Source organism: Gadus chalcogrammus, chromosome 18, assembly GCF_026213295.1.
Source record: "Gadus chalcogrammus isolate NIFS_2021 chromosome 18, NIFS_Gcha_1.0, whole genome shotgun sequence".
In the NCBI taxonomy this organism is placed as follows: Eukaryota; Metazoa; Chordata; class Actinopteri; order Gadiformes; family Gadidae; genus Gadus; species Gadus chalcogrammus.
In genome coordinates this window covers 21,244,071-21,316,159 of record NC_079429.1, presented here as the reverse complement: position 1 = coordinate 21,316,159, position 72,089 = coordinate 21,244,071, and the positions used below count along the sequence as shown (strand labels likewise).

General features: G+C 44.4%; 2 protein-coding genes and 1 long non-coding RNA gene across 5 annotated transcripts in view; 1 reads left to right on the top strand and 2 right to left on the bottom strand.

The window, feature by feature from the left end:
* Positions 1 to 27,772: 27,772 nt before the first annotated feature.
* LOC130371685 (uncharacterized) lies at positions 27,773 to 30,288 on the bottom strand. The gene is made up of 2 exons (XR_008893221.1): positions 29,629 to 30,288; positions 27,773 to 29,365 (listed from the first exon to the last, which is right to left on the bottom strand). It is a non-coding gene; the product is annotated as an uncharacterized LOC130371685 (long non-coding RNA).
* A 2,407-nt stretch (positions 30,289 to 32,695) lies between these two features.
* LOC130371681 (pleckstrin homology domain-containing family A member 1-like) lies at positions 32,696 to 63,735 on the bottom strand. Of its 3 annotated transcripts, none has more exons than XM_056577538.1 (13): positions 63,617 to 63,735; positions 58,508 to 58,807; positions 56,516 to 56,572; positions 55,531 to 55,576; positions 54,781 to 54,878; positions 54,081 to 54,224; positions 52,948 to 53,085; positions 50,567 to 50,635; positions 43,873 to 43,937; positions 39,809 to 39,872; positions 39,399 to 39,488; positions 37,383 to 37,456; positions 34,622 to 34,962 (listed from the first exon to the last, which is right to left on the bottom strand). In XM_056577538.1, exons 2-13 carry the CDS (start codon positions 58,646 to 58,648, stop codon positions 34,722 to 34,724), a joined length of 1,227 nt encoding a protein of 408 aa, XP_056433513.1. In that variant the 5' UTR covers positions 58,649 to 58,807; positions 63,617 to 63,735; the 3' UTR covers positions 34,622 to 34,721. The 3 variants fall into 3 exon arrangements, with proteins under 3 accessions (XP_056433512.1, XP_056433513.1, XP_056433514.1); XM_056577539.1 differs by having other exon boundaries at positions 37,416 to 37,456; XM_056577537.1 differs by lacking the exon at positions 37,383 to 37,456 and having other exon boundaries at positions 32,696 to 34,962.
* A 7,855-nt stretch (positions 63,736 to 71,590) lies between these two features.
* The window catches only part of LOC130371684 (wings apart-like protein homolog), a 3,682-nt gene continuing 3,183 nt past the window's right edge, over positions 71,591 to 72,089 (top strand). The window contains exon 1 of the mRNA XM_056577541.1: positions 71,591 to 71,890. The gene's annotated coding sequence lies outside the window, so the exon portion shown is untranslated. The remainder of the gene's footprint in view (positions 71,891 to 72,089) is intronic.

Sequence of the window (72,089 nt, the reverse complement as noted above, 5' to 3'; positions counted from 1 at the left end):
TGAGAAGGTGATGCAGTCGTATTAAACAAAGACGTTGAAAGATGGTGCGATCTACTGAGAGACTCAAATTATTCCTAACACCCGTTCGTCCGGGGTTCAATCCCCACCGAATCAGGGTTTTAGGAAGGAATACTGGAGAAATAAAAAACTTTTCATGTCATTTATTTTCCATTTCTTTGAATATTCTAAATTGACTGACCATAGTATTTTTTCTCAACAGAAGTGGTCAGTGGTGAGTTTCTTGGCTGCCTGCCGCGAAACTCACCTGAATGGAATTTATGTGGCTGCAATTTCCCATGCAGTGTATTTGTCATTGTGACAAAGGCTTATCAGTAACATTAATATTAACATTAACTTTACCATGAGTTTTTGCAAGGTATATTTGGGTTATAGGGATACTGTAAGACATATTTATTCCATAAAAAGTAAATTGTTAAGCCTAATTTCTCTGATATAAAGGAAATTACAACAATAAGCCAACGGCAAGAATTAAATGACATACCCAGGACGCGAACTCGGGTCCCCCGTGTCGCAGGGCAGATGCTAAACCACTCAGCCAACTGCTGGTTCACAATTTTGATGGAATACATGGATTTTGATGTCTCAGCCACACCCACAGTGTATTGTCTATGCTAGGGTACTTACTTATCTATTCATTCAAAAAGAATGTAACAATTTGCATTTGATAGTAGCAAATGATATAATGCAATGTTTTGAATAGTGTGTCCACTCATTTTTATATCCTTCTATATTTTTGTATCCTTTTTATTTATTTTTTAATTATATTAATAATAAAAAAAATATATATAAAGTTTATTTAAAAAAAATGTAATGTCACGCAATCGACCCGCAATACTCTCGCGGTAGACCAGTCGATCGCGGTCGACGTATTGGCCACCTCTGTCTGTCTGTCCGTCCGTCCGTCCGTCCGTCCGTCCGTCCGTCTGTCTGTCTGAAAAAAATGCTCTATAATAGCTTTCCCGGTCTGAATTATTTTTTTATGAACACAGGGTGGTACAACAGACATATTTAGGAAAAGTCAAGAAAGTTGGGATTTGGAACGTGATCGAGTGCAAAGATATATGTAAGGGATAATGCCCGACGAGGTGTCCATTATCAGGAATTAATGGACGACGTGGAGGCGTGAACCGTCCGACGCGAAGCGGAGGACGGTTGCCTCCGCGAAGTCCATTAATTCCTGATAATGGACACCTCGAAGGGCATTATCCCGCTTATACCACGGTCACTTACCAACGGTGACCAAATTAAGACCATTAATTTATATTTTCATGCGTTTTACAAACCGAATATAACGTTTTCCACAAAACATACATTTGTTTGCCTGGTGACGCCTGAGGGTCTGACTAATACCCGGAACCACCATTACACGCCTGTTGGGTTCTCATGCAACGGAAACGTTGTTCACTCCTCCAGTAATTAGGACGGGCCATAGCTACGACTTTAGAACGGGAGGTAGCGGGAGGTATTATAGTCCGCGCAGCTTTGTTTTGTTTCCCGTTGCTATGGTTACTACTATTTTAGAGACGATACGCCCATAGACATCGATGGATACGCCAGCTAGCGCATTAATTGAGAACGGTAAACAGACAATTTGACGGAACTACTTGTCCAGGTGTCCGTATATCAGGAGTTAATGCACACCCTGCATCCAATCAGAATCGAGTATTCCCGCAGACCGTGGTATAATTTTTTTTAACTCACAGGGGTCATTTGAACCCTTCGACGGCTGTTCTAGTGTTAAAGTGAACATGACGTGGACAGTTTAGAAATGCATATTCCGGGAAAACATTAGAACTCTGAAATGCTGACTAAATATAAAGCATGTTTTTATCTGTAGCATAAACGTAAACCTACACTGACAACAAGTAATAACTTAAAAATGAAACATAAAAGCAGACTACTACTACTTACTTGCCGTTGCCTGGCTGGGGGAGAAAGGTCCGTCGGAGCAGCGATGGCTTCTTGACATCGGGTAGGTGCATGCAGGCTATATAGGCTATTCTAATGTCTAATTTTTACTGCTGGCGCTCGGCATAGGCTACCTATATGTTGGGGGCGCCCTTAATTAATTAATTAATTAATTAATTAATTAATTAATTAATTAATTAATTAAGATACCGTAGCACGCAGGAGTCAGGACGGTGCTCCCCCCGGGCTAAAGCCAACGACGCGCCTGCTCCACGGCACTATATATATTTAACACACAGGTGGAAAGTCTGGGATTCCTGCCTACAACCAATCAGTTACTAAATAACTCATATTAAAAAGGGAGACTTCGATCGTATACTGCTGTTTATTCTAGCCGAGCGGAAGAGCACGCACTTCTTCACTCCACGTTATCTCGTATAACCAAACAAAAGAGGGAGGCGCCACCTAGTGGCGCTACATATTATAAACCTGACTGTTACAACCATAGACGTCTATGGTTACAACTGTACCCCTGAAATCTTCAATAAAGGCGTTATAAACCAGCATCAAAATATTCCCGTTGACTTGCGCTAGCCTAGTCTCCAATGATAAAGAACACCAAGGCTAACTTGGGAATCAGGCCCTATGTCCAAAATTCCGAACTACCCTTATTTTTCAATTCGACGTCCTTCTCACAAGTGTCCGTTAGTATTGTCCATTGCTGAATCTTACAGAAACAACCCATACTAATGGCATATATATATAGAAAAATGTGCTCACCGAAGCACTATTACTGCTGCTGTTGCCGTTGGACATGGCTAAATCAGTTTTGCCTTCCCATGTGTGAGAGTCAGGTATCCAATGACGCGCCCATTCGTTCGACCGCGATCTAGCATCTAGGATCGATTGCTCTTTCTTGGGTCCCCGGATGTTAACACTGAATTTCGTACATTGAATTTTGATGGTGACTTTGGCGGACTGAATTTTGGGACGTTGAAAATATTTGAGTTGAATAAAATTAACGTTGAATTTTTTAACATTGAAAAATAAAGGTGAATATGATATATTGGAAATTCACACAGATTTACTTCCATATTTGGCGTGTTTTATTATTCATAGTTGGCTTAACACTAATAGAATATTCCGATATGCTTGCAGTGACCAGACATCCGAGATCAAAACTGGGAACTATTGCTGCGTTTTAATATCCATCCGTCTCGGAGGTCCGAGGACGTTGCCTAGCGACACGCACAAACACGCCCCTTTTCCTCGGACGGCGAACTCGCCATCTCGGTTGAACTCTGGTGGTGACCGAGCAAAATTCCGAGACAGAATTCAAGATGGCTGCGCCCATTGTGACTTGAAGTATGAACTGTTTTCATTGTGCTTGGACCACTTTGGTGGTTTAAATGGCAATTTCAATCACTCGTACTAATGCAATACCTTACTGTGTCCGTACCTCTGCCTATGGCCTATAGCCTACTTATTTTGGAGCGACTGGTCCTCTGCCAATGCTACCGCGACAACAGCTTTCCGGGTGCCGTTGTGGCACCCGATTTGGTTCCCCATTGGAATTCCTGTTCCCCCTCGAAACGCCATGTTAAATGACTCCGCCCACAGGACCAAGCCAGAACAACTGGATCCACGGAAAGCCAAGTGGTACAAAATGATTGACGATTTGCGTGAGAATATTCTTTCGATATTCTGTTCTTTAATTCAGTGTTGTTAGTCATTATTTTTAATATCAATTAGTCAATTGCATTTGTAATATATCAGATCTGAGGATCTGTTGATTTGTTTATAATGTTGAATAAATAAATACCATGCTTTGTTGTTGAATGTGTTCGGTGAATATCATCGGATCATTGATTTGTGTGAAATCATGAATGAAGGCATTCTGTGCTGCTTAGTTTTTTCTAATAAAATAAATAAATAAATCTTATAAATCATGCATTTCTTTGGAACTAATAAAGAAATGACTCTGAAATCTTGGTTGGACTCTGCTCTTGTCTGTTTTGTCTGATCGAGGCACGATAATAATATAATTGTAGTGCGTATATATATATACTGTGATTGTAGCCTAATTGAAGAGGGCGCGTCTAACCAATTCTGACGGGTGCGAAGTGTATAATTATGATGGCAAGGCTGTACAAGATCTGGGAAACTTGTTTGTTGCATGGATTTATAATGGACAAATGCATCTACATCGAGCTGCGTAACTACCTACGAGATGGCTCATATCCCACAGGTATTTCGAAGGAGGAGAAATACATCATTCGAAGGCGCTCCGCCCGTTTCATAATAGATGGTAAGCCATGGTAACGATATGCCTACCTCAAAAACAATTCCCTGATCTCCTGCTCTTATCAATAGCTTATCAGAAAAAAGGACGTGTTTCTTGTAGGCTACTGACAACAACCTTGTTTCAATAGGTGATACAATGTATTACATTTCGTCTAGAAATGAAATGGAGGTGCGGAAGAAAGTTGTGGTTGGCGCGGAGGAGGCCGATCAGATTTTCTTGGAGTTTCATGACAGTGCTCATGGAGGCCACTGTGGAACCCAAAAAACAAAAAATTCAGTCACCGCCAGGTTTTACTGGCCTGGAATGGGGGTTGACTTGGATAAATGGGTAAATGGAATTATTTGATTGGAGTGTATAATATATTGATCGTATCCATAGATTGTCTTGTTTCCTGGACTGCATTTCCCATGTCTGCTTTTGAACCATCAGGTTTCACAGTGTGCTCAATGCCAGTACAGCAGGCTCTCCATTAAAAAGGAGCCAGAATATATCCCTATACATGTATGTACTAAGCCTTTCATTTGACTGAATACTTGTAAACAACAACTGTGCTTATTTTTTGACGACAATGATATACATTTTGTGATTTTCAGGTTGACCACCCACTGGAGTTAGTTGGGATGGACTTGGTGGGAAAACTAACTCCATCTGAGGATGGAAACATGTATATGTGTGTAATGGTAGACTACTACACCAAATGGGCAGAGGTCTATGCCATACCTAATAAGAGTGCTGAGGTGGTCACCCAGTGCATCATTAAGTTATTTTACAGGTTTGGTGCACCACAACGCATCCTCACAGATCAGGGCAGTGAGTTTGTGAATGAGGTTAGTCATAGCTTGGTGAATAAACCAGCACTGCTCTTCATGGTCAGGATGCTCTCTGTACCATATGCAATACAAAACACATCTGTTGCTAAATTGTACTCTTCATGTTTTGAAACAGCTCAACTCCAACATTTGCACATTATTAAATGTGAAGAGGAGTCTTTGTGCTCCATATCACCCACAGACGAATGGTCTTGTGGAAAACCTGAATGGACAATTCAGAGGTGAACCTGTAATTAGAAAATGATTCAAAATGGATTGTAGAAGAGCTGTTAGTAGTATTGGTGACATTTTAAAAACCATAATGACTGACAATTATTTCCTTGTGCCTATACAGAGCATTGTGTAAACTTGTGGCGGACAAGCCTAACACATGGGACCACTACTTAGAGGCCGTAATGTTTGGCTTGCGAACAAAGGCGCACCTCACCACCGGGTTCTCCCCTTTTTTTCTAATGTTTGGCATGGAGGCACGTTACCCATGCGAAGTGCAGAGGATTTCACGGTATGGCATGATGGGTCTCACTTATGTCAGGTAATTAACCAATCCAATTCCATTCTTAATCTTTGTTTATTTTTCTATGGGAAGGTGGACAGCTCAGTGGAGGACGTTGTGGCCAATTCAGTGGTTGTCTTCAGGCATTGCCCTGAAAGAGAGACTGGATGCCTTGGTTCAGCTTAACATTCTGAAAAAACAGGGCAAAAGTCAGGAAAATAAGAGGCAGGTCTGCCTTTTCTGTTGGCCAGAGGGTTCTGCGGAAGAACATCCGCATGCAGCAGAGGAAAGGGGGAAAATTGGAGCGCACCTGGCTGGGACCATATATCATAACCAAATTGGAGAACAAGAGTGCGGACTTGCAGGACGACATGGGAAGGCAACATCCCAAAATCAATACAGACCACCTCAAACCCTTCACAGGTCCCACCCCTCGAATCCCTCACAGAATACAACCAACTCCGCATGAAGAACCCCCTCTGAAAAAAACACTCATTGACACTATCCCCTCAACACATTCACCAGCCCCTCTTGACCTCTCCTATCACCCCACTGCCTGCCAATCACCACCTACTCCAACCTCTCTCCAATTAGCTTCACCCACACAGTCTCTGGCCACCAGCAGCACACAGGACCTGGTAATCCAAGAGGATGACGTTGTGCGCAGCCGTAAGTGATACATACCCGACAATGGCCTTTATTAAAAAACGCTGTTTGTTAAGGTTCCTTTGTGTTACAGGCATCATGGATGCATGGAAGGGCAATAAAAGCCATGTCATTCTATCCAGAGTGGGGGCCTACAAGGTCTTTTATCAAGACGTCTTCCAGATGGGCCCTGGACAAGAGTTGGAGAGTGAGGTACATATTCTTTGATTTTCAAAGGCATTATGGCTTCACCTACAAAGTATTAATCCTTTTTAATGTTGATGTAGGTAATAAATGCATATCTAAATATAATGGTGAAGCAGCATGGGGCATCAAAGGCCTACCACGTGGACACATTTGCCATGACTGCCATGTGGCAGAAAAGAAATCAAAAACTGAAGGTGTGCTGAAACAAGTTGGTGGTGGTGGTGGTGGTTTATTGTTTGTTTATTGAATGGATCCCCATTAGCTGATGCCGAGGCGGCAGCTAGTTTTCCTGGGGTCCGGTGGTGGTGCTGGTCACGGATAGGATTGAAAGCAGAGGGTTTATTTGTTCACAGTGCTGCAAGTGCAAGCCACCAGTTATCCCATGGTTGATGTTGAGGGTTATTTGGGTGAAAAGGTGAGCTTAACGACAGATATGCTATATTTAGCCTATTTAATTAATTATTTGTGATGTGTTTCTCAGCTGGATGCCTCGGCCTATAAATGCCTTCTAGGCATTGTGAACGACTGCCAGCATTGGTTTCTTGTTGTAAGTATGTGACAAAGAAAGGAGTCCCCAGGAATTTTCCCTAGATCAAAATTTTAATAAGCCTTCAGACTTTTATAATTCCATATTTTTTTTTTTTTTTCCAAGGCCATGTATCCATCAGAGAAAAGATGCATTCTTGCTGACTCTCTAGGAGAGTCGCCAGCAAAAAAAAAAAAATGTTTGGAGACAACAAGGTAAACTAGCCTTTATTTTATATTTTCCCACACCAGTGACATTTGGTCACATTGTTCATCTGTAACTGAATTGTATACTAGTAACAACTTAACTAACTTTTCTTTAGAGCACTGATGAGAAAACTAGGTGTCAATGTGTCACATTGGAAATGTGACACTGTGGCTCATCCACTCCAAGAGGACACCACATCTTGTGGAGTGTTTGCTTTAAAAGTAGGCCGAGGCTATGTGACATGGCAAAAATTACATATCGATATGCTATCTATCACGTATTGGGGGAGCTGTGAATTATGGACTCAATCTCACACTTTCAGTTTGCTGAACACCTCCTGGAAGGGTCAGGCTCTCTACAATTCCCAACATCCAACATAGATGAACTGAGGAGGGAAATCGCCACCACCATCCTGACTGGATCTGGTAAGTACTTCAAATCTTTAAATCCTCATAAAAGGATTGAACCCGTCTCATCAGCGTGTTGGTCGCGAGTGCTACCGTTACACCAAGTGGCTGGATTAGGGATAATATAACCTAACCCTATTATTGTAGACTTTGCATCCCTTCCCGTGTCTGTCCAATTATTTAAAAAAAAGTTATCTTAATTCGTAGATGACTTGAGTGACTTGTGTCATTTCTGTGGGGAGGAAGACACCTTTGATAATACGGAAAACGTTACTTGGGTAAGTAGCATTATAGGCCTACTGTAATATTGGCGCACAGCCCCTATGAACCTGCACATATTTATATAAGTCAGCCTAATGCTGCCTTCTTTTTTTTTTTTTCCAGATTGCGTGTGATGCCTGTTCGAGGTGGTTTCACGCAGGCTGTGTCGGAAATCCAGCCATGGAGGGCAATTATGCATGCTATGCATGCCTACATGCCTGCGTCCATTAAATAGCCTACGAGGGCTGGGCAAGTTGGCGCCCAATTATGCGTTGACGCAATCTTGTTTTTGTTTTACAAATGGACGCACTAAGGCGCGTTATTATTTTTTTAAGGCCTACTTTGATTTGGAAAAGGTTTTGCCCACAGAATGTCAACATTCTTTTTTGTTTTGGACAGCCTGTTTACAATTCCCAAATCTGAGGCGCTACTTATTTGGATTGAACTACACTTGTAGTTACTGTTGGTTTACAATTGCAGTAAGTGACAGCCTGTTTACAATTCCCAAATCTGAGGCGCTACTTATTTGGATTGAACTACACTTGTAGTTACTGTTGGTTTACAATTGCAGTAAGTGACAGCCTGTTTACAATTCCCAAATCTGAGGCGCTACTTATTTGGATTGAACTACATTTGTAGTTACTGTTGGTTTACAATTGCAGTAAGTGACAGCCTGTTTACAATTCCCAAATCTGTGGTGTTCCGTAAATGTCCTATTCAAACCACACTGGGTGAGTCAATGAAACTCCCTCAAGATCACTTGGTCAAGGTATTGCCAAGTATTGGTATAAATTATAATGTCATTCAATTTGATATCTCATTCAACTTAAATTGGAGTGGATAAAAGTGTGATTAATCGCGAGTTGTCTCACCAAACGATGCGTTTAAAACTTGTAATCTTTGTCCAGCCATAATAAATACATTATTGATGGAGATGGTTTCCCCTATTTTTGTCCTAGAATCGTATTCCTTTGCAAAGATTGACAACGAATGGTCTTACAAACACCTTCATGAATAATGCCTGTGTGTTATAGTTGTGTTGTGACGCTAAAATCAACGTAGCAGACTAGTAGACTACTGCCGCACAGCCTGGTGTGAGGTTTGTCCCATTTCGCTTTCCGTACATCCAGCTGTTTTTGACTTGCTTTTCTTCCTCAATTACGTACGGTAACATAGCAACTACGCACGGCTCATCGGTAAATCAGCGTAAGGGGGAACAGGAACTGGGGGGGAACCAAATCGGGTGCCACACCGTCCATGTTTTTCTCGAACGACCAAGCAAAATAATAAAACGCAGAGAATACTCGAACGCAAGGGGGGAAAAAACGGTCAGCTATTTTTAAATTGAAGAAACAATATGACATATATATCCTGGGAAGAACAATGTGTGAATACATTAGATATGTATATATCTTAGGGACTTTATTGACTGCATCTCTGACTGTGGCTGCAGCAGCAGTTTATTCTGTCTTGACACTTTGTGTTGATATTTTGAATTGACTATTAACATTCTTTCCTTAAATGATTATCTTTACAGTGATTGTTTTATATGTATGTCGCTTTAGAAAAAAGTGTCTGCCAAATATTTAAACATAAAACATAAATAAACACCTGAAAGTTTTTATATCAGCTAAAACCACCAATCTTTTTCACTGGATTCAGAATAAAAACAAATTCTGTCTTACCCAACAATGTTAGCATTTAAATATTGTTACTTGAATGACTTATTCATGGTTACAATTATACTGTTTTGTCTTATACTTTGCCTAAAATGAGAATGCATAATACAAATCTGCTGATGGAATATTTATTTACAGGAAATAATATAGACAAATATAAATATCCAGGAAAATGATCAGACCAGAACTATTGAAATTCCAAAGACAATAAAAAGCAGCCAGGGTTAGGGTTAAAACCCCTGAAAGAGGACTGTTTTGCATAGCTTCTTTCTTGTGCTTCCTTTCTATAGATGAAGAGAGGCGAGTTTGGCAATGTGGTGTAGCCTTAGCTTATGAAACACCGACACAACCAATGAGAGAAAGTCCGAATGGTGGTTGTCGATGCCAAACTGTCTCCTCAATGTGTTCCCCAAGCAGAAACATATCCTCTATTCCAATCTCCCCTCGGACGATGTGTAGGACTGTTGACACCTTAGAAGCTTGAGCTTGCATTGTTGAAGCTTGGCGGATCACCCTCTCTATAATAATAATACATTATATTTATATAGTGCTTTACACAGTGCTCAAAGACACTACAGAACAGAGAAAATAAGAAAGAAGCAACTTTAATATTAAAGAAACAAGATAATAAAATAAAATAATACATAATACATAATATTATACATAATACACAATGCAATATATAAAAGGATAAGTTTGTTTGACAATAGAATATTTACATTTATGAATGCTAGCCTTATGATGATACACCTACTCTTTGGAGGTGAACCGGGAAGCTGAAGAGGGATGGAATAACACCATCAAGTAGTCTGACAATCTGACCCGTCCTGTCAAAATCAGCCTGCTTAAAATGTTGACTGCAGACAACTGAATAATCACTTGCAGTGAATCCTTCTCTCCTCAAAGCCCCTTCCCACTTCTTCCTCACATCTTTTTCTTTGGGAAACCTTCAAAAGTGTCAGATGTAATCTAGGTCAGTGCCAATGGAATATGATTTATCAAGTATCAGTTCATAGCCGGGTGAACACATAGCCTAGTTCAACAGTAATCCCAAGATTACCCCATTCCAGGTGTCAGGTGTGGCAGGGCCTTTTCCTGTTTATCACACATTATGTCCCACACATTTCACGAAGGTGGGCTACACAAAAATGGGTTGGAAAGCTAGAATAGCTATACTGTGTATAGCCACTGTCCATCTGATTGCCCCCTACACAATCTGGACTGTGGTCCTAACTTTTATCCCTATTGGCTTTTACAATCTTTATCATCATCATTTATTTATTTAAGTATTTTTTCATTTAATTGACAAGCAATTATATAATGGTCATACTCTTGTTTATTAACCTAGCTGGCTACGATTTCAGTAGTACTATCGAAGACAAAAATACTGGTAATATTCCTTTCACAAAATACAACCAATAGTACGGTAATGTTAAATCCCACTTGTGAAAAGTAATCCCCTGATTCCTATTGTGGATGGTCCGCCGATTTGAGCAGGAATACGCTGAACAACAGCCCGGCATTCTGTTTCTGCTGTAGACGCCACCTGTTGCTGCTCCCGGTTGACCACTCCAAGATGGCAGCCGTATTTCTCGTGTCCCAGCAGCCAATGCTGCGTCTATGCTAAAAGATGTCTATGCATACAGCCTATTATATTATATTGTAGCTGTTCATATGTAAGGCTTTCACAGTGGGGCATACTGTAACTATATGTGTAATTCCAAAGAGTCGCCAGCACAGATAGGAGCCAAGTCAAAGTAAATTTATCCACAAAAAAGGTTTATTGACCTCAGTGTTAAGAGTTGCACTGACGGTTGAAAACAAAACAGAAATAGATTACAGAAACCGTCAGAATAATCTAACCAGTTCATTATGTGCTCTGCATGACATTACTATTTGACCTTTCACAGGTCACCAAAATCTAGTCTGTTCATTGAAGACTATAATAATAATAATAATAATACATTTAATTTAGAGGCGCCTTTCAAAACACCCAACCTCACTATGCCCCTACCTTTTCTATTTGAAGTCTTAAGACATGTTGGGGTGTAGCTTCAATCATTTAGTTGTCAATAGGCTGCCCAGTTAAATATGAGGGAGCGAAGAGCCACACGAATTGTCAAATAAACTCTTGTTTATTTCCCGAAATGTCTTTCGGGAAAGTAAGGCCCGACTCTGACATGATCATAGTACACAGGTCAAATATATCTTCATCGCAGGGGACAGCTGAGAGGAATTTGCAAGCCTCTTTGCAGACATCAAGATCACTATGTGGAACAATAAAGTCCTCAGTACCCCAGAGCTGTGGTACAGTGAACATCACATCAGGGATCCCACTGGTGTTATGTGCAGATCTGCTCCTGGAGCTCCTCCTTCAGCCCCTCCTTCTCCTTGTTACCTGGCACCTGCTGTTGCCTTTAAAGCCTGTGAGGCTTCACTCACTCGGTCTCTAGCCAGGGCCAGCAGCATGGTTCCCATTCACAAGTCTGATTAACCTTTGTAACAATAAACCCAGTTTTCTTATATTTAATCCTTGTTTGTCTACTTAATGTTACTTCCCTCTTGCCGGGTCGTAACATATTGGGGGCTCGTCCAGGATCAATCTGGATGAGTTTTGCAGAGTTAATTATTTATATTTTCCCCCTAGACAGAGTAACCTGGGGTCTCATTTATAACCGTTGCGTACGCACAAAACGGGGCTGAAATTGGCGTACGTGACTTTCCATGCCAAGGTTGTGATCTATTAAAAAACAACTTGACGCGAGAATGTGCGCAGCCCTAAGCAAACTCTGACCCATGCGTACGCATGGTTTGGAGGAAAAGGCGAATTGGCGACACAGATGGTGTGGTGGTGAACTGAAGTCAGACGGAAGAAATGTTGAGTGAGAAGAAAGATTATGTTTTATCAACGCCCTTCATAAATTTAATTTCAACCCCTATCATGCGTTAAATTTATGCAATCAGAATAATTTAAGTCAACTGTGTTATTTCTCAGTTATATTTAATCCCGTCACTCTATACTGTCCACTGACGGCGCGACTGCATGGAATAAAGCATCTGTCCAACATGTGTCAATAACATAACATTTTTATGTGACATTGTATACACATAATCAAATCAAAGTCAATTAAATCCCAAGTGTGTAAAACCAAGCCACACTCCTCATCACAATCGTTGTCTGTTACTCTTGATGCTTTTCATGACAAATCAGGCATTAAAAAGGGGTTATGTTCAAGAACATTTTACGTGGGTGATTAAAAACTGATTATCCAAGGTGTTCTCGTCAGTCTTATTAAATAACCCTATAAATACAGAGGTGAGCGCCGTGGTAATGCTGCACCATATGGCACTTCTGGCGGACCATGCAAATGGCAGGATTCGGAGGGAGAGGGTCTTTAGGGACCATAACAATTTAATGGTAGGCTACATAAAAATATGTAGACTACCTTTATGTCAGACCACTTCTTTTTTTAATTCTGGGACTGTGCGCTCCGTGCTACTGACAGAGTTCACTGCTGCAGCAACATGTTGCCACTCACTCTGCTTTTTAATGTTGGCGATCCCAATCCCGTGACCGCCAAAACTACTTTTCGTGTCTCCACTTCAACCTCCGTGAAATTTCCCCTTTTTTGATTTTCTCAGTCCTTCTGCCATTGTTTCCGACAAGACATAATCCTTGCATCTGAGTCTGTTTTATATGCAGATCGCATTCATGAGGTCATTTGCATTGACCATTTATGGGTAAAAAGGGGTGTGTACAGGGCGGAACGTGAAGCTGATTCAGCTGCGCACACTTGTAGGCACTCTGTGATTTATGAAGCAAAGATTGCGTACGGTGTGCGTACGCAGGGTTTTATAAATCTGAATATTTTTTGGCGCACGCAAAACTTGGCTTTTGGGCGTACGTACACTTTTAGTAACGATCCCACGCAGTTTTATAAATGAGACCCCCGTTTTGGTGGTGTTTGGCAGTGTGGCTGTGAGCAGCTTCTTTTCATGGTGAGTATGGTGAGTATTGAATCTGAGTGCTATGATTTTAAGTTGTGAGTAATCTCCCTGGTTAGTTAGGGAGTGTGCTGGCTGGGCAGAGCAATCTGTCCTTCCATCGGTACACTATTTATTATTTTGCCTTTTTTATTTTCGAGGTAATCCTGGGTGGAGACTGTTCTCTGGTGGGGGCGAGCATTTAAGGGCCTTGGTCACATGGCTGAGGTTAACTGAGCTTTGCTTTAAAGAAGCCTCAAGCCCGGCACGCCTCAGAAGACCATTAGGGTTAGTTTAAGGTTTGGCAGGTACCAGGGGGCTTGCTTAGATGATCATTTGCACTCGAAGGCTTCCTCACTGTGCAGTGATTGATTTGTAAAGTTGTTCGAGTTAGTGATTGCTTTATGGGGACAGTTGTGGTAACGAGTCCAGGGTCCTAGCTTTGTTTTGTACAGCTTGTGGATTTGTCAGGTGTGGTGTGTGGTGTGTAGCCTGACTTTGTGGGCTAGTTCTCCCGGAGGTTGTTGCTGCCTTGGTCTTGATTACCAGCAGGGTCCATTTTGGTAATGAGTTCTGTATGGGTAATATTTTGAGCTACTTAGTAGCTAGATGGGAGTTACTAGGCCTATTCCTCTTATCATGGTTTCAAGAATCATATAGTAGAAGGGATTTGTGATAAGCTGTAGTGTTGGATGAGGTGTGTACTGGGCGTACTGGTTTAAGTTGAAACCTTGGGTAACAGTGATTGGTGTATTTTGTTATTTATGTTTGGTTACTGAAGTTATCTAGTATGGCGGCTATCGATGACTTTATTAGTGCAGCCTCGGAGGAGTTGCTTTGTCGGCTCACTAAAGAACAGCTCCTTAGCCTTTCCAGTCATTATGACATTGAGGTTGCCAGTGGTGATAAACGTCTTAAAAATAATTTAAGAGAAGCACTTAAGGCTAGCCTAGCAGAAGGAGGCGTCCTAAAGGCGTCGGCTTTACCAGCATATCAGCATCAACTTGTTCTTCCTCAAATGTCAGATGCTGTGCTGGAGTTCAGGTTGAAGGAGTTGGCGTTTCGAGAATTAGAACTAAAGGATAAAGAAAAAGAGCGTATCCTTAAGAAAAAAGAGGTGGAGGGGTTGCTGTTATATTTAAAAATGATTTTCAGGGGAAACAGATGTTATTTGGTGATTTTCCATCATTCGAATACCTTTGTGCTGTATTGAAATGCTCCCCCAGAGTTCTCCTATTAATTATTTACAGGCCACCCACATACTCTGCAAATTTTTTCGATGAATTCACAGAATTATTGTCTAGCATCTCCACAGACTTTGACTGTCTAGTTATAACTGGTGACTTCAATTTTCATACTGATGATTTGAATGACAAGTGTGCAAAAAAACTTTTTACCATTTTGGACACATTTGAACTGTCCCAACATGTGAAAGAGACTACTCATTGTAAGGGCCACACTCTAGACCTGGTTATCACAAAGGGCCTCAATGTTTCTGATCTCTCTGTGACTGATCCTTCCTTGTCTGACCACTTTTGTGTTTTCTTTAATATATCTTTATTGCCGACATACAGACAAAATCAAATACTGTCAAAAAACGGTATATCAATGAAGAATCGTATGTACTTTTTAGAAAGGCCATCTCCTTACTACCACCTCTCAACCCATGTTCTGCTGATGATCTTGTAGAAAACTTTAATTTGAAAATTTTGAAAATCATGGATGTCATTGCACCTTATAAGGTTAAAACGATTTCTGGAAAGCAAAAGGCACCCTGGAGAAAAGCTGCCTCTGTAACAGCACAGAAAAAAGAATGCAGGAAGGTTGACCGCATCTGGCGTAAAACAAAACTTCAAATTCACCATGACATCTACAAAGAGAGCCTCTGTGCCTACAATTCAGACTTAAAAAGTGCTAGAGAAACATTTTTCTCCAATATCATTAAATCCAATAATAATAATGCAAAAACCCTATTTGCAACTGTTGACAGACTGACCAACCCCCCAACACAAATTCCACCTGATCTCCATTCCACGCAGAAATGCAATGAGTTTGCAGCTTTTTATACTGATAAAATTGAAGGCATCAGACGCGCCATCAATATCTCCACTTCAAACAAAAATGTTGGACTACCACCCTGTTCAGGCAAAAGTAACGTGGCAGGGATGGCATGCTTTAATGTTATTGACTCTAAAACTCTTGTGGAAACTGTTACACAACTAAAGCCATCCACCTGTTGCCTTGATTCTCTACCTACCAACCTCTTTAAGAATGTTTTTGACTGCCTAGCAATAGACATATTGCAGATAGTTAACAACTCTCTCCAGTCAGGCAACTTCCCAAAAGCCCTGAAAACTGCAGTTATTAAACCCCTTTTAAAAAAGCGGAGCCTAGATACCTCTATTATTAACAACTACAGACCAATATCAAATCTGCCCTTCATAAGTAAAATCATTGAGAAAGTTGTCCTCCAGCAACTTAATCACTTCCTGGCATCAACTGGTTGTTATGACACCTTCCAATCAGGATTTCGACCCCTGCACAGCACTGAGACCGCCCTCATTAAAGTTGTAAACGACATCCGTCTTAACACAGACTCTGGCAAAACCTCAATACTAATGCTACTAGACCTCAGTGCTGCATTCGACACTGTAGACCATACAATACTTTTGGACAGGTTAGAAAACTGGGTGGGGCTTTCAGGCACAGTCTTAAATTGGTTCAGATCCTACCTACAAAATAGGAACTACTTTGTTTCCATCGGCGACTTTGTATCAGAATCAACCAACGTGATGTGTGGAGTCCCACAAGGTTCGATCTTAGGACCCTCTTTATTCAACATCTACATGCTCCCACTAGGGCAAATCATGCATAATAACAATATTGACCATCATTGCTATGCTGATGACACGCAAATCTATGTATCGCTATCACCAAATGACTATCGGCCCATAGATCTGCTGTGCCAGTGCATTGAGCAAGTGAAAGACTGGATGTGCCGAAATTTCCTTCAGCTAAATGAGGATAAAACAGAGATAATTGTATTTGGTGCTAAAACGGAAAGGCTTAAAGTAACCCAACACCTTCACTCTCTGTCCCTGAAAACCTCAAAAGCCAGAAACCTAGGGGTTATCATGGATTCTGATTTACATTTCGAAAGTCACATCAAATCAGTTACAAAATCTGCATATTATCACCTTAAAAATGTAGCAAGACTAGGCTCATGTCCACAGAAGACTTACAAAAAATTGTACATGCCTTTATCACTAGTAAGCTTGATTACTGCAATGGTCTCCTTACAGGTCTCCCAAAACAAACTCTAAGGAAGCTTCAGCTTGTTCAGAATGCTGCTGCTAGAGTATTAACAAAGACCAAAAAATTTGAACATATTACACCAATTCTTAAATCGTTACATTGGCTTCCTGTAGGTCAGAGAATTGATTTTAAAATCATGTTGCTAACCTATAAATCCCTACATGGTTTAGGCCCAAAATATTTAACTGATATGCTTACACTACATAAGCCTTCTAGAACACTAAGATCTTCTGAGACCAATCTGTTAATTATCCCCCGAGTAAACACGAAACATGGGAAAGCAGGATTTAGTTACTATGCAACAAATAGCTGGAATAAACTCCCTGAGGATTTAAGACTTGCCCCAACTCTGAGCACCTTCAAAACAAGATTGAAGACTTTTATGTTTGCTTTAGCTTTCTGCTAAATCTTAAATACTTTAGCTTTATTTTACTAAAATGCCTTTTTAACTTTCAATTTAATTTTCTCACTTTACATTGCACTTTCCTTTTTAACTTTCTATTTTACTCATTTCTTTGCATATGTTTTCTTTTACTTATCTATTATTTTATTTTAATGTATAACAATGTTTATATGTGAAGCACTTTGAGTCTGCCTTGTGTATGAAAAGTGCTATATAAATAAAGTTGCCTTGCCTTGCCTTGCCTTAAGGAAAGACAAATGCACCTAGAACATGAGCGTTTCCTGAAAGAGCTTGAATTTAAGCATGCTGCTTTGAGATCATCCAGTTCTGCCTCGGCTCAGTTTAATGTAGCGAGCCACATCAGACTAGTACCTCCATTCGCTGAGAAAAATGTTGAGAGGTATTTCGCTCATTTTGAACGAGTGGCTACTGTTTCACCGCGTACACTGCTTTAAACATTGAGGATATCAAGGACTATGAAAAAGTTAAAGGCGCTATTCTAAGAACTTATGAGCTCGTTCCTGAGGCGTACCTTGGAACGCCAACTGTTACGGGTCGTAATGTGGTAGAAATTAAGGAGTATATTCTATGGTAAACCATGATTATTATGAGGTCTGTATATCTAATAGTGGAAAGACACATGATACCTACAGAGCCTGGATTCAGAACAGATGGTGGGACACATGAGCAGGTTGACCTCAGCCTTCAGCCCTATGATTATTTTGACTACAGAGTTAATGCATGCTGGCCTCAGACTGGTGTCCAAAATCACTTTTGTTGATAATATTCTGAGACTGATGATTGATGAAGATTGACGTGGGCGGAAACCCCCATTGGGACAAAGAAATTCTTGTATGTATGCGTGTATAAAGGAGAAGCTAGAACCGATGTTCGGGCAGTGACTCTTAAGACCTACTCGGCTGTTATCTTTGTTGTTTTTCTTCACGATAAAGTCTTTTTCAATTCTTGCTCCGGACCCCTCGATTTATTTTACACTCTCTCTCTTAAATTAGTCTAAGTGTTTTGAATCTCGATTAATCTTCAACATAATTGGCGTCACGACCAGGAGGAAATAGGGACTCGTCAGCTGCCGGGCCAGAGGACGGGACGCGAACGGATCATACGACCAGAGCTCAAGGGTAAGTTGTCTTGCCATATATAGGATAGAGTCGTTTGATCTTTTCTTGCCCCGTCTGAACGCCGAGCAGCAGGTAAAGTGTCTCTTCGATCAAACGAACCAAATTATAGATAAATGAGCGAGTGAGAGATACGGGGGCTCCGGGAGAGATTGACGTGCGCGCGCACATAGGCCATTCGCGCTCTGTGGTTCTAAATGACCAAGACGCTGTGTGGCTCCCTATTTTTGATACGAGTTGTTGTTATTGGGAGTTTTGAGGTTTTGGTTAAATAGACCTATTATAAAGTCCTGTGGCTGTCTTCTGAAGGAAGGAAGGACAGTGCAGTGTTTTGTTTAAATAGGCCTTCTGTAAAGTCCTGTGGCTGTCTTCTGGAAGAAGGAAGGACAGTGCAGGTCCGCAGGTCGGTTGAAGTAGGCCTACCTGTTGGATGACTGAGAGTATCCCAGAAAGCTGGGTTGGAATTCATTGCCGTCGATGAATTCATTCTTATTTTCGAAAAGTTTCCTTGAAGTACCGACTAGTGAATTGTCTCTTGGTTTGGGCCAATCGAACAGTTTTCTGATCTCGGATCGATTGAGTGAGTTTCTTTTATTTTGGGCCGATTGAACAGTTTCCTGATCTTGGATCAACTGAGTGAATTTTCTCTTATTTTGGGCCGATTGAACAGCTTTCTGATCTCGGATCGATTGAGTGAATTTTAATTCTGATGTTGGCATTATGAGGGAAAAGGGTTTTTATTTTAAGTTCAGGTTGAGTAGCTCAGATTTGGAGTACTCGACTGTTCATGTTTTAATCAAAAGGCCAGTTTCTACGCTCGGTCAACCTTGTATTTGTAATTGATTACAAACAATTCGGACATTTTTCAATATAAAAAATTGTATGAATCGGTTTATTGTCTGTATTTAAGTCGTGTTAGGATTAAGTTACCTCTGAGGTTTTTACGACCCGGTTCATTTTTTTTTTTTTTTTTTTGTTGATTCTGTCATAAATAAATTAGGCGGACAGAGAATAGTTAATTTGTTTAAAGTAGTTGATAATCATAAATAAATTAGACGGATAGAGAATAGTTAATTTGTTGAAGTACTGAATAAATGTGTAAGCGCTGACTCTAACTGCACGTGCACGAGCAAACACACAGGGGACGAGCAGGAGCCTGCAGGCCAGTGTTGGGGCCACATTCCAATCTTCGGGAGGGAGACGAGCGCTTGGGAGGAGTTCACATTTGTAGCTTAGAGATAATAAAGTATTTAAACTAACTAGTAGAATAAACTCAAATAAATTGTATTAATAAATAGTGTATTTCAGAAAAAATAAATAAAGTAATAAAGTTATAATTAAAAATGGCACCAACAGTCGTAGAAGTTTGAGTAGAGACAATCCACTCCTCAGAAATGAGATCAAACGAATTTCTGAGAAGTGGGAGAAGCGGACAGTTAAATCAGGCACAATATGGCCCGCGGGAGGGACTTTTGATCAGACAATGTGTAGGGACATGGAGGTAGTAATAAGGAACTACAAACCTAACAGAAGTGGTAAAAAGCCCTTGGAGAAGAGAGACAGGGAAAAGTTAGTGCTAGCTTTGTTCGAAGAGGAGGGAGAGAGGTGGCGCGCATTACAACGAGTGGCCAGAAGAATAATCACAAAGAAAGAAGAGGCTCAACCTTTGCCTCTGAAGCTTGAGTCACCGCCGTACAAACCAAATAAGATGTATCCACTGTTAACTGGCAACGTAGAAATTAAAGGGGAAGTCACACTAGATGAAGGAGATAATAAGTGTAACACACAGGGGAACAGGGGCGCACCCATACACATGGACTGCTATGAGGGGATTAGGAAAGCAAGAGAAGAGTGTAGCAATGCTGACACTAGTTATAGTAAGAGTGAGGATGAGGACGAAGATGAGACAAGTGGTGATGAGCACAGTAATAAAGATGTGAAAGATGGTAATGAGCGAATTTGCGAAGGGCCTTCTCCTAGAAAGAAAAGGAGAGGAAAAAACACAAAGACGAGGACGAAGTCTCAGAAAAGGCAAACAAAAAAGAGTACTAAACTCAAGGGGGAGGGGTATAGTGAGAGCCCAGCGACAGAGGAGCCTGGCTGCAGTATATCAGTACTAAGCCCCACACCACTCGAGTTAAATGAGAAACTAAGGAAATCGCAAAGGGCAAAAAAGGCACCCGACACCCTCCCCGGGAACCATCCTATTCTAGTCAAAGGACAACATGTCCACTATCAACCGTGGGGTTCACAGGACTTGGAGGGAGTTATAACATTCATAACGGGGCATCTAAATGGATTCGAACATTTGAGGAACTCACAGTGGGAAACCTAATGGCAGTGGGGGACCTGAAAGCTCTGTTGGCAAGAGTATTGGGTTTATCTAAAATGGAGTCTGTACTGAGGAATGGAGGGTTGGACATAATGGACGGAATCCATGATGGGACTACACTTGATCGCTACAGAGTGGCGATGTGGAACACACTCAGAAGGGAGTTCCCGACCCATATCGATCATAAAAACATGAGAGGCCTCCCCATCAATGACACAGAGAATCCTGCATCCTACCTCCAGGCCCAAGTGGACAGATGGCGCTTGGAGACGAATGAGGATCCTGAGATCCATCCTGTGTTTTCGGTCATGTTCAGAAACTCTGTGATAGAGATTCTACCTAGCTCAATCAAAGTTAAGCTGGATGATGTGGTTGGACTGGTTACAAATAAATCTCACAGAGACTTTTGCGATCATGTGGTTCATGCAGTGGACAAATATCGGCAGAATGAACACAAAATACAGGAACAAAGCAAAGAGGTGCAAAGGAAGCTATCTCAGCTTCAGTTGGAAGAACTCACAAGAAGAGAGAAAGAGAAGAAGAAACAGGCAGTTGTTTCAGAACCTGTTGATACAATATTGCAAGCCGTCCAGCAGGGCGCACCACAAACCCAACCTCCTCAACAGGCATTCTTCCCCCCAGTACAACAGCCTCAGAGCCAATGGTCACCCACTCCACCTGCCATAAATATACACACACATAACAATGGGAACCCAATGGGTGGGAACAAGCAGAATCACAACAAGGGGCCCCAGGGACAGTATAAGAATAATCAGCAACAGGGGTCCCAAGGGCAGTATAAAAATAATCAACAGCAAGGATTCCAAGGACAACGCAGAGGTCCTTTAATATGTTATGGGTGCAACCAGGAAGGACATATGAAGAGAAATTGTTTGACTAACCCTCTTCCATCCCAGCAAGGACAGGGTAACGGTTATCAGGGGAGGCAAGATCAAGGGAACTACAACCAGGGACAGCAGGGTCCCTTTATGGGACAGGGATACTAGGGGTGCCAAGGGAATCCACAGGGGGAGGGTCAGCTTGTAGCAATCACAAAACAAGCTGATGAGGAACCAATACTGCAGGTTCTGATAAATTATAGAGGCACGCCAATGATGGCCCACACTGGGGCCACTTACACTTGTGTAGGTCCAAATTATGCCTCTCACCTCCCCCTGGCAGGAAAATTCACCAAAACTTTGGGATTCTCGGAACACACGCAGTTAATACCTATGACAGCTCCAAGGATGACAATCTGTGAATTCTTATTTTAAGTTGTATATGTGAGCGAATAAGTGAGTGAGTGAGTGAGTGAGTGAGTGAGTGAGTGAGTGAGTGAGTGAGTGAGTGAGTGAGTGAGTGAGTGAGTGAGTGAGTGAGTGAGTGAGTGAGTGAGTGAGTGAGTGAGGGAGTGAGTGAGTGAGTGAGAAAGAGTTACATTGAGTTGAGTTAGAGGGGTCAGATGAAGTGATTTGTGAAGAGTGAGACAGAGAAGAGGAAGAGTGTGTAGATTGGCAACGAGAAGTGGCGATGAGATTGGAGAAGGCTTTCCGGTTAGAATTTTCTTTGGAGAATGATATCTTTCGATGGTCTTTTAAGATTAATAATCTAGTTTTGGAGTGTGTCCAAAAACGAATGAACCAGAAAGGAAAGGAAAGGATTACTGAAAGTGAAAATGGTTATGGAGATTTGTGAAAGCAAAGGAAGTAGGTAAAAGAGAGGTAAAGAGAGTTAGAGAGAAGGAACGTAAGTAAGGAAAACCCGCCGGTGGGGGCTGGACAGAGAGACAACAGAGAGAAAGAGATTGAATTTGCATTGTGTTTAATAGATTATTTGTGCGTTTGGATCTACTCTGTAATTGGTTCCTGAATGTAACCCTTGTCCACTGTTTTAGAAAAAACGTAGAACCACCACTGGGATTGGTGATTCTGTGGTTCTTGGAGACTCTCCAACGCGTCGGAACACCATATGGTATATATCATTACATCTTGGTACACAGAGCACTGGTGAGACAACGGGTTAGATCAGAGGGAGAAGGTGTTTGGAGAAGGGAGAGGAATGTAAAGAAAGCAAAAAGGGCGGACACGGACCGACCCGGAGGTAATAAATCAGCGGAGAGGTGGCTGGGGTCGTTTAGCTCAGGAGGTAGAGCAGTTGTCTAGTAACCGAAGGGTTGCTGGTTCGATCCCCATCTCTCCTAGCTGAGTGTTGATGTGTCCCTGAGCAAGTTAAATGGTGATTACAGGATTTAGGAATAATTATTTAGACTCAAACATGAGCTATTAGCGTTAAAAATTGTCTGCACACCACACTCCACAGGAGTCAATGGGTTCAATGGCGCCAGGGTAAAGTGACTCATCAAACGAGGAGCGGACCCAACCCATGGATTCTGCGTGGATAGGTGGATGTCATTTTGGTGCTTGGACCTGACGAGGTCTAGGTGCCAAGATAACAACACAAATAAAATATTTCCTTCAAGATTATGATAAGTAATAGAAAATTTATTAAAAGTGATCTTATAATTTAGAAAAAACAATCGGCAATGCTTAAAAATTAGACCAAATAAGTATGATAAAACGTTATCCAAATTTCTAATTTAGGTTATCCACAATGACAAATGTCATTTAAAATAAATAAGTAAAATAAAATAAGAAAGGGTGTGTGTGAGCCTGTTCTCATGTGTGTGTCAGGGCTGCCGAGGTAGGGGAGAATCCTCTCCTACTCCAAGTGACTGAGTACACAAGGGGATACCCAAGCACACTTCAGATAAAACAATATGGTTAATTAGTAAATAGAAACAATGTATCAATTCAGTGTTGAATAAACTATTTAAGATCAACATAGAGGGTTTGGGTTTGGTATAGTAGTGAATCAAAATATGGAAAACACTAAATGCAAGCAATAGGTAGAATAAAAGGTTTAATTAGGTCGTCCAATTTAAATAGATAGTGAAGGGCAATCGGGTAGGATTATGAAGAGAATTGTGATTTTGAGTAACGGTTAAGACAAAAGTGAGTCGCCCAATATTGAAAATGCAAGTTTTAATATTGTGATTTTTGTTTTCTTTCACATCTCCCTAGTTAAGGACAATAGTTGGATTGACGCCACATCTGCTGGGAAGGAGTCATACATTCTATGTTTTCAAATTGGATTCGGAAGTAGTGGGTTTACCTTCAAATGCCACTAATACTGCTGCAACACTTTAATAATTTTAACTCTGATAAATTATCTTTTGTTTTATAGTCGCCCTGATGTGTATTCATGACGCACACATATGGCTGCATAAGGCAGATGCGGCTGACGACTCTGTCTCCATCCCTCCACTTTGCGATCTATACCACCATATAGGTGGGGATTGATCGTATCCCAGGTACGGCATCCTGCAATAAGCCAGTATGGAAGGCTGGTTAGCCAACGACGGGTAAGATCCCACCTTGAAGCCCGGGACAACCTAAATCAGGCACAGTCACGATTACTTAGCAGAGTCACTTGAACATGTAGTGACGAACTGCAAGGGAAAGCCGGCTGATGAAAGGTGGAGGGGGAACAGGAGTCAGATATGTCAGCTCTGGCAGCAGAGGTCGTCTTGAAACGGGGCATGTCGCGTTTTATTTCATTTTATTTGACCTTTGTGGTATAGAAGGCCACTAACGCATGTACGTTTTTTCGGTTTAGTGCATGACTTCGGAACAGCGTGGTTTCGGGCGGCTGATGGTAAACCCACCCATATTGGGATTAGGATTTGGACATACTGGTTTCGATTTCCCTTCCCAAAAGATTGGTTTCAGTTTGCTGATGCTTAAGGTTAGACGTTTCGACGTTGGTTGCACCAACGGCGTTATTAGATTTGTTTATCATTTAATGCGCATGGTTTTGACCATTGTGCAAGGGGGGAGGAGAATTAGGAAATTTTTTGAAACCATACTTGCAAACAATGATTGACATCCAGCTAAATGAGTGTGAAATATTTGAAAAAACAGTGTTCAACAGATGGGTAGAAGCAGTCCCATCAGAAGACCAAAGTGCGGCTACGGTAATCAAGGTTCTGACTAGAGAAGTCATGGCAAGGTTTGGAATTCCGTCACAAATTAGCTCAGGCGACAGAGCAGCGTTTATTCAGAAAACACTCAAACAAGTGATTTAACATCTGCATGTCAAACAAAGATTAGGCTGTGTCTACATTCCTCAAACCACAAGGTATGGTGGAGAATCGTGGAGGAATCGGACGCTTAAGACAAAGATTAACAAAATTAAATTAGAGTACTAACTTAAAGGACTAATGCACTACGACTGACACGAATGTGTTATCGCATGAAAACTAACAGAACGACGCATCTAACCCCGCATGAAATGCTTATGGGTCGACCCATGCCTTCACCTGTCATTCGAGGGCCCCATAAAGGACCCCCGTTAGAACAATTGGAAACTGAATTAAGACGCTATATGGGACAACTAACTGGCATACACAGGCTTGTTTTGCAACAGGAGAAAAGCAGAGTTCGAGAGTTGGAGGAGGAGCCACCAAGGGAGGTGGAGCCGGGTGACCACGTGTACCTCAGAGTCTTCAGGAGAAAGTGGAACGAACCCAGGAGAGAAGGACCATACAAAGTCACCAGCGCAACACCAACAGCCATCCAGGTGGAAGGAAGTGCCACGTGGTATCATCTCAACCACTGAACAAAAGCTGCTCAACCCAAAGCCAGAGACGACCGTGAGGAGGAGGAGCCAGACGCAGACACACGTGGGGCTGACCAGCTGCCCCAGGACCAGATCCAGTCGAGCCAAGAGATACAGCAGCATGATGATGCTGAAAACGGGGAGCCTGTTTCTGATCCTTTACGGGTTGTGCCAGATTTCGCTGGCACAAGCACAGACCCCGAGGAAGGATGAAACCACGGGGACAACACAAACCTGGAAGGGCCAGGAATTAGGGGGTGGTAGGCCTACTGAAGAAAGCCAGAGAGGAACACAGGATAATCCGGCCCAAAATCATTCAGGACTAGTTGACAACAAAGGGAAAACTGTCCTATATGCTCAGATACCACCGCAGAACCGAGTTAATGAATTTGTGTTTACTGTTATGTCGGATAACCAACCGTTATGTGCATTAACCTTCCGCCAGAATTATGAACATGTGCATAGGAAGAATCGGTGTGAAGTAAATATCCAATTTAATCCAATGAAATGGTGTTTAACAGTAACGTCAGGAATACATGGGGCTATAACAGAAAGTATAAATTTAATATGAGAGAATATATACTTCTTAAAGCTGTGGCTTGGCAGAACAGACAGGCTTTAGATTGGCTTTGAGCAGAAAAGGGGGGAGTTTGTGCTCTTATAGGTGAAATGTGTTGTACCTTCATTCCAAATAATACTGCCCCAGATGAATCATTTACACTTGCGATGAACAATTTAAAACGTTTAAGAAAAGAGTTAAAGGAAAACGCAGGCCATGATCAGGGAATGTTTGGATGGCTTGAAACAAAGTTTGGTATGTGGGGAATGATGTTCGCAAAGATAGGTGTAGTGCTCTTAATAGTACTAACAGTGATGGGTCTGATCTTCTGCTGCTGCATTCCCATAGTCAGATCCGTAATAGCATCCAGGCTTTCTAAAGAGATGGCCCTCATGGTGACTGGCATAGAGGAGTCGGGGGAGTGGGGGAGGATGCTCTATGGGGAGATAGATTGGAGTGACACTAGAAAGGGGACCGGAATGTGAGAATCGGACATCAGAAGAAGGTCCTATTTTCTTAAATGGTGACCTCTCCATGGGAACCACAACCATTTCAGACAGTGTGAACAAATGGACATTGGACTAATGGGTTCCAGGGCATGGTGGCTGCGAACAGAAGCAACTACGGTGCCCAAATCCCCCACGTTATATAGTATACCAGTACATGACGATAATCAGAGCTATCTAAATCCATGCAAGCTTGTTGACAATTTTAGTTTTTAATTTCTATTGTTTACTTATTTTATGAAATATCATTTTTTGAGTTTCATATTTTTATGTCATATATTCTGAAATGCTAATGTTCTAGTTAAACATTTGATAGATCTTTTTGCCTTAAACAGGTTTAAAATCCTGAGAATTATACAGGTTGAGATTCCTGAACATGGTTAAAGGTTTTTAATGATGATCAAATGTAGTGCAAAATATAGCCTAAACGACTGTTATGTTTTTGTTGTGATCTTATCTTACAAAAAAGGGGGGATGTGTGGTAGAAATTAAGGAGTATATTCTATGGTAAACCATGATTATTATGAGGTCTGTATATCTAATAGTGAAAAGACACATGATACCTACAGAGCCTGGATTCAGAACAGATGGTGGGACACATGAGCAGGTTGACCTCAGCCTTCAGCCCTATGATTATTTTGACTACAGAGTTAATGCATGCTGGCCTCAGACTGGTGTCCAAAATCACTTTTGTTGATAATATTCTGAGACTGATGATTGATGAAGATTGACGCGGGCGGAAACCCCCATTGGGACAAAGAAATTCTTGTATGTATGCGTGTATAAAGGAGAAGCTAGAACCGATGTTCAGGCAGTGACTCTTAAGACCTACTCGGCTGTTATCGTTGTTGTTTTTCTTCACGATAAAGTCTTTTTCAATTCTTGCTCCGGACCCCTCGATTTCTTTTACACTCTCTCTCTTAAATTAGTCTAAGTGTTTTGAATCTCGATTAATCTTCAACAGTAACAGTTGGGATTATTGGTTGGCTGGATGCGGTGGCTGTTCCAGACCCTCTTAATCTCATCTAGCTCGTCCTACCAGACCAACATAAAAGAAAGTAGACACGATTATTGAGAAATTAATATAAGCTTACCCACATTTTAAGCTACCCCAGTAAATTTACACTGTTATACAAGCTGTACACTGACTACTTTACATTGTAGCAAATTGTCATTTCTTAGCCCACATACTTTCAAACTCACCTGAATAATGTTCCGAAAGCAAAACTGCACAAGGGATTTGTCCAGGTAGTCCCCAATACACAGGCCTTTGTCTTTCATTTCTCCCAGGAGTTGTATCCATTGCTCCCTGCTTTCTTTGCGCAAAATACTAGCATTGAAAATACTTTCAATGCTCTGATTTTAAGTACTTGCTCCTGCAATGTAGCTTTTTTCACCTGCTCTACTGTCAACATCACTGCTGCGCAGGTAAGTCTGGATATCTCGGACAACCACATTCTCCGTCCCTAAATCAGTGCAGACAATTCGGGGACAGCCACCAAACGCCTCCACGGCCCCTATGAAGTAACCCCCTATGACGCGTGGGTCGCTACTTGTGTAGGCGGCTTTCAGCCATATGATTTTCCGCGAAAAGCCATCAATGCACCCACTGATGCAGATCCCATGTGGCTTTAATTTAACATAAGCATCTATATGCCAGATGTAGTTGGGTCCTGGGTCAAAATACTGTCTACGGCTGAGTCTTCTGGAACGACGAATGGCCGATGCGTCAGGGTAAAAGGCTGAAAGAATAATACGAACATCTTCCTTTTTTGCACAAATACCATTTGACAAGCACTTTTGGTGCATCCATCTGTATCCGGGAAGTCTCCCAGGCCCTTTCAGCTACTGAATAATGAAATCTATTACTTCCCCGAGATCAGCATATACTTTGCGCGTCAAGCCATGCATTTTTAGCAGCCGAATTAGGTGTCTCTTGCTAATTATGACTCCATGCCTAACCGTGAATGACTTAAGTATTTGATTATAATCCATCCCTAAATGAAAATAAAACAAAATGAATTCTAAGTTTTCCATGTTCTCCAAGTTCTCCAATGTATAGGCCTACAGCCGACAAGCTCCTAGTTTGATCGTGGCCACAACATAGGCTACTAATTCATGGCCACAAATTATTATTATGTGGCCACAAACTATTATGTTGTGGCCACAAATTATTTATTTTGTGGCCACAAATTATTATTTTGTGCCCACGAATTATTATTGTGTGCCCACAAATTATTATTGTGTGCCCACAAATTATTATTCAGTGGCCACAAATGAATAAATATTCACCCATGTCACCAGAGGGGCACCGTAAAATAGTTATTAGTTATACAGTGAAAATTTGCAGAAATGTGAATATTTGGTTGGCATGTTAATTAACGGTGTGTGCCCCTAAAATTTCTGGTTGCACCCCTAAAATGTTCAGTTAGGGGCCACAGTGCTCCTAGTGAAAATAATAAGTCTGGAGCCCTGGGATCATTTTCCTTAAAGCTCTGTGGCATTGTTGCCTGGATCGTCTCCCTGGTTAGCCATGGAACATAGCATCTCATCTTCTCCTCCATGAAGTCCAGCCACTGAGAGATTATCCTACTGACCACAGACTGAGACACTCTGAACCTCTCTGCGATGTCGTCCTGCAATAGGTTCAGCCGGAGCTCCATCAGGGTCATCAACAGTTGATCCTTGGGATGTAGCTGAGAGATGCTGCATCCTTCTTTCAGGTCGTCGGATAAAGCCTCAAAGGCATCCACTGACAACCCAGTGTACAGTAGACACAGCCGATCATTCCGGAGATGCTCGGTGTGTACAAGATGTTGTTCAGGACACTGTGTTGCCTGGTCATGGAGGAGAGGACAATGGAATGAGTCACTGACAGCATTGATAAGATCTTCCATGAATGTTTACTTCCCCTGAGTAGAAGCATCACAGTGTGTCATCCCATCAGTCTCCTGGATTGCAGAGCTGGTTGAGGGTTTTGTAGAAATAACAGCATCAGACATCAGTAAGTTATCAACGATAAGGTTAATCATTTGGCTGCTTTTCAACATAACCAGTCCTGGAAATCAAATTAGAAAGCCTCGAACTGATCGTATCTTGTAAGGCTGTTGATTTACTGAGGTCAAGCCAAGGCATAGTTACGGGTATATGATGATCATACTCATTAGACGCTAGCTGGCTAACGACTAGCGAAATTGATAGCTGTTAATGCTAAAATGTTATCTCACCTTGGAGCCTCACAAGCATCCGACGAGCCTTTTTCGCCGGAGGAATAACATATCCCAACCATGTCTCAGGGTATGGGTGTTGGTCTGATGGTCTTCGAATTTAGCGCCTTTAGGCACATACGCCGGTCCTCATCGCTGGATGGCGGAGGATGAAGATTGAAGGTTGCTCCACAACATTCTGCCCTGGTTTTCCGGTGTACAACTTAGTATTGTTGCAAGGACACCCGTCTTTTATTCTAGTTGTTATGGCAGCCCCGCACGGAACAAATAATGCTGGTCATCTTGACTAAAATTGCTAGTGTATTGTGCCACTGATAACATGCTATTCTGAGAGTTGCTCAACCGGAAGATGGAACACAAAACGGAACCAATGTGGCGTCCCCCTTGTTTACGCGCGGAATAAGGTGGATAGTAATTAGGGGTGAATGAGGGCCATCAGACCTGTCAATCAAACCTCCGCGCCAGTCGTAAGGAGTTTTGATTCATGATGTAAAGTCGAGCTGGCGTTGACTTTAAAGAGGTTAAGAAGATTGATGGTATTTAAAGGAATACTTCACCGATGCAGAAACCGGCGTTCTATCGTTCTAAAACCGCTATTATAAAATAAAAAAAATCGATTTTTCTTCCCTCAGTCTAACCAAGTCTTCCCATGGCCCAGCTGTGTCCCCTTACATTACTAACGCCTCGTGCCCACTGCACCGTCAGTCAACGGACGTGGGAAGGCGTGGCTGACGGATGGGGGAGTAGTCTTTGCAGAGGCAACCGTCAGCCAATCAAATCGCTTCGCCGGGTTCTTCCCGCTTCTTCCTGCTTGTTGCGAGGCAAGAAGACCCGCTTTCCCGCTTTCCAGTATCGTCAGAGCCCGAGTCGCGTCACAGTGCTTAAATTTGCATACGCGATCTGATTGGATGACGGAACCGTCGCTGCCGAAAAAGTTGAACATTTTTCAACTTTTTGACGGTGGCGAACGCTCCAAGTCAACGGACGGATCCACAATGCATTGCGCGACCGTCCCCATTCAAAGTCAATGGGCAACGGACAACTGACGGAGGTAGTGGGCACGGGGCGTGACTGGTCAGTAGAACTTTGCTTGCATGATAGAAGGGCCGAGGACTACAAACCATTGGTTCCGCACATTTGTAAGCCCACCAATAACGCCTCGTGCCCACTGCACCGTCAGTCAACGGACGTGGGAAGGCGTGGCTGACGGATGGGGGAGTAGTCTTTGCAGAGGCAACCGTCAGCCAATCAAATCGCTTCGCCGGGTTCTTCCCGCTTCTTCCTGCTTGTTGCGAGGCAAGAAGACCCGCTTTCCCGCTTTCCAGTATCGTCAGAGCCCGAGTCGCGTCACAGTGCTTAAATTTGCATACGCGATCTGATTGGATGACGGAACCGTCGCTGCCGAAAAAGTTGAACATTTTTCAACTTTTTGACGGTGGCGAACGCTCCAAGTCAACGGACGGATCCACAATGCATTGCGCGACCGTCCCCATTCAAAGTCAATGGGCAACGGACAACTGACGGAGGTAGTGGGCACGGGGCGTAAGAAATGAGGGGGGCGGGAGCTCGCGTACGAGATGCAAACACAATGTCCGCCATGTTTCTTCACGGCTTAGCTAGACATTCTTTTACACACATGTTCCGCATGTGTTCAAACTCCATGACTCACACACACAAGTTGACTTTCCCCGAAATTCAAGTTCATTCTGAATGGAAATTAGGCATTAACAATATAATTCAGCTCACACTCACACACACAAACACAGCCATCTGGCACAAAAACTCATAACAACCGCAGTAGCGGCGATTGGATGTGATTTGGTGAGTTTTTGGTGTGCGTTGTGCTGTTGTGATCAATACATTGGTGGCCATGTAACTAAGAGGAACCACATTACTTACTCATATGCTCTCTGTATGTCCAAACTGGAGTCAAGCCCATTTGGTTTGTGTAGCACGTAATCACACTGTTATATCTGAAAGGGCTTCCCAGAGAGGAAAAACCTTGCTGAAGGTTAAAGGAGATAACATTGTAATATATTAGGATTAATTAAGAGTAGGCATATACATTTAATAGATTCATTCCATTTAAATGAACAAGATGGATCTAATTTAAATGCTTTACTGAGGCAGATGTATTTAATATTTGTAATGCCTCAGAATACAATTAGATTTTTGCCCCAATAATATTAAACAATTTGTGGTGTGACCAATTTTTTTATTTGATGCTGCTGCTCATTAAGACTTCCCACACACGTACGCGCAAATTGACACACACACACACACACACACACACACACACACACACACACACACACACACAGTACTAGGTGAATAGTGGGCTTCTATCCCTTGGAGCCACGATGCAGGGTCTGGGAGAGTCATTGTTTAAAGGGAGGGACCAAACCATCTTTTTATTTGTCTTGGATGTCTGCAGAGAGAAGGGGCCTGACTAGACCAACACATCATTTAATAAGCCTCTATCACAGAGGAGTGAGGGACAAGGTGACTATCACAGAGGAGGGAGGGACAGGGTGACTCCATCACAGAGGAGTGATGGACAAGGTGACTCCTCCATTACAGAGGAGTGATGAGGGACAGGGTGACTCCATCACAGACGAGTAAGGGACAGGGTGACTCCATCACAGAGGATTGAGGGACAGGGTGACTCCTCCATTACAGAGGAGTCATGAGGGACAGGGTGACTCCATCACAGAGAAGTGAGGTACAAGGTGACTCCTCCATCACAGAGGAGTGAGGGACAAGGTGACTATCACACAGGAGTGAGGGACAAGGTGACTATCACAGAGGAGTGAGGGACAAGGTGACTATCACAGAGGAGTGAGGGACAGGGCGACTCCATCACAGAGGAGTGAGGGACAAGGTGACTATCACAGAGGAGTGAGGGACAAGGTGACTATCACAGAGGAGTGATGAGGGACAGGGAGAGTCCATCACAGAGGAGTGAGGGACAAGGTGACTATCACAGAGGAGTGAGGGACAAGGTGACTATCACAGAGGAGAGAGGGACAGGGCGACTCCATCACAGAGGAGTGAGGGACAGGGCGACTCCACCATCACCGGGGAGTGAGGGACAGGGTTAGGGTGTAGTTTATTAGCTCCATTATGGGTCTGTCAGCATGTCAGTGTCCTTAATTAAAAGCGTTCAAGCCTGTGTTCACCCGTTAGAACTCTGTAACAAAGGACAGTTATCCTTAGGAGTACCGCACAATCACATAAATTGTTTATTTTTCTGATAGGATTGCCAACGTGAGTTGTGGATTTTTTGTATTTCATATTGCATTTTACATTTAGCGTGAGAAACATAAAGCAGACACTTTCTCAAACTAGGATAGTCTATGAGTGTCGCTCAAAAGCAATGTTACTGCGCAGTTACACCACCAGAGGGGGCCATCTCTCACGCTCTCGCCACGGTCCACTTGTCCAATTCCAGCAAGAAATACTTAATTGTTCTTCTGTCCGAATGTTATCGTAAACCATTTACTTCCTGGGCTTTTGTAATGTTTTTTCAGATGTATCATTCTCATTCACTCCAGAGTTTTACAAGCTCCTTAAGTCACTAGTCCAAGCAGAAGTTAAGTCATTACCCTTTGCTATTCTAAACGTAATCATCAAAGTGTCTTATTAACTGAGCTTTGGAATCACAGAAAGAATAATTATTACATTTCCTGTTAATTCTCTAATACCGATATGCTTGAATAGAACAGGATAGGCAAAATTGTAAAAAGTCATTTTTATTTATATTTATTTTCAAGCCTGAAACATAAATAAAAGATTGAATTTTTTTCTAAGAACATTGAGCACACATATGGAACGGCTAAAAATGTTAAATTTATTTTATGATCCCAATGTCCAATTGTAAATAACAGTACAGGCACTTTTTACGCAGCTTGTGTTAAACGGAGAGCTAACGGGAGAACAGAACGACGTCAAAAGACAGGAGAGCGAGAAAGAAATAATAGAGTGAATTTACCGTGCATACTCATGCACGTTTCTATAAAGGGCAGTAACTTACAAATATACTCACATTCTTTCCTAAATGTTCTTTTGTTTTTTCACATTGTGAGTAAAAACAACACAAATCCGGAATACAAGTACAACAGATTAAAAACACACCCCACCATAACCAAGGGACTACTCGCTGACTCTGAGTGGTATAAACCAACAGACCTAGCGTCTACAGGCTACAGGGATCTACCTCACTATAATGGAGGCGTTAGCGCAATCAACCAACCTCCCTACCTTAACGTCTACATAGGTGACACTGGCTACACTCAATTCAAGAAGATCTGTACAGTTTTCTTTATTGCTAGAAGCTATGTCCTAGCTGTTGCTAGACAACCATCTTTTCTTTATTTTTTACCGTCTCAACGGTAGGTGTATTGTCGATAAAAATATGCCCTACATTCTGAAATTTCGGCTGAAACGTTAGAAAAGACAGCGACAGGATGTGAAGACTGCTGCCCACCTCAGAGTGGATCAGACCTCCAGGCTTCTGCCCTCCTCTGGGTGGATCAGGCTGAGACGACCTCTAATCTGCTGCTTCAGACTGCTGCCCTCCTCAGGATGGATCAGACCGAGACAACCTCCAGGTCACTGACTCATACTCTGACACGTCCATTGTCACCACAGTTAGGGCAGCACCACCGCGTTTGGGCTATAGAAATATGCTTTGTAGTCCTCTGCTTTTCTTAGTATACATTTTTCTTGTTTCTTTTTCGCGGATGAAGCGCTGACGGGTGCAGCAGCACACGTCATAAATAAGAGCAACGACAGAGGAGGAGGGGAGGATTCATTTGGCTTTTGGGCATAAACGTGTGTGTCGAAGAATCACAACTTATCTGATGGTGCCCCACAGTGTGTGTGTGTGTGTGTGTGTGTGTGTGTGTGTGTGTGTGTGTGTGTGTGTGTGTGTGTGTGTGTGGCCCCGTGGTGGTTGTCAGGGCGACGTCAGACCAGGCTCGTCTTAACGTCGGACTCCTCGGCGTTGTAGTTCTTCAGCCGCTCGCCAGCGCCCGCCGTGGACTCGGGCTCCTTGCTGCGGCGTTTCCACGGCGACCCCTCCCGCTCCTCGCTCACTTGCCCGAGCGCCGCCGCGTCTCCTGCAGCGAGAGGCGGGAGTGCGCCGGGGCCCGCATCAGGGCCATCGCCGTGGCCGCACCCACCCCCACGCCGCTCAGCCGCCACGGCAACAGGCCCAGGAAGTGGCCCGGCGCCGTGGGGGATGTGTCCAGCGTCAGGCTCAGCGTCCGCTGGGGTGGCGGCGCACTGTGGGAGGTGTGGCTCCGCATCAGGGGGTTGGGCCGGTCCGGGGTCCTAGAGAGAGTGGAGAGAGAGCAAGAGCGAGAGAGAGAGAGAGAGGGGGGGGGGGTGGAGAGGAAAATAGGAGAGTGGAATAAAAAGAGAGGGGGAGGAGGAGGGAGGGAGGGAGGTGAAGGCAGAGGGAGGTAAGAAGGGGATAATGACAGAAATGAGCAAAAAGGAAAATTTTGACCAAAAGGGAAAATATTTGTTCAAAGTAGGACAGATTGGTTGAAGTTGGGATGGATAGATGACACAATTGGTATATGAGTGGAATAATGTACGGTTAGATGATCGATTAATTGATTGAATGATGAGTTGCCATGGGAACGGAGCAATGACTGGATGTATGGACGGTAGTCGAATGGTAAGGGTTTGAGGGTTTGAAAATCAGACCCATTAGGCATGGGTAAGACTGAATAGGTCTGTAGAGGGCAAGCTAATCTTTAGCCGTCACACCACATCTCAAACCTGACCGACAAAACGTGTCTTGGCACCTTACAGCCAGTCTGAAACAGCCTGTATGTAACAGCCTGTATGTAACAGCCTAGACCCAAATTTGCCACAGCTGAACGCTCCTTCAGCAGAGACCCACTCTTATTCCTCCTTAAGCACTGAAGGAGTGGCCAATTATCTTCATGGTGAGAGGAAAGATTTGGAGGACGTTTTGTTTCTCCCCGTTTGAAGTGACATTCAAGGAGTCGAGGAGTCGAGGAGAAGAGAAGACCAAGGGAAGATGTCAGGTTTTTGTCTTAGTGGTTAAACCAGGTGCAGTGGCCGGAAAGGAAAACAGTTAATAAATTGGGCCAATAAAATAAGTTTGCACTTCCAACTGCTTGGGGAACAGTGCGGCATGGACTGGTTTCGCATGTTGCCTTGGAAACATCATCATGGTAACGTGCAGTGTTCCTCGAGAGCTCAGAGCACAAGCATTTTGAAATATGTTTTACTGCAGTAGGCCATGAGGGAGGCGCCTTGACGTCTCTTAAGGAGCGTGACGATGATGTCAAGTGTGGCAGAGCTCTAGGACCTGGGTGCCTATGGGGACATGCTATTAACATAATTAGCATGTTCAATGCAGGCAAACATGTTCTGACGGTACTAACAAGCTCTCGGAGGGCTCTTTTCAAGCATTGCATTTAAAAACGTTGTAGTGGAGGGTGCAGTGGAAAAGCAATATTTTGTGTGTGATGGCCCATTTTGAGTGACATGTACACAAAACGGTAGCACTGCCGTTGCCAAGTGGTTGCTCAGGAAGCACAGAAGCAACAAGGCACACGATTGGGCGATGAGCAGCGGTTGGAGGAAGTGGCAAGCGGGGACAGTTCAGGGAAAGTTATTATTTCAGAGTCACACTCTCACAAAAGATACACAGTCAGTCTCTCACAATACAAACAGAAATATTTGCCATATGTGAGCAGTGGAGTACAGGGGGTGTTTGGATGACTATCAGATATTATTGTTATTTGAAGCCAGATATAATATGCAAAAGAGGTGGCTTGGAGTTGCAAAGTATCAGCACGGTTTAGGTTAATTTCTGCATATTGCCTGGGACTGAAATGTTTAAAAGTACCAATATAAACTGACGGACAGAGACCAACAAACCAAATGGTAAACAAACAGACCAGCAGACAGACAAACAGTAAGACAAGAGAGCTAGCTGCATGTTCATAAGCCTGTACCTTTGGGTATAGTGACAATACTAAAATAAATGAGTAGATTGGGAGGGCTATGATGTGGAGCCATGATATGGTGACTGTCTTTCTCAAGGAGATCATAGCAGTCGTAGCCAGGTGGTTAGCAAGGGTCCGATTCGATTCAGGTCTCAACCTTAGGCCTGTAGCGTCTGGACGGAGGCCGGTTTTGGGATATGGCTTATGGAGGATGATGTTATGCTGCTAACAGGAAGCTAACGATAAGCACACAAGCATAAGCGACTGTTGATTGGAAGCATTTGTGGACAGGGCAGGTCAATAGAACATAACTCTATGATCAAGATCAATAACTTAAAAGTACAATGATGGTCTTGGCCGGTTCTACCATGGACGAGTGTTTAGGTATGCTAATGCTAATGTAGCTAGCATAGTTGGGACGGTGATGGTCAGTGGATGGAACTAAAATATAAACTTTAGCTAACTATTAATGGTTTCCTGTGAGATCCTAGTACTTAGAAACCGAGCATTAGAACGGTGCTCAGAGTTAACCGTGGTCAATCAAAAGACCAAAGAGGACCTCTGGTTCTGACGGGGCCAGTGCTTCCAGGGTTCTGGTGCTGCTGGCTCAACACAGATACAAATAGAAGTGCAGGAGCTAGGGCCTGGCAGGTGAGCATGCAACTGCGGGTGCTGGGTTGTGGGCTAGCTGGGTCAGTAGGGGCGGGGCTAGTTAAACTAGAACGAAGGGAGGTATAGAGGGGTCGGGGCGGGGTCACATACGTGCGGCATTCCCCACTGTAGATCGTGGTATACCTCTCAATACAAGGGCTGGACAGCCTCCTTGCCTGACGTATCTGAAAACAACACAGTGCAAAGCTCAGTCTCAAAGAATGAAGTGTCTTCAGGCCCCGCGCGGCCTCCATGTTGGAGCTGAACTCCATTTTGGAGCCAAGTCTTCCTTTCAGAATGGTACTTTGTGATTTAAAAACCAAAGGGAGGGAGGAGAAAGTTTTGGGACAGATGAGGATAGAGAGACAAATATAGGGGGAGAGGCTCCTTTGTGTGGAGGGTAGAGAGGGGGAGAGAGAGGTGCTGGGGGTGTGTGGTCGAGTTATGTGGACAAATGACATGGCCTTATTGTGTAGAAAATAAACCAAACCTCTGATGTCATCATCAGAATGACACAACCACAACAGGTATGGGAATTTATACCTGGGAAAAAGAAAAGCTGAAATAATGCAAAATAAACAATATCAAATATGGCAACAGGTTCATGCACATTCCGTAACACTGGGTGAAGGTAAATAGACATTAGGTGTTTGTTATTTGTTCTCGTGATATGAAGTTATATCGTAGTATCCTGAGATGTCCCTGTTATGATCACGTTATGTTGTTGTTGTTATCGAGTGTGGCTGGGGATGGCTGGGTGAAGCAGCCTCATCTGTCCATCACACCCAATCTTGGCTGGTTAAGGCTGCACCCTTTAAAAACAAAGAGGGTGCATTGGGCCATAATCACCCCGATAAACCAGCTGTCCCCACACGCACCCAAGCACAACTCAGACATGTCTGGGGGCAACACCTGCTCTGCCCCTTACCCTCTAGAAAAAAAAAAACGGTTTATGCTTTATCTACCGGTGTTCTGATGTCAGCCCACTGGGCCACTTATTACTGAGAGATGAATCCAGTGGTTTTCTAGAAGATTTGTTGTGCAGCTAATTACTAATAAATATATTTTTCTACCGAAATGTTAAAATAGTATTGATAAAAAAAAAGAAAAGAACAACACACATCTGTGATGGCTGTTGTTTTGACCCCCACTCAGGGGCCAAATGACACCCTGTCAAATGACTTCCTCTTCCTTCTGATGACCACAGCGCAGGAGGATGACTCTGTCCAACCTCGCACAAATAAAGGTGAAGGGTTCCAAGATATATAAATAAATACAAATACATATTTATATATATTTATTTATTTCGGTATGTATATTTGATTATTTTTTATTATATACAGAGACCACCAGACCTCCTCAAAGCAACGAAAATGATCTATTTAATTCAAGATTGGTGCATTGATGAGAATAGAGATATAGTGCCATATCGTCAATATGAATTTTATTCATATATATATGTATATATATTAGAGCTGTCAGTTAAACGCGTTATTAACGGCGTTAACGCAAACCAATTTTAACGGCGTTAATTTTTTTATCGCGCGATTAACGCAATTATTATATAAAAAAAATAATAATAATTTTTTTTTTTTTCTTTGGCTCAAAACGAAGAAGCAGTAGCCTGACTGCTATGTTCAAATGACATTTGTTCAAAGCAGTCGTTTAATTGCACTATAGGCTCTTTTTTTGTTTCGTCCTGTTTTGATCAGTATATGCCAATGTTGTTATCAATAAAAAATCATTTACACAAGGCAAGCCGATGCACTTCACCATGTTGATAAGAGAATTAAAATGAGAAGAATTATGGGACAAAAAAATCAAGGGATATTTCGCATAGAAAAATAATTTGTGATTAATTGCGATTAATCGTGAGTTAACTATGACATTAATGCGATTAATCACGATTAAATATTTTAATCGCTTGACAGCTCTAATATATATATATATGACTTGCATTGGAGCAAAATCCGTGGCCATATCACGGAAATTGGCGTTTTTCCGTGATGATTCCACAGATTTGGAGTTAAGCGTCCGTGGTAATTTCACAGATTCCTATGAGACCAGGTTGGGTCCAGGTTGGGTTGCTGATATTAAGGGGCCCTCAGGTCTGGGAGGTGTACTCACTGTAGCGGCCGAGCGCCCGGGGCCCCTCTGAGCCACAATAGCCCCTGAAATAGCCTTGATCCAGCTGTGCATGTCCTCTGGACTGTCCGACTGCGAGAGAGACAGAGAGACAGATAGATCTTCAAAATTTGTATTTAAAATACATTTTTAGATGCAAAAAATGATTGCGTTAATCGACCTATGGAGAATAATCTCAACCTCTAAGCTAGTTCAACCTGACCAAAAACAAGATGAGAGAGACAGGGCAACACGAAAGCAGCAAAAAAGGCCCATTAGTTTTAAGATGTAAAGCCACAGTCTTTTCACTGATTAGGTGTTTATCCAAAACACTGAATGTGGACACATATCATTGAGGTGAGGTCCAATCAGAAGAAAAGGAATGAAAGAATTCAGCCTATCAGAACATTCACCTGTACGTAGAAGGTCCGTGATTGGGTAACCACCTCAAACAGGTTGTCCCTCATCATCAAATCACTGAGAAGAATCAAACAAACAAAAGGTTTGGTCAATTCACAGAGCAAATCCCTGCTGTGGTTGATTATATGTCCAACCTGGGAATATAGGAAGAATAAAAAGCACTCAGAACTGCTAATGGTTAAGTCTTTCATCAGTGAGGTCTCTCAGCCATAAGGTAACATATAAAAGTGAGATTTTCAGCATGAAATGCTCAAGCTAAATCAGTCAACATACAGATACTAGGGCCCTATGATTTCCGCTATAACGAAAACACAGACGGAATCACGGAATTGGACAATAAAAACGGAATCTACTGATATATATATTTTTTTATTTCTATTTATTTTTTAAATTATACAGGAAAGTATTAAAATTTGGCTAATATTTAAATTTAAAACGGGCCTATCTCAGTAAAATAACTGATTTCCAGCAGGTTCCTGTTCTGCAGCACATATAACATGTAACAGGGACAAGGCAAATCACAAGTCACATTTACAATATGCAGCGGAATGCAGCGGAATTCGCCATTATTTTGGTGAAATTCAGTTTCGAGGGAAAAGGGAAACAACACAGGTGACATTAACGTCACTGAATGTTTAGCAGTCACTCCCACAATAATGTAAAAAAAAATCCCCGGTCCACCACTCCAGCCTAGGTGGCGGGAATGCAAACAATAGGTCCCGCCACCGCTCCTAACAAGTAGCCGAAGTATCCCATAGAAACGCCGGTAAACAAACCCAGAGAAGCCCAATCCCTATGAGAGCACCCCGTGCGACGGCCATCCGGAGGCGCACAGAGCTTTTGGCCGTGATATTATATATACAATTATATCTCATCTCATCTTCATCCGCTTATCCGGGGTCGGGTCGCGGGGGGAGCAGCTCAAGCAGGGGGCACCAGACTTCCCTTTCCCGGGCCACATTGACCAGCTCTGACGGGGGGATCCCGAGGCGTTCCCAGGCCAGTGTTGAGATATAATCTCTCCACCTAGTCCTGGGTCTTCCCCGAGGTCTCCTCCCCACTGGACGTGCCTGAAACACCTCCCAAGGGAGGCGCCCAGTGGGCATCCTTACCACCCAGCTGACTCCTTTCTAAGTAAAGGAGCAGCGGCTCTAATCAGAGTTCCTCACGGATGGCTGAGCTTCTCACCCTATCCCGAAGGGAGACGCCAGCCACCCTTCTCATCTCGGCCGCTTGTACCCGCAATCTCGTCCTTTCGGTCATCACCCAACCCTCATGACCATAGGTGAGGATTGGAACGAAGATCGACCGGTAGATCGATACAATTATATTACCGTATTTTCCGGACTATACGTCGCTCCCGAGTATTAGTCGCATCAGTCAAAAAATGCTCCATGACGAGGAAAAAAACATATATACGTCGCATCGGTGTATAAGTCGCATTTATTTTTAAACATTTAAACAAGAACGTTTAGTCTGGAGAGACTGAATAAAATTGCAATAGCAATACAGGTGTGTCGGTCCCACTCGTAGTTCTGAGAGTATACCGAATTCTGTGACACCGGGATTCCACCGGACGCGTATGCGCCGCGGTCCTAAACCTGAGCGCACGATCGGGAGGTGGAAGTTGCGCTTTAGACACAAGTCCAGCGGAGGGCTCCAGTTTTCGCCGGCCAAGTCATGCGCTGTGATATGTGTGACAGCTATGTTGCACAACATTGCAGCTAAGGCTGGGGTAGCTTTGGTTGAACCGGAGGACATTGAGGACGATGACGACGAGAATATAATTTATTCGGTGGTGCAGTAGGCTTGCAGCGTTCAGTTGTAGGCCTAATGAATGACGGTGCCATCTTGCGGCCGAAGATTATGTACGCACAATTTTGGCATATAAGTCGCTTCGAAATATAAGTCGCAGGGCAAGCCAAACTACAAAAAAACCGCGACTTATAGTCCGGAAAATACGGTATATTATATACTATTATATATAGAGCTCCGAGAGTCGCAAACGGCAACAATCACTTTCTCCTCCATGCTGCAGTTCACCCCGGACTGCACTGCACTGAGTTTGACAGTTGAATGCTGATTGGTTGTTATGTTACACATGTCACTCAGTGGCCACGCTGTTGAACGCTGATTGGCTGTCATCACGCGAAATTCGCGTCAAAGTTGAAATATTTCAACTCGAGCGAATTTGTCGCGCCACAAATCCTCGTGAACGCGCTCGCCTGTGCACGGCGAAAGTGTGGCACGACAAATCAAAACAAACAAAAAATTCGCCTGATACCCGTCTCTACGTTAACTTTGTATGGGATCTTGTCACCCCGTCGCGTTTGGTGTGAACGCACTGAAGAAGTTTCAAGACAGACAGCCAAAATTGACATTTTTATTCAGTAAAAAGCATGTTTGTGACACTGGATAACGATATGGATACATAATCTAGCCTGAATGTGGAGGGCCACATAAGGTAAGAAATTGGTTTACGTAAACTTTGCTGCTGGTTTTGTTTGCTCGTGATGACCTGGCCAAAGGTTACCCACGGTCCTAAGCGATTGTGATCTGATTCTGGTTGGTGCTCCAGCTAGTATGCATTGTATACATAGGTTGCAGCTAGTAGCAGCTACACACGGTGCGATTGCTATGCCAATATGGTTATAGTTGTTTTGTCTGATTGAGATATGTGACGACTTGGAGCCTGGTAGGCCTATCCTGACATAAATATGTTCTTGCATAACCTGTGTGATTATCCTAAACTGTAGGGGATTTTATTTGCGGGCAATTTGCTTATGATGTTGTAACGAGTGAAGTCTACATTGGTCCTTCGCAAGTGTTTACTGGTGGTCAGGATTTGGCAGATGCAATTCTCCTCTGGGCGCTTTTTTAATTTTTTTATGCAGCATAACATATGCTACCAGCAGCCCTTGCTCGTCTTTAAAAGGCCGATGCTCAGTACCTCGTTTCATTTCGTACCCCCTTTACAGTCTGGCATTGTTTGTCTGGTAAACTCTGTTGATTTCAAGATAAGTGTTAAATTGCCAACACTGTTCTTTGTCCTGTGTGTATTAGTATTAAATATCCCTAGCCAATACCCTGATGTTTCCTATGCCGTTTTGCAAAACAAGCCAAATTACCAACTGTGGTTTTCAACTTTTATTGTTGGATTTTCAACACCTCACAATACACACTGTAGAGCATATTGTAATGCAGCGTTGAATGGATGAATAGCTTACATAAGGGTACCCAGCACTTTTCAAACCACACTCAAGCTTATGGTTATTGTCCCCACCACTTCTAAAAACGAACTGACGCCCTTGGAGCGGAACAATATCCAAAACACTTCTATCACTCAGGTGATCAGCTGTTTTGTAGAATATGTCAACATACTATCGATTGGAAACGCAAAGATACGTGCGATGACCACTTGAAGTCCAAAATCCATATAAAAAACAATGAACGCCGTAGCCAGGGCACGCCCCTTCAAACCACAATTTGAGTTTATAAAAAAAGAGTTTATAAGCACTTTATTATTTATGTCATGTTGTTTTTATTTGAAGCACTAAAAACAGTGCAATGTTGGGATGTTTTACTAAATGTAGTCTTCTATCTGATTAAATTGTAAGAATTGTATTCGTTCGCACTTATTTGACACTCGTTTTGATGATTTAAATTGCTTTAAGTGTAAAAACGGAATTCATGAAAATTAAAACGGAAAAAACGGAATTTGGAAAAAAATAAAACGGATTTCATAGGCTCCTAAGATACCTTACTTATTTAAACATATAGCACTCATATATATGTTTTATGTAGTTATTAGCTTGATTAAAACGTAAAAGATTTTGACGTTAACAGTCGCTAACAGTCATCAAGGTTATAAACAAATCTCCATGTTTGTAGTTTTTATTGTATCCAACTTGTAGGCTACCAATAAATGCAACATACACACAGGAATGGGGACGGACGGAGGGAAGGACGGACAGACATGAAGATGGACGGGCGGGCAGGCAGGCAGGCAGACAGACAGACAGAAGGACAGACAGACAGACAGACAGGAGTAGCTGACCTCTGTTTGCACTCCTGCACTTTGTGCACCTCCTTCAGGGGTATCACCTTCAACGGCTCCCTGTCCTGAGGAGAGAGGAGAGAAGGAGCAGGGGAAAGGGGAGGGGAGAGGAGAAAGGAGAGTAGGAGCGGGGGAGAGGGGAGGGGAGAGGAGGAGCAGGGGAGAGGGGAGGGGAGAGGAGAGAGGAGAAAAGCAAAAAAGGAGGTGTCAGAGTATGAAGGTATTATTGTAGCAAAAGTCTTTAGCACCTGTAACTGCAGAATTTGAATGCGTACACTAAAGTCACAGTAAATTTGAAGTCGTATATATTTATTTTGCATGTGTACTCTAAAGTCACAAATGTGTAACAGTACATTTGTAGTCGTAAATATTTTTTATACCATTGTAAACACAAAATAGGGTCTACGAGTACGCAAATCTGTGTTACAGGTGCACAAATCCTTTTGCTACAATTATTGCAGCGCAGTTGGTGCAAAACACATTCGCACACCCGTGTTTCATAATCTGAGAACATGCCCAAAAGGTGTGCAGTCGTAAACCCAACTATGAACTAATGCATCAGAAGTTGCACATCTGTGAACGCTATGTTAATTCAGCATTTTAATGAGTGAGCACAAATCCATTTTACAACTGCTCGAATCTGCTCCTGCAAGTCTCAGCTGTGTTTTTTTTTGCAGGTTGTTTTGCACCACGTCTAGGTGGTAAATGTGTAGCAAAAGTATTCGTATCCGTAGATGCCAGAGCGTCCGTGAGCGGGACAAAATAGTCCCGCCCATAATTTCCTAATCCAATGAAAATCGCCGGCAGGGATGCATTTCTCAAATTATACTGGGACCCACCGCGTGCCAGCCATGGAGCTATAAAGATCGCAGCATACTCAGCGCGGGATACGTTTCTTTCTGGAGAAGTGAAGAGGGCGTCCTACTGAACGGAGGTGGGTATCCTACATTATGTTAAATGAAATGACTTAGTTCAAGTGAATTCCCCCCAAAGTATTTCATTAACATGCCGCAAATGTCCTTCAATGTATTTTAATGGTCGCCATAACATAAATTCAGAAATGTTAATGCAATACTTTGGGGAGAATTCACTTGAACTAAGTCATTTCATTTAACATAATGTAGGATACCCACGAATACTTTGACTAACAACCTGCAAAAAACCCAGAGCTGAGACTTGCAGGAGCAGATTCGAGCAGTTGTAAAATGGATTTGTGCTCGCTCATTAAAATGCTGAATTAACATAGCGTTCACAGATGTGCAACTTCTGATGCATTAGTTCAAATTTGGGTTTACGAATGCACACCTTTTGGGCATGATCTCAGATTATGAAACACGGGTGTGCGAATGTGTTTTGCACCAACTACGCGCAATAATTGTAGCAAAAGGATTTGTGCACCTGTAACACAGATTTGCGTACTCGTAGACCCTATTTTGTGTTTACAATGGTATAAAAAATATTTACGACTACAAATGTACTGTTACACATTTGTGACTTTAGAGTACACATGCAAAATAAATATATACGACTTCAAATTTACTGTGACTTTAGTGTACGCATTCAAATTCTGCAGTTACAGGTGCTAAAAACTTTTGCTACAATAATACCTTCATATAGAGGAGGAGGAGAAACGAAAGCTGTATCAGACCTAAGGCAACAGAAACCAAATGCGTTACTGGACTCATTGAAGTAAAGCCTTATTTTATTTCAGGAGCATTACTGAAAACATTAGAATGAGTGTAACATTTAGAAGCGTACATTATACATTGATCAAATGACCTTTCACCCAAAAATGTAAAATTAATCATGCTAGGTTAAGATATGAGATATGTTCTTGTTTATTGATTTTTCTTCAAACACGGTTTTGACAATATTCAGAAGCAGATAGATGAATGGAACCAAAAAGAGAAAAATGCCTAAAACACACCAAGCAGCCTGTTCTAAACCCTGTTTACCTCTTGTTTCAACAGGCTCCACCACATAACATGCTCCTCACAACACCACTGTGCAGCAGGTAACTGATCCTTAAAAAGCCACTAGCAGCAAAAGGAAAATAACTCTGCACCCTATCAATGGAAAAGGCAGCTCTGTATATGTATTAGGGCTGGGCGAGATGGACCAAAAGTCATATCGATATTTTCAAGAAGAATGTATAAGATATATATCGATTTGTTGACGTAATAACATAGTTGCCTTTGCCAAGCTCCAACTCGTCATTCTATATCGGTGGCGTCGCTGTGCTTTCAATTCCAGCGCGCCTGCGTTGCTTTGCTTGTTAACCTGCCTTACTGATTACAAACTAAATCCTAAATTTGGGTGAAGGCAAGGGTAGCTAAACATTTTAAAATCAATCGCAATATTGCAATGTTATGAACTGCTCAGACAGCCATGAAGCAACACACCTGTGGGTATAAGGTGGAGCCAGCAGCCCTGCGGCCCATAATGCAGCAGGCTTGAGCGCACTTGACAAACACGTGCACGTGCACGCATGTGCATGCCCAGGCCTAAGGCAATGATGTTAGTTAAGACAGTCAATCCCACTTCTACATAGAATGTAGAAGTAACACACACACTTACACTGAGATGAGATAGGACCGTCCCCCGTCCCCCCACACACACACACTAGCCTGAGAAAAGATAGGAACCACACACACACTAACCCTGAGACGAGATAGGAACCACACACACACACACACACTGATGATAGGAACCACACACAAACACACAGATGAGATAGGAACCCCACACAAACACACACACACACATGAAATTTGAACCACACACATGCACGCGCTGCCTCTCTGCATCGGTGAAGGAATGCCAGAACGCACGTCTTCACGAGTCCAGACGAGCCACTGCAGGGCGTGTGTGCAACGCAGCACGACAAACATCCTCGCTCATGATGGGTTTCACAATATATCCTCAGATAAATGTTAGCTGTCCGAAGCAGGGTCATGGGCTCTGGTAAAATATCCTTTCTTTATCCGGGAAGTTCCTAACCGAGGGAAATTAAGTATGGAAGGACCAGCCATGATGAGAGCTGGTTTAACACGCTACATACTAAGGAAGACTGCTTCAATGCCTCATTTCATATGCCCTTTGGCAAAGGGTACATTAGACCAGTGGTTTTCAAACTGTGGACGCACGTCTTCACGAAAAAAAAATAAACCCAAAGAAAAACCTGAAAGTCGATGATTCAAATCATCAATCGTACTTCAACTGTAGAAGTAACCTAACTAAATCAATTTTCAACCGTTTATCTTCGTGCAAACCATTTAACAAATCTACACACTTGTATCTTCAATAATATCGAAACAGAATTTCGTTATCATTTAAAATTTCTTCAGAATCACAGTTTTAGTTTCATACCGCTTCGTTTTCAGCTGTTTTCATTGAAGACGTCAGCCCATTCTGATACACCTACTTCTAGACATCGTAACTCATTCATTTTTCAACCGTTTACCATCTTTCAAACCATTGAACAAATCTACACACTTGTATCTTCAATACTATCCAAAAGGAATTTTGATGGCATTTATACTTTTCAGAATCAAAGTTTTAGTTTCAAACCGGCATCATTTTCAGTTGCTTATAATAATTTAGGTCACCATAGCAACGCCGGTAAACAATCCCCGCCGAATAGTCGAATCTCTGGACTGAAAAAGCAGATCTGATTCGACTCTGAAAATTCAGAGTCGGGGACCCTGAATGAATCTGTGTAAACTGGCAGTTTACACAGATTAAGATGTTCAAATGTATTTAAAAAAGGTTAAAGGTTGCGTAGGTGATTCGCTTTTTTGGCCATTTTTGCAAAATTACTTGAAATCCTTATCATAACCCGCTTACAGCCACTGAGTTAGAAGTACTGACATGAAAATTAAACTTGTCAATCATCTGTGGAACGGGCAGGGCTCGAAAAACTCCAGCCAATCATTTCCATTGCCACCGAGTTTCATTGGACAGTAAGTACGTCAATCAAACGGTCGTACTGCACTCCCCCGCCCCCCCCCCCCCCCCCCCCCCGCGCGCGACCCCTTCGTGCAGTACTCGTGACCCAGAGCTCGTGACCCAGAGCAAGCTCCTGTTTGTTGTTATCCTGCGGTATCTACTGGAACTAGTTAATCCACATTTGGACCTAGCAGTAGAAGACAATTTCCATGGCAGACAAGACGCCACCATCCCCACCACCATCACCACCACCACCAGCAAAGAGAAGGAAAACTCTTTTTCAGAGAGTAATTGATAATAAAAACGCTGAAAGAGAAAAACTGAAATCAAGAATAATCCTAGGCGCTGCTTTTGAACGTTTGCGGCAACTGAAGGACGAGAAGGGTCTAAAAACCGATGCTTGTGCGGCGGTTGACCTAGTTTCAAAGTTTATACCGTTTATACTCGGTAATACCGGTGTTGAGACGAGTGTATTACTCGGTGTGAAAATGTCCACACCGCGGCAACCCTAGTGAAAACCAGGACTTCCAATACAATTATATGAAACAAACATACATTTTCTAAAAATAGTAATGATTTATGTGACCGTTTAATGTTTATAACATCTGGTGCAACCATAGCCGCGAGAACGTATTCTCAGCAGGGGGTGCTGGGAAAAAAAAACCCGGCCTGCACTAGACTCGCAACTCGTCACATTGATAAAAAAAGATATATAGCAGCGCAGCTCAATTACACCAGTGCATGCGCGCACAGTTGAAAATCGATCGTTGTGTTCACTTCCTTCACACCATGGTTCACATCCAGCTGCTCACAGAACAAGTTTAGCGCACCACCGCTACCCTCACACTTTTTCATATAACGTTTTTTCAGCACTAGGACATATGAGCATTAAATAAATGCTGCGTCTCAACATGCCTTGGACAGCAGCGAGGATGACTCGCTTTGCCACGGGCCGAAACAGTTCGGAGCGACCACAGCCAGAGCGAACACAGCGGGGCAGAGGAGTGTCAGGAAGTCTTTGGTGTACACATCAGTACGGCCTATTTGCACTACTGTTTAGTGGCAATGCAGTGTTTTATTCTATGCCTTTTTATTTTCGTATATTATTTCAATTAATACAATTTATTTATTCATGAAATCAAGATCTGGTCTTCAAATCTTTTTTCCAAATATAGGTCGTATTACAATGGGGTTTGTGTTTATATTCGGACCAATACGGTACAGCGGACGCTCACATGACGTTAAGCATTTCCTGGTGCATAATGTGACGCTTCAGAACCTAAAATCCCGTTTCTCCCCGTTGATACGACAACACATAACCGGCGTTTTCAGAAATCTCCACTTTGGCCGGAGTTTTTAGAAATGATCGTTTTCTGTGATAAGACAGGGCCTCGGACAGGGGGTGTTGCAGCACCCCCAAAACCCCTACTTCCCGCGGTACTGGATGCAATTTACAGCTGAATGTAGTGCCATGTTGTTAAACGAAAACCTACGCTAGCCTGGCTCGCTCTCGCGCATCTCTGTTCGCGCTCGTGCATGATTGCGCGTCCAGGTACTTGGAATGGGTGGAGTCAGAGTCAGCGTTGAAGGAGAGGGGGTAGGACCATTTGAGTTGTGTATTTTCAAAATCTGCTGGCGTTTCGCAAATCGCGTACCCAACCTTTAAGCTAAAACATGCTTAGATAAAGTTGTTAAATTGTCTTAAGAAATGTGTTTAAAAACGCACAAAGAAGTTGTAATGTTTCAGAAATATGTTTAAAATGTTTAAAAAATATGTTTCAAATGTTTAAAAAATATGTTTCAAATGTTTTAAAATTATGATCAGAGATGTTTAAAATGTGTAAAATAATTAAGATAGCTTTCAAAACACAGGTCTTTAGAACTTTTTTTTTTGGGGGGGGGGGCTCAGCTGAATTATTTTCTCTGAGGGGGGGCTCACTCTCTCACACTTTGAAAACCCCTGCATTAGACCATCCTAAATGTGATGAACAGAGGTAATGCTGTCTCACTGTATGTGAATACATACAGTAACAACCCTAATATCTATACCTTTGGTCAGCATCCACTGAATAAAGAGAAAGTATTGATCCAACATGGTGCTTTGAGATCACTGTTTGGGGGTAGGGCTTGGGATGGTATGTTGAGAATGTGTTAAAGGGGACCTATTAAGCTTTTTCGACTTTTATGACCTATAAACGTTGTTATAGGATTGATAGTCATGTTTAACCATACACAAAAAACGATGTTGATTTTCGGGAAACTCTTCCTCTCATCTGGGGCTTTCAGCATTCTCTTTCAACGCTCGGTTTCGTCCTTCTCCGCCCCCTCGCCCCCCTCCTGCCAACCCAACTCCGTTGTGATTGGTTACCTTCCTTGAAGCGCGTGAGCGGGCAGTTTGACCAGGCATATGGGGGCGCGGCAGGAGTGCATCTACGTAGATGATTTCCCGGAAATGTGAACAAGTGAATCGCAAACGTTGTCCCGAGTGTTTAGCGCTCTGCACAGCCACCCCAGACTGTCAGCAGGGAATACGTCGAAATGCATGTACGTCATTATTTGACACTTTAGTATGGTTAAACATGACTATCGATCATTATAACAACTTTTAGGTCATAAAAGTCGAAAAAGCATAATAGGTCCCCTTTAATTATAATGGTCAAATCAACTGCGTGTGTATGCGTTTGGGTGTGCGTGTGGCGTGTGTGTGTTGTCTGTGTGCCTGTGCGCGCGCGACTCCCTGTCTTACCAGGTCAGATTTGAAGTAGCTGACGGCATTCTCGTCCAGCATGAAGTACCTTCTCTTCCAGTTCTTCATCTGAGGAAGAGGAGGGTCATGAGGAAGATCAGAGAATGACACACATCATATCAAAAATGTCATTCTAAGTCATTCTAACTGACGGGTCATAGTATCTAGTGATCTATTCAGAACAACTTGAGAACTACTGCACACCTGAAGTCTACTTGCTTGCAGAGGTTTGAGTGTATTGTTGTATGTATTTAGTTAATTAGTTATACTAGAGGTTTCGCGAGCGAGTTGTGCGCGCTCAACCTCTGTCTGTAATCAAACCCATAGCAATACTGTGGAAACCCCAGCCGATAATGTAAAAAATTTCAGAGCGCATAATATATTAACATTTTGCCTATTATTTTACAACGTAAACATTTGTTCACCGCAAATTACCCTAAAAAAGCAGTGCCAACAAAAGGCAACAGGCTGAACACTGAAGTGGTGTGAGAAATACAGACTTTCTACTCCTCATTCACATATAAGGTAATTTACATTTCCTAAGGAGAAAATACTACCTTAGGCCGTGTTCACATCTAGCGTTTTTTTTAAATCTGCCAGCGCTTGTTTTACATTATATTCCTATGGAGCAGAGCGTTTCTGGAAAAAGTCACGGACGTTTTATTAAACGCCTCTCCAAGCGTTTTTTTCTGCCATACGGAGCGTTGAAAAATTTTCAACTTTCAGGAAGAAAGCGGCCGACGTCATGCGTCTTTTGGGCAACTGACCAATCACAAGCGGAACATTGACACTTCGTCACGAAGGAAACTCTGAACTGTCAAAACAAGAAACAATGGCGGACAAATCACTCGGGAAAGTGCCGGTGGAGCGATTAATAGTTTTAATTCCAGAACATGTCTAATGGGCTCTAGCCAGGATACGTAGTAACGTCGGGTCTAGAATGTGTTCGTTGCTAGGCGATAGAAAAAACGCTCTCGGCGCTTATAGGACAAAAAAACGCTGCCAGCTTTTTTGTTTGTTGAAAAAACGGTCGGCTCAACTTTTCCCTATTACAAAAAACGCTAGATGTGAACGCGGCCTTAGGGGTAGTATTATTCAGGAGTACAAATGTCAGGCCAAGACAAGCAGCAGTAGCCTACAGTCACACATAGCATACACACAAAACAAAAAAATCAAACTAAAACAACTAAAACTGTCAGTCAGGAGAAGGGTAATATACATGGTGGACTCTATAGACATAATTCACCATACTGTGTTATTAACATGTTTTCGTTCTGTGTAATAGGGACACTGTCTCTTTAAGATCACGTGTCTTATGTGTTGATATGCCGGTCGGTGTGATGTTTGAATTTAACAGATTTTATATGACAAAATGAAAGACCTTGCTCGTTGAGGTGAGAAATTGTCTCTTCCCTGCTTTTATCACAATTTCTACAGTCTATAGACAGAACGTGTTACCTGGGAGAGTTTGTCGACGGCGGAGCCGTTATGTTTAAAAACATAATGTCTTACCTGGCCGAGTGTGTCGCTGCGGGGTGAGAGTGTGTGTTCTTACCTGGGCGCGTGTGTCAATGGCTGAGCAGTTATGTTTTAAAACATAACGTCTTACCTAGGCGAGTGTCGCTGCGGTGTGTGTGCGTGCGTGCGTGGGTGTGTTCTTACCTGGGCGCTAGTGTCGATGGCGGGGCAGTTATCTTTAAAAACATAACGTCTTACCTGGGCGAGTGTCGCTGCGGTGCTTGCGTGTGCGTTCTAACCTGCGCTTGTGTCGATGGCGGAGCCGTTATGGTTAAGGGCGAGTGTCGCTGCGGTGTGTGCACGTGCGTGTGTGTTCTTACCTGCGCGTGTGTCTATGGCGGAGCCGTTGTTTCAAAACATAACATCTTAGATCGGCGAGTGTATCGCTGCCATTGTCTTGACGTACTTTGTGTGCGCATGCTTGTGTGTGCGTGCGTTTCCGTGCATGTGTCGCTGCCTTTGTCTTGACGTGCGGTGTGTGCGCGTGTGTGCGTGTGTGTGTGTGTGTTTCCACGTATGTTCGTGCGCATGTGCGTGTGGGTGCGGTGTATGTATGCGGTGTGTATGTATGTGCTTGCGGTGTATCTATGCATTTGCGCGTGCTGTCTGTGAGCTGCAGGCTGCTTGGCACATGCGCACATGAGTAACTGGTGCGACAGACCTGCTATTATAGTAGTAAGATAGTTAGTTACTGTGTGTGTGTACAGTATATTTGACTGTGCACATTGTGTGTGTGTGCGTGCGTGTTTGTCACCGTGTGTTTGTAGGCGCACGCGTGCGTTCGTGCATGTGTGTATTTGACTGTGTGCGTGTGACCGTGTGTGTGTGCGTGTGTCACAGTATGTGTGTGTGTGTATACTGACCACTGCTCCCTGTTTTACACAGAAGCCCGCCTTGATGAGGGCCTGGTCCTGAGCCCCTCTGGACAAAAAGAAGGGAAGCTGGTTCTGGCCCCGCCTCCTCCCTCCTCGCTCCGCCCCATTATGCCCCTCCCCTTGTTCCTAACGCACACAAAAACACACACGCACACAGACACGCGCACACGTACAAACACACACAGACACACGCACACACACACACAAACAAAAACACACAAACAAACACACGCACACACGACACACACACACACAAAGAATGCATGAACATAAATGTCCGCAGGAGCATACCAGTAACACGCTTCAAAACCACCAGAGACCTCCTCTAGAGCTCCTGCGTATTACTTCTGAGAACGTGACACGAGGAGAAGAGGAAGAACAAGAGATGGAGAAGGAGGGAGGGTTCAGAAGGGAGTGTGTCTCTCTTAAACATCTGGACAAGGACGCTGATATGGCATCCATGAGGTTTGCATTCCAGTGCTGACTGCACAGGCTCAGGCTGCACAGGCTCAGACAGGACAGGTGAGGGCCTGCCGTCAGGAAACAATGCAGCTACTGCTGCCTCGAGCAGACGGACTCCCGCAGAAATGCAGGAGAGGCCGAGGGAAGTCAAGGAGAGGGTTTCTGCCTTGATGCCTTTTTATGTGTCTGCTTGTGTGCGCAAGACCACTCCGAGGTCTTCAGTGGCCTCAATGAGGGGCCTCTGAAGGGCCAGGAGACACAGGACCCTCTAACCCTTAGCCTCTGAAGGGCCAGGAGACACAGGAGACACAGGAGAGGGGCAGACCTAGTGGCCGCATGCTACACAACCAAGGTCAAATAAATCCTAAGGTCATCATGACTGCCTATATGGGGTATTAAAAAGGCTTGAATGCTCTGTGGTGTGCAAGTGGGGCTGCTTCAGTAAAGAGATAAGAGAGAACATACGTCTGGTTCTGCAGACAGTGGATCTAGATGCGTTTGCATCGCTTTCTTTAACCGCCTGACTTCAGGATTTCTGACTTAAGTGTGTTCTCTACAGATGCCACCTGCAGTGTTTGTAGGTGTGTGTTATCAAGGAGCAGAGCGGTGGTTTGGATGAGTGGACAGGGGACTCTGTTGGGGTGGGGGGGGGGGGGTACCTGTGTGGCGGTGATGATTGGGACCCCTCCTATGATCTCCGTCTTGTACGACACCTGCTTCATGGCACCCAGCAGGTCCTGGGGGGTTTCTCCGTGGCTCTGGATCTGGGGCTGGGGGGCGTGGCTCTCGCCTGACTTTGGTACCTTGAAGAGATGTCCCCCAATAAACCACACACAGAGGAACGGGTTAAGGATTGCAGGTCACTATTAAGTGGTTGTCCGAGGAGTTACCAACTCCTCGGTGGTTGACGGGGAGAGGCATGAGCTTTGGAAGCCTCCGGTGCCGTTTATACCTAACCCACTTCCGTGAGATTGGAACGTGTGACCGTAAGAGAGGCACACTGCAGAGGACTTAAGGGTTGGTAAGAAACACTGTTGAGGACCATCGTTGAGTTGGTCTTTTGAGAAGGAATTTGACATTTCGTTTAAATGCTAAAACAAAAGGTTCCTAACGTAACATAATAAGAAAAATATCTGTGTTGATATGGGTTTGTGTGTGTATGTGTGTTTATGTGTGTGTGTGTGTGTGTATGTGTGTGTGTGTGCGTGTGTGTGTGTGTGTGTGTGTGTGTGTGTGTCTATGTATATCAAGTTTTGTAAATGCATATATATATGTGTGTACATGCATATGAATGTGTATATATGTATGTGTGTGTGAATATTAATGTGTGTATGTATATGAATGTGTATATGTGCTCACAGTGATCTTGGTTGCTTTGTTCAGCACACTGATCCACTCCACCAGATCCTGCTGGTCATTGGCCTGCAGGTAGATTTTCCTCATTCCTGCATTAATAACTAGAGAGAGAGAGAGAGAGAGAGAGAGAGAGAGAGAGAGAGAGAGAGAGAGAGAGAGAGAGAGAGAGAGAGAGAGAAATAACAGATGGAACACCAAGCCATGCATGCAAAACGTAAGCTATAAATAAGTGTGTGGTGTGGTGTGGTGTGTGCGTGTGCGAACCAGTACAATGCGGGGGAGGGGGACATAGAGGCTCCAGGTTTCAATTGGGTCAGTAATATCCTGACCATGCACGCACAAACACATACACACTTCCACTCTCACACACACACACACAAATACGTGCACCCCACCCCCATCGGTGAACTGTTTCCTGCTATTGAGCATCGAGCAACTACTGTAAAATTCTGTTAACTGGCAGACCGCTACGCTACTGTTAGCACCGGGAGAAAAGCCCTCCGACATCCCAGCGGAAACACGGCCGGCCAGAGGGGGAGGGAAGAGAGGAAGGGAAGGAAAGGATGAGGGAAGAGGTAGAGGAAAAGGAGAGAAAGAATTTTTGAGAGAATTTTTTATCCCGCAAATCAGAAGCCAAAGATTGGTTTCCACAAATAGGGATGCGTTAAACACACGGGTGAGAATCAGACACTAGAAATAATCGGACCTTGAGAAGCAGAAGGACAATGAGAAGCTAAATGGGGCCGAGCTTACCGAAGCAGAACTCCGCCTTCGGACGCAACTTTGTGGCATCGCTGACCTGGGGGGGGGGGGGGGGGGGGGGGGGGGGGGAGGAGAGAGAGAGAGAGAGAGAGAGAGAGAGAGAGAGAGAGAGAGAGAGAGAGAGAGAGAGAGAGAGAGAGAGAGAGAGAGAGAGAGAGAGAGAGAGAGAGAGAGAGAGAGAGAGAGACAGGGAGAGACAGGGAGAGAGAGAGAGATCAGCAAAATAGATATAGAGGTGGATTCAAAGATGAAAGGGAGATGAAAAGAAGAAGAGAGAGAGAAGAGCAGAAGTAGGCACAGAGGTCAAGTGACACTAGAGAAGTGTTGTACATGGTGAGAGAATCCCATGGATGAACTCTTGTACCATTGTCTTCGCCATAAATAGATGACAATAGCACTCTGTTTCGGGCACAACACATACCTAAGCCCTATCATCATAATGCTAACATTCTTTGTCAATGTTGCAGAACTGTATAAGATCTCACCGGTTCATTCCAGAAGCGACAGCTTTGGATGTCATGAGCATTGAGATCGTTGGTAGCATGGTAGCTGTGAAGCGGTGTGTTTATTCGTAACAACAGTATAGTACAGTATAAACTACTCAAAAGTTATGACTAGATAGCAATACCTGCCTTAGACGACAAACATAGCCGTACCGGAACCGCACTAATCAAGGACATCTCAAGTTTTGACTAGATAGCAACACCTGACGACAAACATAGCTGTACCGGAACCGTTTACCCCGACAAACCTTTTCATCCGTAGTGCAGAATAGTAGAATGAGCTTACCTGAAGGGATGGATGTTGCAACTAATCAGGATAGTTGCAACAGTTGACACAAATCAGGTAATTTTCTGGAGACTGTGTGCGCGCGTGCGTGCGCGTGTGTGCTCTGCGTGCATGTGTGTGGGTCTGCATGTGTGCGTGTGTGTGGTTGTATGCGCTCTGCGTGCATGTGTGTGGGAGTGCTGCTAACCTTGGAGATATAGGTGAGTTTCAGCGAGCCCACATTCTCTGCTCCTATGGGCAGATTCTATCAAAAGAAAAAAAAAGAACTCAGTACATAATACAACGCTATGATGCATAATCACCCAGCAAGCAAAAGTATATAAAAGGATATGCTCTCAAAACCTATTGGGATGTATACAATGTAAATAAATGAGACTCATAAGTCCAAATCCAAAAGTACAGATGGTTTAGGGAAAACTTTGGGAAATGGACATATAGTTCTGATTTGAATTGATTTATAGTTTTAAGTTGATGCTGTTAAATACTTGAACACGGCCCAATACAGGTATGAAGAGGCTCAGCAGAGCTGAGGGAGAGGAGGAGAGACGAGAAGGCTAGAGGGGAGAGGAGGGGAGGATGGGGAAGGAGAGGAGTTGACAGGAGAAGAGGAGGGGAGTTGAGAGGAGAAGAGGAGCGGGGATAAGGAGGCTAAGGGAGGACTTGAGAGGAGTAGAGGAGGGGAGGAGAAGAGTAGAGGAGATGAGGAAGCTAGGGGAGGAGAGGAGTTGAGAGGAGAAGAGGAAAGGAGGAAGGGAGAAGAGGAGAGGAGATGAGGAGCGGAGAGGAGATGAGAGGAAGAAAGGAAGGGAGTAGATTAGAGAAAGAGAGAAGCAAAGAACAGAGAAGTGGATGGGAGGGACCAGGGGAGAAGAGCAAAGAAGAGAGACCAAGAATAGAAGACAAGAGGAAGAGAATGGGAGAGACAGAGAAAAAAGAGAAAAAGTGTAATAAATGATCTGTACGTTGTTGGGGTCCACAGTGGAACCATCATCTCATCGTCTATCAGCACAAGAGGTCCCTGTAGTACCATTGACATTATAACAGCACCGCTAATTGACACACACACACACACACACACACACACACACACACACACACACACACACACACACACACACACACACACACACACACACACACACACACACACACACACACACACACACAGAGTGGTATATTCAACCTCAAACTCGTATATTCAACCTCAGATAGGTATATTCCATCTCAGAGTTGCAAATTCAACCTTGGATGGGTATATTCAACCTCGGACTGGTATATTCAACCTCAGAGTGGTATATTCCATCACAGAGTGGTAAATAAACCTTAGAGTGTTATTCAACCTCAGAGTGGTATATTCTGCGTAATCCACAGTTACCTACAGCAATAAGGTACTTTCATCAATAACGCCATTGCTTATTTATCGACCTAATCAATTGAAGTAAAAATATTTTTCTCTTATCTTTGAGCAGATTGTTTCAGTGTTGTCAAGGAAACATCTGGTCAATAGTTATTTACCTTCATTTAGTATTCAACTATTGGCCGGTTTATTTAGCTGTTAGTAGGCCCCTAATACAGTACTTGAATACCTTCAAGAAATTCAGACTTGGTGCAGAATTACAGAAACTACAAGCCAGTCCCAAAATATGCTTTCCACAAACGTGCCATTTTTTGAGGCGGGTCAAGGTGGAGGTTGGGGGTTTGGCCCTGAGCAGCTTGCGGCCACGGTACCATGCGCTCGTGTTTACAGTGGATGTATCGCAATGGAGAGGCGCACACAACTTTTGGCCGTGTTCTGTAAATATTCTAGAACACTCCGGGTGCTCCAGCGGCAGTCCTGGAGCTCTATTTACATCTACACATAATATCATATTATACGATATCTATATCATATAATATATATTATAACGGCCAAAAGCTGTGTGCGCCTCCAGACGATATTATGAATCTCAAACGACTGCGTCGGGTTCTCGACGTCTCTGCCTCTTCCACTTCCACATCAATCTGAAGTAGACTGAACATGGAGCTGAAAGGGATTGTTGCCCGCGATTGTTGACCGCGATGGTCTCCCTCCAGAGCCCCGCTACCCGCAACCGAGACACATACACATAATGACAACCCACATTGTTACACTAATGTGTGTGTGAGTGTGAGTGTGTGTGTGTGTGTTTGGGTATCTAACCTGCGGGTTGTCCATGTACCAGAGCAGGCTGCCCTGCTGTGTGTCCAGGATGAAGTATCGCCGCAAGAAGCGGCCGCTGCCCTCGTTCTCCTCGACGTCCAGGAACCCACAGATGCGGTTGGACCGATCCACGTACGGCATGGCGCCGGCCTTCCCAGCTCCCTCGCACCGGGGGGCATCACCAGGGGACAGCCACTAGGGGACCAGGGGGCATCACCAGGGGACAGCCACTAGGGGACCGGGGGGCATCACCAGGGGACAGCCGCTAGGGGACCGGGGGGCATCACCAGGGGACAGCCACTAGGGGACGAGGCACAACCAGATAAAATACAACATGACCAAATAAGGACAAAGAATCATAAAATCAAAGCTTCTACGTACAGTTCTACGTACAGGTCTAGATACAGGTCATCAGGTCTACGTAAGGGTCTACATACAGGTCAACGTATAGGTCTAGATACAGGCCTAGATACAAGTCTAAAGGTCTACATACAGGTCTACATACAGGTCTACGTATAGGTCTAGATACAGGCCTAGATACAGGTCTAAAGGTCTACATACAGGTCTACATACAGGTCTACGTATAGGTCTAGATACAGGCCTAGATACAGGTCTAAAGGTCTACATACAGGTCTACGTATAGGTCTAGGTACAGGCCTAGATACAGGTCTACATACAGGTCTGTGTACAGATCTAGATACTACAGTTCTACGTACAGGTCTACATACAGGTCTAGCCAGGTCTTGATACAGGTCTACACACAGGTCTGCGTACAGGTCAGGATACAGGTCAAGGTACAGGTCTACATACAGGTCTACACGTTTAAATACAGGTCTACAAAGATATTATTTCGGGTTAGGGTCCGATGATGGATGGCAGTACGATGGTACGTTTTGCTCGGAGATGGAGAGACATAAACACACAGCCTCTATGTCAACCAGCAGCACATGCCCACACATACAGACTGGCTGGTGACAGACAGACAAAGGTCATAAATGGAAGTATCAGTTTGTGTTCCTCAATGACAAACCATAACAATTAGATTTGTATTAAAATGCGCATGTGTGTTTGCGTGTGCGTGTGTGTGGGGGTTTCACCTCAAGCATTCCTGTAGTGTGATGTCACAGCTGGGCAAATACTGACACTTTACTGCCTCTGTCACGTTAAAATTGTACCGGGGGCGAAAATTGTACCGGCCTACGTCATCAGTTGTTTACATCTTGACAACCTGCCTGGCAACAAACGACGCGATCGTCTGTTGCCGGGCAGGTTGCAAAAAACATTCGGCTCATGTTTCCAAAAGACTAAATAACATAATACAGATAACGGATCGCTAGATAACACTTGTTTTTACTTTATATTTGTATTGTGGGGAAACGGGCGATCGCGTCAAATGACGTAGGACGCAAATGTTCAAGAACCTTCCTACGTCATTTGACGCGATCGCCCGTTTCCCGGCAACAGACGATCGCGTCGTCTGTTGCTATTCGATTAAACAATTAAATACAATACAAATATAAAGTAAAAACAAGTGTTTTTTGCAACCTGCCCGGCAACAGACGATCGCGTCGTTTGTTGCCAGGCAGGTTGTCAAGATGTAAACAACTGATGACGTAGGCCGGTACAATTTTCGCCCCCGGTACAATTTTAACGTGACACCTCCAGCACACACACACACACACACACACACACACACACACACACACACACACACACACACACACACACACACACACACACACACACACACACACACACACACACACACACACACACACACAACTGTGTAAGCCTCTATTGGCAATACCATGCTCAGACAAGTTGCATTTTAAATGTGCTATTATCATGAGTTACGATTGCACATGTATATTTTTTAAACCTCACAGAAAACTTTTGTATGTAGGTATCGTCAGTATGTCGGAATGTGTCTGGGCTGCTATTCTTACTACACTCGTTTTACATCAGGCATGATGATAATGGCGCAGGGGTTTTTCTAGAAAAAATTCACAAGGGGGAAAACGGAAAAAACGGTGCGGAGCTTTTGAAAATTTGCAAGACAATCCTTGCTTTTCTTCACCCCGCGGCACGACATTTTAAAAACACTGTAAACTAAGTCACCAAACGCTATATTTTCTTTCTTCTCAGACACTCTCAGATTCACTGAACTGATAAATTTGGTTCGGGAGAAGAGATAAAAGCCCGCCTACACTGTAAACTGATTGGTTGACTTACCGATCCAGGCCAATCAGGAGGCGCTGTCACGTTAAAATTGTACCGGGGGAGAAAATTGTACCGGCCTACGTCATCAGTTGTTTACATCTTGACAACCTGTCTGGCAACAGACGGGCAGGTTGCAAAAAACATTCGGCTCATGTTTCCAAAAGACGAAATAACATAATACAGATAACGGATCGCTAGATAACACTTGTTTTTACTTTATATTTGCATTGTATTTAATTGTTTAATCGAATAGCAACAGACGACGCGATCGTCTGTTGCCGGGAAACGGGCGATCGCGTCAAATGACGTAGGAAGGTTCTTGAACGCGTCATTAGACGCGATCGCCCGTTTCCCGGCAACAGACGATCGCGTCGTCTGTTGCTATTCGATTAAACAATTAAATACAATGCAAATATAAAGTAAAAACAAGTGTTATCTAGCGATCCGTTATCTGTATTATGTTATTTCGTCTTTTGGAAACATGAGCCGAATGTTTTTTGCAACCTGCCCGGCAGCAGACGATCGCGTCGACTGTTGCCAGACAGGTTGTCAAGATGTAAACAACTGATGACGTAGGCCGGTAAAATTTTCGCCCCCGGTACAATTTTAACGTGACAGCGCCTGAGGCTCACGTGCACACTGCCTCATGCAGTTTCTAGATCCCTCTCTGTTGTGCTGCGCGCTCGCTACACAGATGCGAACGCGGTTAGGAGCACGTCTGTCTCCTGTGCGCGGTCTTGCTCGCTCGCTCTCTATTCCGGGAGATTTTAAGTAATTTAAAATTTTCGACAAGGAGGCGCTGGGTTGAAACAAGGAGGCGCAGCGCCCCTCTTTCCCGGTTTAGATTAACCCCTGATGGCGGATATAAGGCAGGATATAGTTGACAGCTGAAGAGGTCACCCAGGGTCACTAAGACCAGACCTGCGCCCTAAAGAGGTCACCCAGACCATCCCCACTGGTCTGCTGGGCTGATAGGTCATCCAGGGTCATCCAGACCATCCCTGCACTCTACTGCTGGGCTGAAGAAGGCCTATACAGTCACCCGCTGCATGTCTGTATGGATAGCTGGGCTATGTCACTAATCATATCATTCTGGCATAATGTCACAATCCAGGCCTCTGCTCCACTGACTTATTGTTCCGACCAAGAAGAAAGCCCTGGGGCCTCATGTACTAAGACTTGCGTGGATTTCATACTGAAACTTGGCGTACGCCAAAACCCAGAAACTATCTTACGCACAAATAAATTCAGATGTATCAAAGTGTGCGAACGCATGGATCCAAGCACGTTTCTTTTGTACATCTCGATCAACGTGGAATTGAGCGCACATGCCGAGGTGCCAAACTCCTCCCTGTCCACGCCCTCATTTAAATATGCAATTTCATTTAAATAGGCCTCTGGACCTGAGATTCACCTCTTAATCCGATCACCTGGCACCATGAACAGAGGCAAAAAACGAAACTTCACGGAGTCTGAGCTCGAGATTTGGCTCCACGAGGTAGAAATGCGCAAGCATATGCTATTGGAACCCTGTCAACAGGGATAAATGCAAAACAAAAGAGAAGTGAGTGGGAGTGTGTTTGCGAGGCCGTCAATGCAGTGGGGTCTCAGCAGCGCACACACTCTGAAATTTAAAAAAAGTGGTCAGACCTCAAGGTGGAGGTGAAGCGGAGGGTTTCTGCCCACCGCCGAAGCGTGACCGCAACAGGTGGGGGGACGGGAGTGGGGGAACTCTCCCCCTTCGATTTGAGAGTGGCCGCTTTGATCGGTGACACAGCTCTCACCGGAGTGGTGGGAGCCCATGAAGGGGACGCCGATCATCCCCAAGGTAAATATGCTGAAGTCATAAATGCTGTAATTATACTGGTCATACAATTGGCTGCTTGCAATACACATAAGTCGTGCGTAAAGATGCCAGGATATTAAAGACTTTGACTCGTGTTTATTAACTTAAATTTTTTATTTTTGAATAGACAAGCAAGGAGAGGGCACGGATTGCTCCGTCGGCCCCGGCGTCTCCTCCGTCGGCCCCGGCGTCTCCTCCGTCGGCCCCGGCGTCTCCTCCGTCGGCCCCGGCGTCTCCAGCGCCCTTCGGATTTGACCATTTGCGATGTCCTCTAACAACGTACGTATCGTGAACCTACGGACTTCAGTGGGGGTTTCATTCCGTCTGCGCACGGCACCTTCTCAACGAGCAGGTGTGCGCCTGCAGCCAGAGGGGGCGCCAAAATACCTATTCCCAACACAATGTTATGTAGTACTTCATTGATAACCGCTACGCAGCGCGATTTCTTTTTTAGTGCTCGTGGCGCCCCCCATGTGACTTGGCGCCCCCCGCAAATATGCCGCCCCGGGCGGCTGCCTGGTTCGCCCGTACCTAAAACCGCCACTGCATGTGCAAATCACTCTGAGTCATTGTTTTCACCTTTTTTTCCCAGTTTCCCAGCGTCACCTCTAAGTGTCGCCAAAGGAACAATAGCTGTAGAAACGTGCGTACGACAGCTCTGGAGCTGGCGTGGGGACCGCACATTTTTACGGTCATTTCACGTTTTGTACATCTGAACGTGAGCGTGGAAAAGGACGTACGCCACGTTTTTGTGCGTACGCAACCTTAGTACATGATGAGGCCCCTGGAGAGGTGGCTAGGTGGAGCGACGCGTAAAGGTGTCAACTTTACTCGGCAATCATTCCTAGATGATAAATAAAGTCGATGTTACCAGGCCCATCACACCGACCGCCGTATGCCCTGGTAGCCACAGACCCTTCGTCAGTTGTTGGTTACATCTGGTTAACCTGACGCGTTTTTTACCATATAGTGTGACATTTATTCCCGTTCCGATCCTTATTTAAAAACGAGGCCAAAGCATGAGATCTGCGCGTCATACTCACAATAGTCGGGCTCTTCTGGAGTTGTATGTGGCGTTAGGGTCTGGCGTGGATGAGCCGAGTGTTGCTTCAGCCCATTTCCACCGCGACTACAGACCGACCCGGAGGAGAGCAGGGCGAGGAGAGGCTTTCACTTCCTATCTCCGCAAAGGATCACGGGAAATGTAGTTGACTAGGCCCTGCTCATCTATTAGCTAAACCAGCGACCTGCACGACCTGCTTGCACTACTTTTGTGTTTATTTAAGTCTTAGGCGACTTATCTTGTGGTTTTCTTATACATTTTATTATTTTATATCATTACGTTGTTGAAGGTAGCCTGGGATTCAAGCATTTCATTGCTGTTTTTGTGAATATGATGTTACGGTTAGCGGTGCAGGTAGGACCCAGATGCAGACGGTTTAGGGAGAACAGCACTTTATTTCTGCCAAAATGCAGAGGCAAGGAGCAAGGAGCAAGGGAACACAGGTGACAACTGAGAACACGCAGGACGAACTAACCACAATGACAGCACCAGGAACAAAGGAAAGACAAGGGCTTAAGTAACAAACACAAGACACGCAACGAGGAACAGCTGAGACACATTAGGGGAGGGAGCAGTAATCGACACAGGAGGGAAACACACCAAAACACGACACAGACCATGACAGTACCCCCCCCTTAAGGGTCGACTCCCAGGCGACCCACGACAAGCAAAAATAAAACACGAAGAAAGTCAAACCCAAATAGGGTGGGTGGAGGTGAGCCAGGAGGAGGGAATAAAAAAAAATAAAAAAAAAAATGGACTGGGGCAGAGCGGAGGGGTGTCAGGCGGGCAGCCAGAAAACTGCCCCAGGGCATGAGGAAGGCGGGACCCCCAGGAAGGCAAGGTAGAGGGCTGGTTACCCCTGGAGGAAGGCCAGGTAGAGGGCGGACCCCCTCTGGAAGGCGGGACCCCGTCAGGAAGGCAAGGTAGAGGGCGGGTCCCCTCTGGAGGAGGGTGAGGTAGAGGGCGGGTCCCCTCTGGAGGAGGGTGAGGTAGAGGGCGGGTCCCCTCTGGAGGAGGGTGAGGTAGAGGGCGGGTCCCCTCTGGAGGAGGGCGAGGTAGAGGGCGGGTCCCCTCTGGAGGAGGGCGAGGTAGAGGGCGGGTCCCCTCTGGAGGAGGGCGAGGTAGAGGGCGGGTCCCCTCTGGAGGAGGTAGAGGGCGGGTCCCCTCTAGAAGGCGGACCCCCTCTGGAAGGCGGGACCCCACAGGCAGGAGCGGAGGGCGTGCCTCCCCTGGACGGTCTGGAGGGCGGGCCCCCTCCGGCAGGAGCAGAGGCCGGGCCCCCTCCGGCAGGAGCAGAGGCCGGGCCCCCTCTGGAAGGAGCAGGGGGCGGGCCCCCTCTGGAAGGAGCAGGGGGCGGGCCCCCTCTGGAAGGAGCAGGGGGCGGGCCCCCTCTGGAAGGAGCAGGGGGCGGGCCCCCTCTGGAAGAAGAGGAGTGGGCTCAGGAACCGGACAGGGCTCGGGGACTGGAGTCAGTGCGGGAGTTGGAGTGCCAGGAGGAACCGGGTGGTACCCCATACTCACCACCCCCACTCTGATTGTCCGTAAAGGAGAAGGCTGGTAGCTGGGGACCGGGGGCAGAGGCTGGTAGCTGGGGACCGGGGGCAGAGGCTGGTAGCTGGGGACCGGGGGCAGAGGCTGGTAGCTGGGGACCGGGGGCAGAGGCTGGTAGCTGGGGACCGGGGGCAGAGGCTGGTAGCTGGGGACCGGGGGCAGAGGCTGGTAGCGGGGAACCGGGGGCAGAGGCTGGTAGCTGGGGACCGGGGGCAGAGGCTGGTAGCGGGGAACCGGGGGCAGAGGCTGGTAGCGGGGAACCGGGGGCAGAGGCTGGTAGCTGGGGACCGGGGGCAGAGGCTGGTAGCGGGGAACCGGGGGCAGAGGCTGGTAGCGGGGAACCGGGGGCAGAGGCTGGTAGCGGGGAACCGGGGGCAGAGGCTGGTAGCGGGGAACCGGGGGCAGAGGCTGGTAGCGGGGAACCGGGGGCAGAGGCTGGTAGCGGGGAACCGGGGGCAGAGGCTGGTAGCGGGGAACCGGGGGCAGAGGCCGAGAGCAGGAGCGTGAAGGCTTAGGCCGGTCACCAAAGTCCGGTGGCAGTGGCATGTAGCTCTCCGGCCAAAAGGTTGTGGGGTTGAGCAGCTCGACTGCCCACTCGGGTAAGACGTCCCTCGACTCAGGCCTTGACGCAACAGCCCTGCACGTACGCCCCAACACAGCCTCCTGCTCCTTCCTGCTGGGAATGTTCTCCCAGCCATCCATAGCTTTGATTATCTAAACTAACAAATCCTCCAACTCACGGAAAAATTGAGCGTCCGCTGGGTCCAATGGTGGTGCTGTCATACTATTACGGTTAGCGGTGCAGGCAGGCAGGTAGGACCCAGATGCAGACGGTTTAGGGAGAACGGCACTTTATTTCTGCCAAAAGGCTAAGGCAAGGAGCAAGGAGCAAGGCAACACAGGTGACAACTGAGAACACGCAGGACGAACTAACTACAATGACAGCACCAGGAACAAATGAAAGACAAGGGCTTAAGTAACAAACACAAGACATGCAACGAGGAACAGCTGAGACACATTAGGGGAGGGAGCAGTAATCAACACAGGAGGGAAACACACCAAAACAGGACACAGGCCATGACATATGACACATGAACCATCTTGAAAAACAACCACATCCTTCTTAAAGAATTATGCATCTTCAAATTATGCAATTGTTTAATGAATATGCTAGTTCTTGGAACAAAAACGGTTGGGAACCCATGACCTCAATCCAAAATATCCTTTGTAACCATTGCTTGATGAAAATGCATCAATCATTGAGTATGTTAAAGTGCATAATATGGTGATTTTTATTTGAAGGGTAGTTTAATAAACTATCACATTAGTGATGAAAATAACTACCTTATAAAAGGAAAAACATGGGATGTTATATCTTATATTTGTGTTATAATGCACTTAGCTTCCTTCTACTTTGCGTGTGTGTGTTTTTATCAAGCCACCAGTACAAAAGCTTTGTCGCTTTGTCACAAGTGTGACAATGGATCTGAGAGTTTCCTTGGTGGCTCTCTGCCCAATACATTGAGCGCTGAGTAAGTAGTCCACTTCCTGCTTCTGTTGGGGCCTATGGGGTCAGTTCCTTCTTGAACCTGAGAGCTCTGCCAAGCTGCTTTCAGGGCTCAACCTTATTAAACTGCATTTAACTTGACAGTCACTGCCATCTATTGGTGCACCAGGAGAACCTCCACCCCTCCACCCTCCCTTCGCCCTCCACCCCTCTCTTTCTCCCTCCACCCCTCCATCCCTCTGCCTCACCATCCCTCCACCCCTCAAACCCTCAACCCCAACATCCCTCCACCCCTCCATCCCCCCTCCATCCGCCCTCCCCTGAGGTGCGTAGTGAATTGTCTCAGTGTGAGATATCTCTGTCTCTACAGGCGGCTGCAGCCTCAATGCTTCCACATTGTCCTCCGTACAAAAGAAGACCCCCACGATAAAGATCCCTTCCCTCCTATGACAGTCGAATATGGCAGCCAGCCCTGTGGGCCGCTGTTCATATTGTTCAAACACACGCACATCCCTACGTGCACATTGGTCACACATGTGTGGACACAATAGCAACAACAGGCACCAAAGGAACACTATAATTTAAAAAGAGTAGAATTCAGGTTCACACATAACCAAACACATGCACGCACACACACACACACACACACACACACACACACACACACACACACACACACACACACACACACACACACACACACACACACACACACACACTCGTCCAAATACATGCAAAGAAATAAACAGAGACATACATAAACACATATACACACACACATACAAAACATATACATACACAGACTCACGCACATCAATACATATCACACATGTGCAGACATATTTGACTACCACACACTACATGAGATGGCGCAGGTCCCAGTGCATGCTGCTTGCATGCAAAGTCCATGTGGTTGGCTGCAGGCCTAGAGGGGGGGGGGGGGATCTGTCCCCAACTGTCTTCCTGTCTATTGTTCACTATAGCCCTCTAACTTTTAAATCTTTGATTGAATCCTGGCAACCTGTTAGCCTTCATTATCATCATCTCCACCACCACCAGTATCATCTTCATCATCACCATCGTGATGTCATCATTTCAGTCTTCTTCATATTCATTTTGCTCATCCTCTTCTTCATCTTCATCACCACCCGTCTACGTCATCCTCAGACCCATCATCATCCTCAGCTGCAGAAACGTTACAATGTTATTATAAAGTAACGTCTTATACATATTCATGCATTTTATTTCTTCTTTAATCCATCTTACTTTTATATCTGGATTGCTGTGAGTTCAGCTACCATGCTAGTATCTCTGTGAAACTCAGTGGTCTATGTGGGGAGACTGTTAATATGTGTGATGGTTGAGGTCAGATTAGAATGATTCTTATGGAACATACGGGAGAGCTGCATCTTTAGACAAGCAGTGTGTGCTGGACTGCTAGCAAATCATGGTAACGATTTTTCAGGATCATTCACATTGCGAACCCTGATATCATCTTTTTTTACAAAACAAAACAATGAGCAAAGGGTAAAAATGTATGTACCCTTTTTTTTGGAAAATAAGAGCAACATGATGGAGAAGTCATTTATTTGTCTCTCTTGTTTGTCTGTGTAATATTGTCTGTTGCCACGCTAAAGGGGTTCACCCCCTGTCTCCTCACGCCCAAAGACGCAGGGGGGTGAGGTTGAACCCGATGGATTAGTAAAATAATACAGATGCTGTAACATGCTGCCATGCAGGATATCTCTCCCTGAGTGTGTGTGGTGATGGCTGGTTGAACCTGTGTTAATAGGTGTGCAGCCTCACCCAGCCCCAGAGTCCAAGCAGTCTGACTCGGGCCAGGTGAGGCTGCTTGAACCAGCCATCAACCATACAGACTTACTAGTGAAGATAAGATTGGTTAAAGATGTAGGCCTACTTTTTTCATCACTGACACGAAACAATACAATAAGTAGACACTTTGATACAAGGCGATACCCAGTGAATTCCAATACAGGTAATTAAGGAACAGGTAGGGCTTATCCCCGATCATACAGGATAAATATTAATATCATATGAATAGAGCAGAACTGCATCCTGACTATCAAAATACAAAAAGATTCTTTCATGAATTATATCTGTAACTTAAATATTCAGTAAATGTACAGGGCCAGAAGAAACGTATCATTTTCCGTAACGTATAACAGATAAACGCATAATTATAATTGAAATTCCAGCATTCAAAATACTGAAAATATGGCATACATTTATATATTTTTACATCAAAAAACATAGTATTACTCCTCTTAACTGATCCTATCCATTCTCTCTCTCTCTCATCATCTTCCAGAATTTTTTCCTGAATACTTCTGTGCCAGGGTTGATATGCTCACGTTCAAATACCTAATTGTTTTTTTTGGGGGGATCCAGCCATTGCCAAACGATCCCTTGCCAACAAACCTTCTGGAAGATTCCTGGCTGCGCCTCGTACCCTCCAGGTGCAACCAAGAGACCCCTTGCTGCCAGTGTCTCAATACCACGTCGTGCGAGGGTTCTGGCACTCTGAAACCACCAGACCTCGAGAAAAACATTTTGTTTTGCCTGTCTGATGGATCCCCCCCTTCCCCAATTCCAGGGGGCTTCCAAAGAGGAGATGAATCTCTTGGCGGAGGCTTTCTGCTTGATGTGCTTGTTGTTGATGAACTTGGCATGGCTGAAAGCGGGCAGCTTAGCGCTCTGTGGTGTAGCTCTCTGGTGTAGCTCTCTGGTGAACGCCTCCCGGTCAGGGTTTTGAAGAGGTCCAGCTCGGTGCCAGTCTGGCCCCGCGGCCAACCAACCCACCAACCAACCGACCACGGCACAGACGCCCATCAACGCAGGGCCGCTTGTCAACAAGCTCTGGGATCATGTCCTGCATGCAGAGGAGGAGCGGCAGGGGGATGCTTCTCCTCTGGGTGCTACATGGTCCTATCTGGCTCATGCTCACCTGAAGTATAATCTGTGTTGGAAAATCTTGTACCCGATAAAGAAATATGATTCACTTTGATTTGATGATGCTGTTCTCGAAAATGAATACCACAAATAGTATACAGACAGCAAAGACACACACATACTGTGACACACGCGCACACACACACACACACACACACACACACTGTGGCAACCCGGCACGGTGAGCGAACCATCTCCTCCCAAACAGGACACCATTTCGTGGGGAAAAGCCAAAAAAGGCATGGTTAATCCAGAACATAACAGTCTCTCAAAACACAAATATTGTAAAACCTGGGAGGAATCAACAGTCCCCTCCTTCGTGGGTGGAGTCCCGTCACCCAAGAGGACCAGTCTCTCCGTGCAGGAGCTCCAGGGCTGGGAGATCCCCGAATGAGGGGAGAAGGGGGCTATTTAGCCCTGCTTCTCCACCTGTTCCTCAGGTGCTCTGAATCTGCTTAATTGGCCTGGGCCGGGTTGCCACTCCTCCACCCTTTGCTGAAGCCTCGGGTGGCCTTTCGGAGGGGCAGCGTTCCGGCGCGCAGCATGGATGCTTCTGCTGCCGGCGTGGCTCGTTTCGCGGGTCGTCTCCCGCGGCCTCTTCTCGGGCGACGTCGTCTCCGGCTGCGTCGTCTCCGGCTGCGTCATGGTCTTGCTTGGTCTGGCATGGTCTGGCTTGAGGTTGGCGTTCCAACCCAAAATGGCCCGTATCTCGGTCGAGTTGCCTGCATTCTGCACCATATGTGGCAACCCGGCACGGTGAGCGAACCTCCTCCTCCCAAACAGGACACCATTTCGTGGGGAAAAGCCAAATAAGGCATGTTTAATCCAGAACATAACAGTCTCTCAAAACACAAATATTGTAAAACCTGGGAGGAATCAACGGTCCCCTCCTTCGTGGGTGGAATCCCGTCACCCAAGAGGACCGGTCTCTCCGTGCAGGAGCTACAGGGCTGGGAGAGACCCAAATGAGTGGAGCGGCGGGCTAAGCCCTGCACCTGTTCCTCAGGTGCTCTGAATCTCCTTAATTGGCCTGGGCCGGGTTGCCACAACACACACACACACGCACGCACAACCACAATTAAATATGCTCACAACATCTAAATACTGTGACAGTTCTGTTTGATGATAAAACGGTAGGCTGCTGCTAACTTTAACTCATCTTAAATTTCTGATAACATGATGTTTTTACAAGCATGCTCAATAGTCTGAAACTTAGTTTAACTTTCGGCAAGCATAAAGTCCGAATTTTACTGGTATGCAATCCAAAAGCAATATCTACACACAGGGCGCAGAGTGCTAAACTTTGCGTCCTCTACATTATTTCATATAATTCTTTGTTGACAGTTGACAATACATTACAATAATGCCCCTATCGTGCCCCACCACTAAAGTGTGTATTGATGATGGTTGGATCATACATGCATGGGACTTGTTTCATACATTCATGGGTTGGATTATACTTTATGGGTTGGATCATTATCATACGGGTTGGATCATACATGATGGGCTGGACGGATGCTTTCTTTAGCGGAGAGATGACAAGTGCCGTTATGACGCATTCACGTCAGCCCAAAAAATGGACAATGCCATTTCTATCGAAACTGAAACAGGCTCCTAACCAATGGCTTTTTTTATAAACGACCCGACAAAGTAACAATACATACATAATTTCCATACTAATCTTTATTGATGATTATTAACAATTAGTGGAACAATGTGGGGCTTACTATGACACATAACTTACTATCTTTGCTAGAGCTACAATCCAAAACAATAAGTATCATCAAAAACAGAGATCATTTATTTCAAATCCTACTGATAATTTGTACTTGTAAGAAGGGACAAATTGGTAGGCTTTGGTTAAGTTATTAAAATAACCGTACCTAAATGTACAGAGCCCGTCACTATGTGATTGTGATTTTCAAATTACCTAACGTGATTGAGTCGAACGCACCATGGACCACTACAAGGAGGGGAGACCAATGAATGCTGTCGTCTGAACACAAGAGACAGTCTAAAAAGACAAGCGAGTCTAATCTTGATTAAAACACACACATCACTGTCTGGGGGGACCGGGAGAGATTGTCACATTGATCCCAGTAAACAGAGTCAACGTTAGTCGCGGTGCCGTTTTGGGACAGTCCGCCTTGTTGATATCCAGAGGAGCTGAAGGCCCGGGCTGTGGACAGCCTGCTCTTAGCCCCACGGTCTTTAGGAGCCCATGTAAGTCATCCTCTCTACTACCAGTAAATGTACTGGATCAGCTTTATGAACTGTACTGTATCTACTATATATATTATATATATCTCTATTCAGACCGTGACGGTCGGTCTGTTGTTGTTGTGAGCTGCTAACGCTTAGCTCCTGGCTAACTGTTCCCCGGTCACCATTCAGTTCGTTTACCGCTAAACGTTGAAAAAAA

Coding starts and splice junctions, on each gene's coding strand:
- LOC130371681 (XM_056577537.1), bottom strand. CDS start 58,648: ATGCCGTACGTGGATCGGTCCAACCGCATCTGTGGGTTCCTGGACGTC. Junction 55,577..56,515: donor AACTCACCTATATCTCCAAG/GTTAGCAGCACT, acceptor CCCCCCCCCCAG/GTCAGCGATGCCACAAAGTT. Junction 43,938..50,566: donor GCTACTTCAAATCTGACCTG/GTAAGACAGGGA, acceptor CTCTCTCCTCAG/GACAGGGAGCCGTTGAAGGT.